At 37.3% G+C, this 64,746-nt stretch overlaps 1 protein-coding gene across 1 annotated transcript; it reads right to left on the reverse strand.

Moving 5' to 3' along the window:
• Positions 1–31,254: 31,254 nt before the first annotated feature.
• On the reverse strand, positions 31,255–53,548 carry LOC129238754 (uncharacterized). Its single transcript, XM_054873918.1, has 3 exons — positions 53,470–53,548; positions 35,142–35,951; positions 31,255–31,320 (listed from the first exon to the last, which is right to left on the reverse strand). Exons 2-3 carry the CDS (start codon positions 35,544–35,546, stop codon positions 31,255–31,257), a joined length of 471 nt encoding a protein of 156 aa, XP_054729893.1. The 5' UTR covers positions 35,547–35,951; positions 53,470–53,548.
• Between the last annotated feature and the right edge of the window lie 11,198 nt (positions 53,549–64,746).

A 64,746-nucleotide genomic window follows, 5' to 3' on the forward strand; every position in this document is an offset into this window, starting at 1 on the left:
CATGTGAAAAGAGCTTTCCAAAAAGCTCTAGCGTGAACCGATGCGACGAATACAACTAGAACTACGCGCTTACAAAGACAAGCTTGCGGAAATACCGCAAGACTTTTTTGCCAACCTTATATAAATGGCGCGTACACCCTTTTTGGGTGTTTGGCCGAGCTCCTCCTCTTATTTGTGGTGTGCGTCTTGATGTTGTTCCACAAAATGGAGGGACCTACAGTTTCAAGCCGACTCCGAACGGCAGATATTTTTATGAGGAGCTTTTTCATGGCAGAAATACACTCGGAGGTTTGCCATTGCCTGCCGAGGGGCGACCGCTATCAGAATAATGTTTTTTTTTTTATTGTATTAATTTTGGTTTCACCGAGATTCGAACCAACGTTCTCTCTGTGAATTCCGAATGTTAATCACGCACCAACCCATTCGGCTACGGCGGCCGCCTTTTTGATATTAAGAAGACAAAAAACTGTAGAATAAGTCACAAAATCCATAGTTATCCCCTTAATTCAAATCGACAAACCCGCATCGGTCTCTTACGGAGCTCTCCTTTTACTTAAAAATAATTCCCTATTTTTTCACTGCTCAGTGTTTCAATATTTTTATAAACTTTTTCAACTACCAACACAAAACTTGCTCTCACTAATTGTGGATAAAAATTTGCATTAATCGATAAATTTATAGTCGCCTCTCAATCATCTCGATCCGTTTCATCAATGATTTCTTTAAAATTCAATTATCTTCAGCTACTTGATGAAATCGTTTTCAGAAAGAAAATAACTTAGTTAGAAGGACTTTATAGAAGAGAAAAGTTATGAATGCTATTAGTTGCCTGCAATCTACTACTCATTGCCACTAATCAAAATTCGGAACTTTCTACGAAGATGCAACAGAGAAGCAAGAAGTGGAAGGTAACGAGGAAGGCAAATACATAAATTTGAAATGAAATTAAAATTTTACGAACGCACAAGCAAGCCAGAGAGCAGCCAGCAAAAGGACTGGGCTAAAAAGCAACTGCCAGGCCAAAGACGTAGCTCATCCACCCATCCAAAACGCTGCCCGAATTCAACTGCACTCGCCTCCAACTGCACTGAAGGCAACTAAACCGAACGGTAGCAAGTTTACTTACTTAGTAGCGAACGGACGTTTGTCTTATCCAATTATGGATATTTCTCCCCAGCGGGTGATTGCAATAAATAATTCGGAGTGTGCCTGCACAACTGCTACTCGCACTACGCCAGCTGCAAGGGCCAAGTTGCAGGAACTCAATTAAGGGCAGTGACAACGCAGCCAAGCCATTGCGTATGGTGATGAGGATAATGGTTTGAGATGGTTGAAGATGGGAGTCTATGCTGATGATAATTTATTTAAGATGAGCTAGTGAATGCTACCTCTGGCCAAGTAAGAGGAAATTAAAGGTAAGGAGGGCCCTGGCAGTGAGACATTTGGTTTGTTGACAAAAGCTTAAGACCGTATAGAAGCTGAGTATGTCGCATGAAAAGGTGTTGAGCTGCTTTTGCGGACAAAGGGAATAATTCAATTCTAATTTAGAGAGGTACAACACACACTAATGCCAAAGGCCAAGATGCTAGAATGTGCGTCAAGAAGACGAGGAAGGCGAAGATTGCGGTGCGAATTTAAAATTCCTACCGCAATGCAGAAGAGTAGCTGAAAGTTCAAATGAAGTCATATTTCTTGTGCAAAAATCTTTTACACGAAAAGGGAATTCCTTTGCTTTTTGCCTGTATTATACACTTGGAATTGTGCGGCAAAGATTAACTCAAGCCAAAGTGAGTCATAAAAAAATAGTTTTTTTTCGTACATTTTATGGCAATAAGTAAATAAATACAGAGTGCAGACGTAAGTTGAGCTCAAACATGGAGGACTTCCTCTTAACTCAAGGAATGAAGAGTTATCCAGCTATCGTCGCTATAAGTGCAAATCACATCGATTTAGAAATCGCTAATTTTCTTAAATGCGCCCGTTCATTCGTTCATAAGCTTCGCCGTGAATTGAAAGCATCAGCGATGCAGAATCTGTTGCGAAACGCAACAAATGCGAGGAATGTTCTGACCCTGTCCGATCTGCAGAATTTATTCAACAAGTGATCATTGACGAGAACCCTACAAAATCAATGAGAGTCCTTAAGAGGGAGCTTAAGGCCCCTGAGGTTCTCACCCGTTCAGTTTTCCATGAAGATCTCCGGTATAAATTCTTCGGCCAAAACAAAAATAACAACCGCAGAAATAACCAGAATGGCAGATGGCTATGTTCCAATCCTACAGAGGCTCCTGTTGTCATGCACACGAAGTTTCCAGCTACTGTAATGGTTTTAGGTGTTGTGAGGTATCGAGGTTCTATAGGCAGTAGTGAAACCCTGGATTGATAGTATACCCGATAATAACTCATGCATCTTTCGGCAAAACTCTGCTCCTTCACACAAAGCGATGGTGAAAATATGGGTGGCTGAAAATGTAACACCAAACATATGGCCGTCTAAGACCTTAATCCACTGGATTACTAGTTATGGGTGAGTTGGGCGTGAAACCAACACCACTTCTTCTCTGAAGCTTCAATTAATACCGTTATGGTCAATATGTAGAAGGAGCATTTGATTCGGGCATGCAGATCGAGACGGTTATCGCAGCTAAAGGAAATTGTATTGAATTATATTATATTGTAGATATTATTATATATAATAAGTTAATGTTGTGTAAAATGATGAATGATAATGAATGTAGGAATGTAGGTTGGAATTTATCGAAAGGTTCTGCTACCTTGGCTGCGCTATCAGGAAAGACGGCAGAGCAGATGAAGATGTCCACTGCAGGCTAAATAAAGCAAGGGCTAAATTCGGGCAAATGCATACAGTATGGGCGAGTTCGCAAATCTCCTGACGCTCTAAACTGCGAATATTCAGCTCATGTGTGAAGTCAGTATTGTCGGATGGAAGTGAAACATGGCTGATCTCAAACAGCATCTGTAAAATGTTCTGAGCGAACACCATCAGCAACGAAGCGCTGTGGAAGTCAACGAATGAGGAGCCCATCCTATGGCAAATCAAACGCAGCATGTTGGGGTGGATAGGTCAGACGCTCAGAAAACTTCCAGATAATAACACGGCAATGGCACTGAACTGAAACCCGCAAGAGAGCAGAGGTCGCGGTCGACCAAAGATTACTTGCAGAAGGTCGATATTGTACGAGCTAGCAGATGCCGACATAGTGACAGCTGCGCATGTCACAGAAAATGTGAAGATCCCGATACCCCAATCGTTGACGACGGAATTGTCGTTCCGTTACCCGATCATGACGAGGTGAGAATAGCAATATCACGGCTAAAGAACAACAAAACCGCGGGCGCCGACGGACTACCGGCTGAGCTATTCAAACATGGCGGCGAGGAGCTGGTAAGGTGCATGCATCAGCTTCTATGCAAAATATGGTCGGATGAAAGCATGCCTACCGATTGGAATTTAAGTGTGCTCTGCCCAATCCATGAGAATGGCGATCCTGCAATCTGTGCCAATTACCGCGGGATTAGTCTTTTAAATATCGCCTATAAGGTTCTAGCAAGCGTATTGTGTGAAAGGCTGAAGCCCACCGTCAACTGATTAGACCTTATCAGTGTGGCTTTAGACCTGGAAAGTCTACCATCGACCAAATATTCACAATACGTCAAATCTTGGAAAAGACCCATGAAAGCAGAATCGACACACACCACCTTTTCGTCGACTTCAAAGCAGCATTCGACAGTACGAAAAGGAGTTACCTGTGTGCCGCTATGTCTGAATTCGGTATCCCCGCAAAACTAATACGGCTATGTAAGATGACGTTGCTCAACACCAGCAGCGCCATCATAATTGGGAAGGACCTCTCCGAGCCGTTTGATACCAAACGAGGTTTCAGACAGGGTGTCTCGCTGTCGTGTGACTTCTTTAACCCGATGTTGGAGAAGATCGTACGAGCCGCAGAATTTAATCGCTCAGGCACAATTTTTTATAAGAGCTTACAATTGTTGGCGTATGCCGCTGATATTGACATCATCGGCCTTAACAACCGCGCTGTTAGTTCTGCCTTCACCAAACTGGATAAAGAGACAAAGCGAATGGGTCTGGTGGTGAACGAGGATAAAACGAAGTACCTCCTGTCGTCAAAGAAACAGTCGGCGCACTCGCGTATCGGCTCCACGTCACTGTTGACAGCTATGATTTCGAGGTTGTAAAAGACTTCGTATATTTAGAAACCAGCATTAACACCGATAACAATGTCAGCCTTGAAATCCAACGTAAAATCTCTCTTGCCAACAAGTGCTACTTTGGACTAAGTAGACAATTGAGTAGTAAAGTCCTCTCTCGACGAACAAAACTAACACTCTACAAGACTCTCACCATGCCCGTCCTAACGTATGGCGCAGAAGCTTGGACGATGACAACATCCGATGAAGCGACGCTTGGAGTGTTTGAGAGAAAGATTCTGCGCAAGATTTTTGGACCTTTGCACGTTGGCAACGGCGAATATCGCAGGCGATGGAACTGGCTGGTCGTCCGAATGGATACAAACGCTTCGGCTCTGAAAGTAATCGATGCGGTACCAGCTGATGGTAGTAGAGGAAGAGGAAGGCCTCCTCTGCGTTGGAAACATCAGGTGGAGAAGGACTTGGCTTCACTTGGTGTGTCACTCTGCCAAAATCGCGTAAGCGGTTATCGCCCCAATTAAAAAGAAGAAGAGAGCAGATGCCGACACATGAAACGGCGCAAAAACAACAGTCCAGAACAGTCTACGATAGTGAGTCTTATCGAGACTCTATGTTCCCGAGCGTAGTGAATAAGGATAAATTTTGTTCTGAAGTTGCACGCACCTTAAAGCAAATTACATTTTTTTTTTTTCAAAAATTGTGTTGTCAAATAGCTTTTATTGCGTAAAAAACTTTAAGGAAAACATACTTTTTTAAATGCAAAAAAACTAAGTAATGATTTCCAAGAATTCGTACTTATCTCGATGAACATTTAATGACAAAAAAAATAAATAAATACGAAATTAAAAAAATATATTTTTTATAACGTTAATATTTTACTTACACGTAACAATGATTTTTTGTTCAATAACTTCACTGGAAATACGTTTTCAAAGAATTTGAGTCCACTATTTTTATGGAAATTTAAAGCTAACATTAATGAATATTTTTCCATTAAAAAATAGGTGCTAAACAAAATAATTTCTTTAAACTCTCGCCCACTCTCTATCACCCACCGGCGAATACTGTGAACCAAAGCCTTAGATACGGAAATACATTGCAAAAGTCCTTAAAAGCTTCAGCTTATATGTATTTAAACATCTCATAGCAGTAAAGTAGCTGCTCTGCCTCGCATTTGCGTACCCTCCCCGACAGATTCTCAATTACAATGAAATCTATTTTCCACACAGTTTATATTTGCCTTTGGCAAAGTTCACCAGCAACTTTTGAGCCAGTGTTAAATACCTCTATGCAAATGAGGTGTTTCCCTAAGTGAAGAAGCTGGCATGCACACCCAAACATACCGGCAGTCACTCACATATACTCATATTGAGCTACACTCACACATACCGGCACGCATTCACACGCACACTGCCGAACACAGACAGTCGTCGATTGCGCGATGAACATGAAAATGAAATGAATGCTTGTTTGTATGCGAGAGAAAAAGTTTGCTCCACAGAAATGCTGCGCTGTAAACAAGCGAAGGCACTTATACACATCGTACAATCGCCCACACAATCACGAACACCCATATGAATACTTTTACCAACACCTCTATTGTGAGACATCTGTATTCACAGTCAAGTGAATGCGAGAAATATGAGCAAAACGTTCGCTTTAGATCGCTTCAAGTCTTACACCTTCATCGGCAGCACATTCGTACGTATGTAAAGCGGAATGTGTGTTGAAAAATAAAACTTAGAGTAGGTCGCGTTTTTTATTTCTTCTCAATTTAAAGCGATAAAGTTGTTTTTTTCGTGCATTTTAACTTGGCAAATGTGGAGTGTCAGCGCTATTTGAAGACGTGTTGAAGCGAGCGACACGAATGCCTTCATAAATTTGAGGTAGTCATTGTTTTTGTATGCAGTAAACGTGTGAATTGTCAAGAAATGGCAAAGTTGATTTTTTTAAAGCAGCAGCACAAAAACTTTCAAATAAGTTGCATGGAAAGACGCTTTGACTGATGCCTCAAATTGAGACTAGGATAGAGAAGAAGCAGGGAAGAGGAGCAAGAACAATTTACAGCAGCTAAGCCAGCATATTGTCAGTGGTATTGGCTTAATACCTCAATCAATTTGAAATATAAAATGTTCATTGTATTAAACGAAAGGACATGCAAGCCAATAAATTAGGTACTATGTCAAAAGCAGCTGGCATGACCTACTGCGTGTGCGTGACCACAGGCATTAAATCATAATTTTTTTTTTTAATTTCCTAGTTCCACACAAACTACGAGTATAGCCTAGATTTGAAAATATTTTCCTTTTTATTTTAGGCGCTGTTAGATATTTGAGCGAACTGCTCCAGCTATTGGAGTGTGCTTTCATATGTTGCCGTAAAAATAGGGGGGACTTACAGTACAGCAATTATTATTTTTTTTTTTTTTTTAATTTTTAATTTTTTTTCTTTACAGTCTGTTACATAAGAGCGTGGTAACGTAGATAAAAAATCAGAGCGTCCTGTTTCTTTTTGTAAAAAGTCAGCTGTCTGTCAAATTAAGTCTTCAATTGAGCGGCTTTTCGAAATGAGTGCTGTTTACGCCTCTTGTTTTGAGACAATTTTTCTATGTTTGCATGAAAAAGGACCCAAATTAACATACACTGCTGCTGCGAAATATATGGGAAAATCGAAGCAGTTCGTTAGCAAGTGGATAAATCGCTATAAAAAGGTCGGTAACGTTGATGATTTTCCTGATCGCGGAAGTGCAAGCACAGTCTCAAAAAAAAACGAAAAAATATTCTCTCATTGTTCTCCAAGGATCCAACTTTCACTTTACGTGCAGCTGCTGTGAAATTGAAAGCAAAAGGTGTTGACATATCTTACAGAACGATTCGCAGGCATTTGCTTGCTAATAAACTGAAATAACGTAGTACTTTGGAAAAGCCAATGTTGAGTGCAAAACACGTTGAAAAACGAGTGGAATGGGCGAAGGAAAACTTGGACCGCGATTGAAGCAACGCAATTTTTTCTGATGAATCCTCCTCCGAGCATCAAGTATGCCCGGATAACCCCCAGCAGTAGAATGCTTCAACAGACTGTTAAACACCCCGTCAAGGTCCATGTTTGGGGGGGCTTCTCAAACAAAGGTTTCGGTACTTTGTTCTTATTTACCGGGAATTTAAATGCCGAAAAAATTAATAAAATATATCAAAAGGCTTTGTTACCATCTGCTAAGCAATGATATATCAAGAAAAATGAAAGCTGGATCCTTCAAGAGGACGATACGAAACATCGGAGTCGAGCGTGTAGCGAGTGGAAGGCGCAAAATGGTGTTGTCACTTTAGATTGGACCTCTCAGTCACCGGATGCAAATCCCATAGAAAATGTGTGGGCTTTGATGAAAATGCAGCTTCGCAGATGCAAGCCATGTAATTTTGATCAACTTTCTCAACAAATTCGGAAAACTTGGAGGTCTTTTGCGATAGAATATGCAGAAAAACTAGTGGAAAGTATGCACCGACAGTGCCAGGCCATAATTGGCAATGCAGGGGATTAGAGTATAGACGACCAAATTATCAATAAATTTGCGAATTTTCGAAAAATCAATTGTTTTTATTATTTAGCAGTGACAGACTGTATTTATATTTTTTTTTTTTTTGTTTTTTTTTTTTTAGCTAAAATGAACTCGGTGGTTTTCTATTGCTCGCTGAGGTGCAAGCGCTATTAGAAACAAAATTTATTCCTATAATTTTTGGCTTCCTATCCGTAAGAACTTCGACTCCACGCCAACCGCATGGCCGTATCATACAAACCCACCTGGCTTAGGCTATCGAATTTGCGTGCATTTCCGCAAGCAAAATATGTCAGCTACAGAAAATTAATATACAAACTCTTTTTAGTCAATCACCTTAAACACTTAATCCGAAGTTATCTGTCAAATAGGGGCAAACTAAAGCCGAATTCTTAGCCATCCGCCGATTAAGTTCGGATCAAATGCTGAATCAGGTATTAAAATTAAGGTTCTTAAGGTTAGCTGCACCAGAATAAGAAGACTAGGGAATATTTTAAAGAGAAATACGCCACTATTATTTCATTATTATCATATCTTTTTACATACACATCTTCTAAGCCTAATAAATGAAAGTGCGAAATTATTAGGAGCGCAACTAAGTTCCCGCTGTTTGTCAATAGATGCCGCCGGCAGTGTGTGCTAGTCCTTTCTAACATCACTTAAACATCACAAACCAAGCTTAGAGATATGGTAAGCAAACTGATTCGACACATTACTGATTTAGTTTTGGTATCATATTCTTTTGGTTTTGTGGAAATGTATGATTTTGTGCCGAATAATCGTCATTTACGGGAAGTGATGATTTTCCTCTTTCATTCGAAAAAAAAACGGCAGCTGAAGCGCATCGAGAGCTACACAAATTTTATGGAGATGTTGCTTTAAGTGAAAGAACGTGTCGATATTGGTTCCGTCGCTTGAAAGACGGTGATTTTAATGTTGACGACCATCCGCCCGTCCGCGTGAAGGAAGGCCAAAAACCTTCGAAGACGCTAAATTGGAGGCATTGCTCAATGAGGATCCATGTCAAACGCAAGAAGAGCTTGCTTCAGTATTTGGAGTAACTCGCCAAACCATTTTCAAGCGATTGCATGCTTTGGGGATTTGGGTTCCTTATGAATTAAAACCAAGTGATGTTGAAAGTCGTTTTTTCGCCTAGTGAACAACTGCTCCAGCGGCAAAAGAGGAAGGGGTTTCTTCATCGCATCGTGACGGATGATGAGAAATGAATTCATTACAGCAATCCAAAAAAAAAAAAGTAATGCTTCTACGTCGACGTCTCGGCCGAATATTCACGCTGCGAAGGTTATGCTATGTATTTGGTGGGACCAAGTTGGCGTTTTTTATTATGAACTGTATTCGGTATCGATTTCAATTGATACGATTGAGCAGAGCACTGCATGAGAAGCGGCCGCAATACGCGGAGAGGCATGAAAAAGTGATTCTACAGCATGACAACGCTCGGTCTCACGTTGCCAAACCCGTTGAAACCTACCTGGAAACACTGAAATGGGAAATCCTACCCCACCCTTCATATTCTCCAGATATTGCGCCTTCCGATTATCACCTGTTCCGATCGATGGCGCATGGCTGACCGCTGACCGCCGCTGACCACCACTTTCATTCATATGAAGACATCAAAAATGGCTTGATCTGTGGAGAGCCTCTAAAGATGAGCAGTTTTACTGCGACGGTATACGAGACCTAATAAGAGAATAATTACTGAATAATCCATTAGGTTTGAGTTTAACTAAACTTAAACGCTTGCTCAGCTGTCTCGAGACCGATCTGTCACGGAGCAGATCGCAGGTAACGATGATCATTCAATAAGTAGTCAACTCAAGCGTGGCCAATATGGCCAGTTCGCTATCTATGCTATCATAGTGCCGCACTAACGGCAGTGAGGTCGGCCCGTTGCATAGGAAATACTTTACTTCACAGTATTATTTCGTTAGTCGGCTGGCTCTCTTGTTAAAAATGTCTGGCAATACTGAAATACTTTTCTGACAAAATAAAAAAAGTACTTCCAGTATTGTTTCAGGCCCTGCATATCGAATGAGATACACATTTTGGATAACCTCATTTCTATTTTCGAAAAACCTTCCAGATCAAATTAAGTGTATTTTCAAATATACTTTAAAAAACTACCAGTAGGTATGAAGTGGGCATCGAAAAAACATAACTCTGAGCTGAAAACGTGTAGCCCATAAATCATAAATATATTCGTAAGAACAATTTCCTCGTCGCCGAAAACGCTTTAATGCCGAAAAACAACGCTTCCTCCATCAAAGTTTTCCAAAAAGAGACTTTTGAATGAATTGCTGCTATAAAATACGTTTAAGTCGCTCCAATGTATGCACAAATTCATGCCCGTATTATGAGTGTTTCGAATATATATATTTGTATGTATGTGTGTGTGTGCTTCCTACATGGTAAGCTGCAGAAAATGCATGAAACATGTGCCGCATATCTATAAAAGTGAAAAAAGTAAATGGCAGCAGCTATAAAAATTTAATGCTGAGTGAGAGGAAATTGCAGCAATTTCCTACTCCAAACAGACACTTAGTAGCGAGTGCGCGCCCATGCACACATGCATACACATACATTCACACATACATTTATGCGCAATAGTCCAAGTCCTTCTAACATGCAGCCATACATTTGATGCCCACCAGCAGTGATTTAACGCTCACTTAAGATTAAATACAATCGGCTTAGACAATGGCCGAAAGCGTAGAAAGTATAAAATTACACTATTTCTATTACAAGTATGTATGTGTGTGTGTATGGGTATTTCCCTTCTTTTATGCTCAGCTACGCTGGCTGTGCTATGAGTGGGTTTTCTCGGCTATTTTTATTTTCATCAGCATCGTTACACTTATTGGCTGCTGCAGCTGCTGCTTCCTTTCATATGCCAGCTCGTTTCTATGAGTCTATAGTTGTCATGAGCTTTTGTTTTTTCTTTTTGCTTTTTTAACCATTTCCTTTGTTTCGCTTTCATTGCCAGCTTTGCGACACTTTCGCTCAAACTCTTTTGTTCGGGGTAAGGGCATTGTTTTTAGAATTTTTGTATGTTTATGGCTTAAATACGCTTTGGCCGCCATTTCGTTTCTGCCAGTTTGTATTGAAAGTAAATGCTTTAGTGTGACCGTTAAAGGACATTTGTTGGGAACAACAAAAGCAAACCGAAACATTTTCCAAAAGAGGTTGGGCTGCAACAGTCAAAGCGCAAAATCTGCAAACAATTTAACAAATAATCCTTTCTAAATGAAAACAGTGAAAAATTGCACACAACAACCAAACGGCGGCGAAACGAGGCAACAGAGCGTCGCTAATGAAAGAAACAAAGGCCGTTTAGGGTGATAAGTTGTGGACAAATCGGCGAAAAAGAGTGAAAAAAGGAAATGCAAACCCCAAACATAACCATCAATTTATCGCAAGCAAATCGAGCAGCGAGCAGTGAACTCTTTGCTCTGCGCCACCTTCACAGCAAAGCCGATTTGCTCTCGCCAGAAGAGGTCCTCTGGTTCGCCACCAATACTTGTACGAGTACATTCAATTAACGCAAACAAAGGCAACAACTTTTTACAAATTCCTCCTTGACTGTTGTTGTTTATTAATTGCATTTGTTTTGGTTTCACTTGTTTTCACTTTCTTCGGCTATTTTCCCCCGTTTTTCTTCTTTTTACAAGGTCTTTTCATTCGGTTTTGATTGAGCGTCAGAAACGTTTGCACCAAGAACGTTTGGCTGCTAATTTGAGCGGCAATTTAGCTATTCACATTGTGTACTAAACGCGAGGGTGGTACAATAGTATTTTTGTTCCGAAATATTTTACGAATTTATCAGGAACTACAATGAAATTGTCGCAATCAAAATATTTCCATCGGAATTTCTGGCACAAATGCAAATAAAAATATTTCTATTGAAATTTCTGGTACAGAGGAAAATAAAAATATTTCTATGGAAATTTCTGGTATTGTTTGCACGCACACTGTGGCATTTCATAAAGGATGAATAGCAAATACACTTTTCATATAAGGGTGAATACAAAATTAATAATAGCATAATAAAGGGTGGTTAAACTTCAAGGGCCGATGTTGAATGTGAACCACACCTAATCGTCAACGACACCGTTGGACTTCTTTCTTTGGGGTTATTTGAAAGAAAAGGTGTACGTCGATAAGCCAGCAGCAATTCAAGTGCTAAAGGATGAGATAATTCGGCACACTAACGGCATAGAACCTCAATTATGCCTCAGCGTCATCGAAAATTTGGACCATCGGATGGAGGTGTACCGCCGAGGCCGCGATGGCCATTTGGCCGATATCTTGTTCTATACGTAATTGAGCCATACCAATGTTATTATAATGAAGAGAAATGACAATAATTTCTTAAAAAAAATGTATTTTATTCAAAATCAACACAGACCTTTGAAACTTAATCACCCTTTAGAAAAAATGTATTTTACAATCAAATAAATATCCAATATAGTAACTAAAATTAGATTTTAAATATAAATTTTTGAGTCCTAGGTGGTAAATGAGAGGTACCCGTAGTACCTACAGTCATCAGAAAAATAGCTCACGAACTCGTTGTTATCAAACATGCCTCTGTGAAAGGTTGTAATTTCGAGTTAGTGGAGAAATTTGTTTGCTAAGGAAATGGGTCATGATTGATGGAGCCTAACACTCACTTTAACTTAGTGTTGCCAAGTATCATATTTGAATATCAAAATTTATTAAAAAAATTTCATAAAAATTAAGGCAAATTTTTAAGAAAAATATATTCCAAAACCAGTATTTTTCTGGCAGAGTTGCCACCTGAATTTTATGACATATATGAAAACATATCACAAATTTCACTGGAATATTGAATATAGATACCATATGTAGAGGTATAAACAAGAATGAATAAAAACATTTTTTTCTAGTGTTGCCACCTGAATTTTTTTTACAAAAATAGCAAATATGACGGACTTAAATATAGACTACTGAATAAATTAAATACTGAAATAAATGAAAGGTGTTCAAAAGAGCTTTAAAAAAAGAAATTCTGGTGTTGCCACCTCTTTTTTCTGGAATTAAGTAATTTATGATATTACCAACATGTATATGTTTGACCACTTATCCCTGTATGGGACATTGGGCCTCAACATCTAATAGGTGTCTAAGCAAGATTTATTTAAAAAAATATTTCTTTCTGGTGGTGCCACCTGAGCTTTATAGCAAAACTAGCAACTTGTGACTCATTTAAATAATGAATACGAAATAAATTAAATACTGAAATAATTAAATACTGTTTAAAAGAGCTTTAATAAAAAATATTTTTAGCTGGTGTTGACACCTATTTTTTCTGAAATAAAGAAATCGATTACTACAATGTTATAGGTGATTTCATATAAAAATATTTCTTTCTGGTGTTGCTACCTGAACTTTATTGCAAAAATAGCAATTGTGACGCATTTAAATACTGAATACGAAATAAATTAAATACTGAAATAATTACAATAAATACTGTTTAAAAAAGCTTCAATAAAAGATATTTTTAGCCAGTGTTGCCACCTATTTTTTCTGAAGTAAAGAAATCGACTACTATCATGTTATAGGTGTCTAAACAAGATTTTATAAAAAAATATTTGTTTCTGGTGTTGCCACCTGAATTTTATTGCAAAACTAGCACTTATGACGCATTTAAATACTGAATACGAAATAAATTAAATACTGAAATGCAATAATTAAATACTGTTTAAAAAAGCTCTAATAAAAGATATTTTAGCTAGTGTTGCCACCTATTTTTTCTGAAGGAAATCGATTACTACCATGTCATAGGTGTCTAAACAAGATTTCATAAAAAAAATTTCTTTCTGGTGTTGCCACCTGAACTTCATTGCAAAAATAACACTCTACTGAATAAATTGAATACTGTTCAAAATAGCTTTAATGAAAAATATTTTTAACTGGTGTTGCCACCCATTTTTTCTGCAATTAAAAATCTTTTACTACCATATGACTGGAGTCTAAGGTTAGGTTAGGTTAGGTTTGGCAGCCACATCGCACATAAGGACAGCAAAGCCACTTAGACCACGAAATGGGTCCGTCGTGAGCCGTAAGGGTAGGACTACATTTCCCCTTTTCCCCTTGAACCATCGTGAGCTTGGACAAAGCGTAAAAGGTTGTAGATACCTAAAGTGTATAGATTATCCATATTCATTAAGAAGTAGAATCTGAGATGTCGGTTCCTGCTTCTGGCTAGAGCCAGGCATGTGGAAAAAAGATGTTAAATTGTTTCCAACTCCCTCTCACTCCTACAGCCGCGACAGAAATCGTACATGTAACCAACTAATCTGCTTGCGTGGTTTCCCATGAGAAAATCCTGTGAGGGCCCCTACTAAGGTCCTAATTTGAGGTCTGTTCAATTTTATAATATTCTTGGACAGACGTAGATTTAGCCTTGACCATGATTGCCTAGCAAATTCACAGGTATTGGCAATAATCCATCTTTAATTTATAGAACTGTCCGTCGTTAGAAGTTGTGAAAGGTACCCCATTAAACATTAGGGTCTAAGCAAGATTTAATGAAAAAATATTTCCTAGAAATAGATCACAAGTAAATTAGTCAGACAATCACCCAAAAAAATTCATACAAAAATCGTTTCGATAGTCAAATAAGGGGTGGCAAATTCGTGATAAGTCTGGAAATGAAGACCTGACTTTTATATATATTTTTTTCAACATAGCGGATACTGAAGCAGATTCCAACCTCCAGACATTTGAATTATCACCTAAAATTCTACCCATATACTAAGCTTGTCTCTATCTCTGTCGTCGCCAGGTCAGTCTATCCTGTTGTGTAGTAAGTAAATCGCATTACTTATACGCCCCGTACGCCCGATTTGCATTACTCCTAACATTTCTTACAAATAACAATGCAAATGCGTATGTACGTGAGTAACAAAAGAATTTATTATCTTCCAAAGTAAGCTGCAGAAAAATGTTGGGCAAACAAAAATGCCACACAAAACTAAATGCCACAGTTTTCATCCAAATAAATTGAAAAAATGCCTGCAACTGGCATTTGCTGCAGCAACAATAAAAGGGCAGTGAAAGTCAGTAAACAAAAGGGAGGAACTGACAACACCAGCAACCACACAAATAAGTATTCCTTGTGCGTGTTTAAATTTTAGTTTTATGTTTTTTGTTTTCAACTTTTTGACCGTTTTTGCATTTGATGCGGTGGTGGAGAGGTTGTGCTGACACCAAAAAAGGTAGGAAATAAATGTTAATTAGAGTTTCTGTATTAAACATATTTTTTCTACACTTTTGACTTGTTTCGCTTATTTTAAGCATTTGCTTGCATTATTTTATTTTTGCTCTAAATTTTTGGCGTTTGCCAACTGGAAAGGAATACAAAACATGGCATGTAAATGAGTCCGTAAATCCCACTTTTTGACACGAGTGCTACGCTGGAATCATATTTTGCCTTATAGCAACAAGAATATTGTAAAAAAATGTCTCCTAAATTCTCAATTCCACCAACATTTTGATGCAAAGCTGCTATAAAGCATTAACTCATGCTTGTCGGCTCTTGCTGCGGTCGCTTACTGCTAGTTTACGCGTACTTTCAAACATTTTCAACTGAATTGGCGGCATTTTTAGTATGCACGTGACATATTCATGCTTCTGTGGCCTGTCGGACTATTTTATGACAATTTTTTGTTCAATTTTTTGCTTTTTATTTATGTGAACTCTGGCAGGAATAATAAGTGGCAGAAAGGTCATGGTCCGCTGATATCTGTTTAATGGCTAAATAATCGTTTTAGAATGAATTATGGAGGGGCATGGCATAATAAGGTATTATATGCATGTATGTGTGTGCGCCTTTAACATATGTTATTATGCATGGAAAATTATGCAAGCGTTTTACATACAAATTTGTCTGTTGAATTTTTATCAAAACAGCTTAAAGTCGTTTAGCATTTGTAGTACAATAATAAATTTAAATTTTAAGGACTGCAAGGAAGTTGTTTTACGGAAAGTTCACACATTTGTACAAGTTGCCTCACCACAATATTTGTTTGCCTCCAGCAAATAGCAAATCTCTTAACTCACCAATGTCCTTTGGGAACTGAACCGATTTTTTTGTATTTTGGTAAATTTCTTATACGTATGTACATTCATGTGCGTAAGCTCGAAGGGCTTGAAATGCTAGGCAACAAGAACATGGCCCGAAAATTGTATCAAAATGTCAAGCACCAGACCAAAGGTTATAAGACCAGGGCCAGCTCCTTCAAAAACGAAAACATCTATATGATGACGTATGACCAAGGCACTTTTAGGTTACGGAGGAATCACTTCTCCCAGTTGCTTAATAGTGGATGTAGCAGTGAACCTGCACCTAACCTAAAAGTATGTGGGAATAGTAATGATGAAATCTTTCTTGTGCACCTCACGAGGCCTCTGTGGCCGCTTAATGAACTAGTGTAAGTATCCTTTCTCAGCTAGTCTATTTCTATTAAAACTTCAGTATTTGAACCACTAAATCTTTATTTACCAAAATAAAGGAATAATCCAGAATGTAACCGTTTTTTACCGCATTCCGAGATTATAAACTTTTTATCGTAGATTTACCATTTAACCCCGATTGCAGAAACTGCGGGAACCTTTCACACAAGGAGACTGTTGAGCACTTTCTCTGTAAATGTCCGCGTTTGGCAACTCGACCATGAAGGTCACTGGGAGCTCCTTTCTCCGACAGCCTGGAACAGCAGTATTATAACTTGTGTCCCATCAATCTTCACCATTACATCAACAGCTCTGGCTGGCTGTAGATATCTGCCTCTCAAAATGGTATCGAAACGGCGATTTAGTGCTACTTGGGGAGTGTCAGTCTGGCACTTCAACCATTTCACCTACCTGCGGTGATGTCAACAAGCATATTTATCAATGACAAATCCGATCAGACTGATAACAGTATCGTCACTTTGGCGACAGATGTTTTCAATTTCAATCCAATTTAATAAATTTTTTTATTCTTATTTCTCCAAACATTTCCCTTTTCTTTCACTCAAACTGTTACTTTCATATTTTACCACTTATTTATACCGTCTTGCTACTCCAATTCCCTTATAGGCTACGAATCAGCATTCATCGCCTACCCTTTACTTTTCTTATTATTTACGAGTACGAGTACTTAAGTTGGCATCCAATCAGCGAAACAGTTGACGCACAACAACATTCCCGCCTTCCTCTGCTCCACTTCACCACTGCCTTCATCTTTATAGAATTGTAAATTATTCATTACAGTTATTACAGCACTTCGTTGTAATTATCATTACTTCAATCCGTCCATGTCGCCACATTGGCTAAGTAGCCAGCCAGTAACGACAACTTTGGCACTTAAGCGCCGAGCAGGGCACTTATTCAGCCGGCCGGTCAGCTAGACAGCCAGAGGGAGAGCCAGGCAATCAGTCTGGCAGGCAATCAACCGTCCCCAAGCAGCCAAGTAACTTTTTAAGTATCTCAGCTGTTGTGCAATTTTTGCCGTTGCTAATTTGAATATAAATTCATTCATAATAATTTGCTTGCCTTTTGTTGTGCCAAGAAATGCAAACGACTTTGTCTCAGCTGGTACATTTCATTTAGTTCGAGTTGTTTATATTTATTATTTATTTTGCACTTTGGTTTTAGATGCACAGTGTTTTAAAGTAGGCAAACGCAAAGTGTGAAATGAAAAAAAAGTTAAAATCTTAGAAAGTTAAGAAATTATTGAAGGTGACATTTTGTTTAAGCTAATTATTGTATACTATATTCAAAAAAAGCATATATTTATAGGATTTTCCAATGAGAGAAAAATGCTATTTTTTAATATAAATTATCGGATGTTGGTTTCAGTATAAAGAGGAAGGTATGCCATTAATAGTGGAAAATAACATCAGGCAAATGACTACCACAACTAGGCTTACAGGACAATATCCTTTTCATGCAATTTTCCATAACCGAATAGTAAAGTGGCTGCCCTATGTTCTCGATAGCCTCACGAATTCGATCTTTGAGGTCTTGAATCGACGCTGGGCTGTTGGCGTACACCTTCTCTTTCACGTGGCCCTAAAACAAAAGTCACAAGGCGATAAATCACAAGATCTCGGTGGCAAATTGAATTGAACAGCAGCCATGAATCGCTTCGCTTGGCTTTCTTCCTTTAACTTGTGCTAGAAGGCGATAAGCTGAAATCCTTCCTACCCTCTTAGTAGTTCTGAGGTACAAGTCTTGGATGACTGACAGAAAAGCTGTGGAGCATCTAAACATTTTGCGGTTCCACGCTTCGCGACACCTTTTGCCTTTTTGTGACATTGAAAGCCCTTAATGCTAAGGAGTCGGCTTCGATTATGAGACCCAGGTGGTTCAAAAGAGTTTATCAGTCATTCATATGTATCGATACCACTTTAGATGAGCCTAAGGTTTCAAAGCAGCCTGACTGTCTGACATGAAGGTGAGATATTAACACTTAACAAACCACTTTTTGAAAACCTCGAAGAGCTGAGCAGTATAGACTTAAACAATCTTATGAGGTTTCTCAAACGCACAGACTGGATATAGTCTTGAAGGAATAACCCGTATAATTTGTTGGGGAAAGGATGTGTGGAAAAGCTAATTGGATTCCTGGTAAACACCACTTCAACTTATCAACCAACCATTAGAAGTGACTAAGTTCGAAACACCGAGCACGTAACACCAAATGATGGACAAAGTTCTTTCTAAAAGCAGTCGTCCCTTGGCAGGCAATTCCAAGCCTCGAAGTGTGTTTCTGTCATGAAAAAGTTCCTCATGAAAAAATCATCTGCCATTCGGAGGTAGTATGAAACGGTAGACAGTTGCTACCAACATGAAAATATGAAGAACGGTTCATTTTGAAGGGTATGCGCAGTTAAACAAGTTCCCATTGATGCAGTGCCCGAAAGACAGGTCCACATTTATAATTTAGTAAGGCAGAAATATTGCTTATAGAAGCTTATGGTGGACATGCTCTAAGTAGGGCGCAGTGCTTCAGGTGGTTTGAAAAATTCCAGAGGGTGATTTTAGCGTGCAGAACGAGGACCGTGGACGGCCACCGAAAAAGTTTGAGGACGCCGAATTGCAAGCATTGTTGGATGAAGGTGATGGTCAAACGCAGGAAATGATGGCAGAGCAGTTGGGAGTGACCCAGAAACCATTTCCAAACGTTTCAAAGACATGGGCATGATTTTAAAGGTCGGAAGATGGGTGCCGCATGAGCTGACAATGTGACAATACTCCGCCGCATCGAACAAGAGCGACCCGGGAATTGGTGGAGACCTACGATTGGGAACCGCTGGTGCATGCGGCTAACTCACCAAACTTGGCGCCTTCCGATTATCTTTTGTTTGCATCGATGGGCCACGCACTTTCCGAGCAACGCTTCAATTCTCACGAAGAAGCCAAGAAATAGCTCGATGATTGGTTTGCGGCCAAAGTCAGCCAATTTTTTTGGCACGGCATCCACAAATTGCCTGAGAGATGGGAAAAATGTGTCGCTATCGATGGCTATTATTTTGAAGATTAAATCTGTAACCATTTTTTGTTAAGAAACGTTTAAAATTGAAAAAAAGTCTCATTTCATAGGTATATATAATATATTTTAATGATAGGACAGGGCCAGAAAAATTCAAGGAAGAGAGAGCATACTTAAGAAAAACTTTTGATGCTAAGGTCGCCAAATAAACACGGCATCTTCTAATGTAGAAGGAACGAATGCTGTTAACAGTAACTGAAGAGTATAAAAGTCTGCAAAGTCCGAGCTATTCCTTGTTATATCACCAAATATAGAGTACGCTTTAGATAGAATAAAATCTATATGATTAAGGGGTTATATACTTTGTGAGCCCGAAAAAATGGATGATCGCGCGCTTCCACGGCCTGTAACTTTCGTTCTAGTGCTCCGATCTCTATGATTTTTTCAATTTTAAGATGATGTACTTTTAGAATATGCCATAAAAAAACTTTCGATTTTTTAGTCCAACACAACATATATAACCCCTTAAGAAAAGTAAAACGTGCAGCAAAAACAACTTCTTTATGTTTGATTTCTTCAATAGTTTGAAGTACCATATATCGTGGCGTTATTCCTTTTTTCTGGATGTTTACAATTACACACACTGTATCAATGCTTACTTGTCCATATCAGCAAGGCATAATTATATCCTCCCTGTGCTTTCCAAGCAAGCCTCTTCCCCTGGATAGCTTCACTCCCTAATACTCGTGCGTGCCTCAACAATTTTCGCCTGTGGCTTTCTAAAGCACACAATTTGTTCTTCATGCAGACGCAACGCGCCTGCTAACACGTCATCAACAACTACTTTGCATCACACGGAACTTCTTCAATGTGACTTCTTTCCGAAAGTTAAATTGTCTTAGCAGCAGCTGCTAAAGGACTCACGCCAACTTGCTTTCCATTTATTTGCTTACTTAGACTGCTTCTTCAGTTGCAAGTTTATTTGCGCAGCTCTGAACTGACCTGATTCGTGCGTGCATACGAACAACAATAAAAATATAGTTGCATATGTTTGAGTGAGTCCGAGGTACGCCGATTTGGTTTGGGTTGGTATGGTTTGGACTGGTCTTGACTGATCTGAATTTGACTTGGTGTTTGCTGCTCTGGGCTGGTTGTCACTGGCCATTTAAGTACAAGCAACAGTCGCATTTTATTCAACTGCGTTGCGTGCAGCCATTGCTCGCTTATGTGTATTTGTTGGGCAGCGAATGTTGAAAGTTGCACAACAATTGCCGTATGTTGACGCATGGTTGCTGTTGTTGTGCGCCATTTATTTTCTTAATTAAGTGGGCGTCCTTTGTTTTTACCCTAACGACCCAGTTGACTTGTTAGTGTTGGTACAATGGCAGTTGGCATCACATATACATACATACATGCATGCAGTAGTTACCTGTTTGTGTGCATGTGAATTGTTGAGTTTTCCCGCAGGCAGCAGTTATGAAAATTGTGAGTAATCGCTCATTAAGAAGGCAGCAAGACTTGTTGTCCAAGGGCTGTTGGACAATTGTTTGGCAGAATCTTTATGGGATTTTAAAGTTTTGTGATTTTGATGATTAATGTACAAATTCTTTTTTATTGCAAAGTGAGAAAGGTAAATTTTTTGTTCCTACGCTTTTTTTCGTGTGACTTAATTGCGTGGATTTCAAGTTTCAGTTGTTTAAATGGCGGCAAAGTTTGCACTTTTATGATGCCATAAATTTGGTTTTTATTTTGCTGTGGCTGTTTATAAATTCAAATAAATTGTTTTTTTTTTGCATAAAGGTTTTAAATAATTTATGGTGGTGTTAGAACTTAATTTGAAAATTATTATTATTATTATTTAAATTAATATTAATTATTATAGTTAGCGCTTACGCCCTTTATTGGACGTTTGGCCGAGCTACTTCACCTATTTGTGGAGAGCCTAGACTTCAAAGCAAATTTATTTAGAAATTTTCGAACTTTAAGAACGAATTTAAGAAGTCTATAAGGACTTTTCGCCATCAATTAGTACAGTAGAAATATGGATCGCTGAATTTAAACGGGGTCATACAAGCCTTGAAGGCGATCCACGTCAAAACACAGCAACAACACCATTAATCGTAAAAAAAAATACCGGATGCAAAAGATTTAGAAGCTCTAGAAGCTCTAAGCATCGAATAAGGTAGTGTAAGTAATATTTTGACAGAAGTATTGGGTTTCAGAAAGCTGCGTGCGCAATGAGTGCCGCGTTCGCTAACAACGGAACGAAAACATATTCGAATGCGACTTTCTCAGCAAGGGGATAAAGGGGATTTTGTGCATCGATTCATCACTTTGGATGAGACTTGGGTCTCTCACCGTGATTCTAAATCAAAGCAGGTGGCTAAAAAGTGACTGCGAAATGTTCGTGTCCAAAAATCGGTTAAGAAGTTGTAAGCATCAATTTTTTGTGATGTGAAAGAAATTTTGTTTGCATATTACTTGGTAAAACGATAAATTCTGAATATTCTTGAAACCTTTTATACCAATTGAAGAAAAACGTTCGTGAGAAGAACCCAGTATGCAAAAGAAAAAATTTGTTTCATCACGACAAATCACCGAGCATTTCAGGAGAGCATTTTGACAATGGCTAACATCCATGAATTAAAGTTCAAATTGTTGGAGCATTCAACGTATTCACCAGATTTGACCCCTAGCGACTTCCACCTGCTTCCAGAACTAAACAAAATCATGCAAGGAAAGCGTTTTTCATTAAAGGATGAGATCATAACAGCTGTGGAAGCATGTTTTGCAGCCCTTCGAGATTCTCGCTGATGGATGGAATTCATGAATTAGAATCTCATTGGAACAAGAGTATTGATGTTTAGGGAGACTATATTGAATATATATATATATATATATAATTGGCACCTACACCCTTTTTGGGTGCTTGGCCGAGCTCCTCCGTGCGTCTTGATGTTGTTCCACAAATGGAAAGACCTACAGTTTCAAGATAATTCCAAACGGCAGATACTGAATAATTAAGTAATGTAAAAAACATTGTCGCATATGACCTTTCAGGCTTGTATATCTTTTACTGGATCGAATACAACACTCTTTACAATTTCAATTCGATTGTTGCACAATACTCATATTTCAACACCATATTTTCCAGGTTTCGATGAGATATATTGCTTGAATGGGGAACGTCACAAATTCTTCATCAACTGTAGTGCATTACCAAGATTGGACTTTTTTTGTATATAACCCCCTAAAGGATTCCAAAGATCTCTTAATAGAGCTAGTTTATAGCAAGCTCGCCTATTCTATTCTATTCTATTCTATTTTATTCTATTCTATTCTATTCTATTCTATTCTATTCTATTCTATTCTATTCTATTCTATTCTATTCTATTCTATTCTATTCTATTCTATTCTATTCTATTCTATTCTATTCTATTCTATTCTATTCTATTCTATTCTATTCTATTCTATTCTATTCTATTCTATTCTATTCTATTCTATTCTATTCTATTCTATTCTATTCTATTCTATTCTATTCTATTCTATTCTATTCTATTCTATTCTATTCTATTCTATTCTATTCTATTCTATTCTATTCTATTCTATTCTATTCTATTCTATTCTATTCTATTCTATTCTATTCTATTCTATTCTATTCTATTCTATTCTATTCTATTCTATTCTATTCTATTCTATTCTATTCTATTCTATTCTATTCTATTCTATTCTATTCTATTCTATTCTATTCTATTCTATTCTATTCTATTCTATTCTATTCTATTCTATTCTATTCTATTCTATTCTATTCTATTCTATTCTATTCTATTCTATTCTATTCTATTCTATTCTATTCTATTCTATTCTATTCTATTCTATTCTATTCTATTCTATTCTATTCTATTCTATTCTATTCTATTCTATTCTATTCTATTCTATTCTATTCTATTCTATTCTATTCTATTCTATTCTATTCTATTCTATTCTATTCTATTCTATTCTATTCTATTCTATTCTATTCTATTCTATTCTATTCTATTCTATTCTATTCTATTCTATTCTATTCTATTCTATTCTATTCTATTCTATTCTATTCTATTCTATTCTATTCTATTCTATTCTATTCTATTCTATTCTATTCTATTCTATTCTATTCTATTCTATTCTATTCTATTCTATTCTATTCTATTCTATTCTATTCTATTCTATTCTATTCTATTCTATTCTATTCTATTCTATTCTATTCTATTCTATTCTATTCTATTCTATTCTATTCTATTCTATTCTATTCTATTCTATTCTATTCTATTCTATTCTATTCTATTCTATTCTATTCTATTCTATTCTATTCTATTCTATTCTATTCTATTCTATTCTATTCTATTCTATTCTATTCTATTCTATTCTATTCTATTCTATTCTATTCTATTCTATTCTATTCTATTCTATTCTATTCTATTCTATTCTATTCTATTCTATTCTATTCTATTCTATTCTATTCTATTCTATTCTATTCTATTCTATTCTATTCTATTCTATTCTATTCTATTCTATTCTATTCTATTCTATTCTATTCTATTCTATTCTATTCTATTCTATTCTATTCTATTCTATTCTATTCTATTCTATTCTATTCTATTCTATTCTATTCTATTCTATTCTATTCTATTCTATTCTATTCTATTCTATTCTATTCTATTCTATTCTATTCTATTCTATTCTATTCTATTCTATTCTATTCTATTCTATTCTATTCTATTCTATTCTATTCTATTCTATTCTATTCTATTCTATTCTATTTTATTCTATTCTATTCTATTCTATTCTATTCTATTCTATTCTATTCTATTCTATTCTATTCTATTCTATTCTATTGGAGGACATTTACGATCAACACACAAAAACTCGACTGGTTCGACTGTTTCGCCGTGTGAACGAAATACTCCAGCTAAGGGCATATGCCCAAAATATGTTTCAATAGTGATGCTATCTACTTCAGCCCAAACATTGAAGGCAATATGCAAATATTATCACTTCAATAATAAAATATGTGCCTTTAGTTTACTGGACAATTTTGACCCACATATTCGGCAAAAGTTATTATTTTTGCCCAGCGCATCCAATGGAAGCCTTTCCGAGCAAACCTTTTATTATTGAATCATGAACAGTAGCCACTTACGCCTTAAGCAACCTCACCAAACATAGCCACACTTGATTTTGACTTTCACTCTGTAATCACCTCAATTGCATTAAATATTGAAAGATCAGAAATTCCTTACCTAATGCCAAGGCACAATACAGTGCAATAATTTTCATTTAATTGCTTTCAGACAATTCTGTCCACAAATCACATTAATATTTATCGGTGTATTGCACACATATTTTCACACGCATGCCAGCACATATTGCAAATACATATAAATGTGTAGGTATATTGGGTTGCCTGATTGCCTGCGCAACATAGCAGTGAAGTAAATTTGCGGCAAATACCAAAAGTGAGTAATTCTCTTGTATAACCGGATTACATACATACATACACACTCAAACTACAAATTTTACTCACTGAGGTTCACAACACAAATCAACAATAACAATTTCTTGTCAGCTAGGAATTTTCTGAGCGGTCACAATGTGCACAAAATTGTCGGCTCTCATTAGAGAAGAATAATAAATTTGGGCAGCGGTAAAAGCAAGCAAGTCGAGAGTTATATATTAGAGAGATATATGAGCACGTATTTATATATATCGGCGTTGAGAAGAGTAATCTCTTATTTGTATTAACTACAATAGGATTTATATTTACACAAACGCATATTTGTATTTATTAGAAAGGTCAATCGGATTGAACAGAATTTCCGGAGCACATTAAATATATTATAAATGCACACATACATACATACATATAAAGGCAGTAAATTACCTCCAATAATAATAACAAATAACAATACTGATACGTTTGAGTCGACCTTTTCCTATAATTTGGGATAATTTGTTGGTGCTTCCAAAAGAAAGATGATTTTTAGGAGCAGCTTTTCTGCGGTAAAAATGCAATTGGTGACTTTTCCTTTGCCTGCACACTTTTCTCTCCTGCCGACTACACTTTTATAATGAAATAGACTTTTTATCAAATTTTTATTTCTTCGAACACACGACCTTCTGATTAACAGCCGAATTGTGACGCTCCAGATTAGTACAGATGTGGTCAAAATAAAACCAGTTGATGCTTGAGTTCAAAAGAAAAATATACCTATTTAATTTTTCCACTAAATACTTCTGATTCATTAAAATCTGTTTAGCAATACTGTAATATTTACTTGCATTCAATAATTTTCAAGGACAAGAATTTAAAATCAATAACGCCTTCTGAAAAAGAATTCAATAATTTTAACTCATGAAATAATAATTAGAGATGATGCAAGATGTCTAATTCTCACCATCTGTCAGCCATCTTGAACTACTTGATAAACCCGTGACGTGCTCTTGGAAAAGAATAAAATTTAATACTTCTGCTAAAAAATTTAGCAAAAAAGGACGTTTAGTTTATTCATATCAGAAAAGACAAATTGGAAAGAAAAGATTAGGTCAAATCGTGCAGCACTTCATCGAAACCAGTTGAAAAAGTCACGACAATGGATTGAGCCCGAGACGACTCATCCTTTTGGTTGAGCATCTACGAAAACACTGCAAAGCCCTTTTTATTTAAAAACTATAGTTTTATTTAAAGAATTTTTGTATTATATCCAGTATATGGTAGGCAGGCACACTTCAAGTAGCACTTACGTGCCGCTTTGATACCATAATGTGGGCCATTACCTGTGCAAAGAAAAATTATTTGGAAGAGAAAACCTTCTACAGCCATCTAGTGCTGTTGATGTAATGGAGAATAGAAAAGGGATGTAGGCGGGAGAATTTCTTCAAGACATTCCCAAAGGGCACGCTAAGGAATTTTAAGCGCCTAGCCGCCAGGGCCGGACATTTGCAGAGAATATATTCAACAGTCTCTTTCTCTGCAGGATCCCCACAGCTTCTGCAATAGATGCTGTATGGAATTCCAAGCTTCTCCGCATGAGTACCGATCACCCAGTGACCAGTGAACACCGCAATGAGTTTGGAAATTGAATGGCGGGGGATTCCCATCACCTTAAGCGTTCTGATTCTATCGTAGTGAGTGTTTTCGAAATAGCGCACGATGAGACAGGCCTCCATCTGTCTTGCGCTTTTCTTAGAAAGAAATTGTGTAGTTTCACTTTAACAACGGACAAAGGGACACCGATGTATGCGAGGGGGACAGCTGAAACCGGTTCTGTAGACCCCTTTATGGCAAGTTCGTCGGCAATTTCATTTCCTTCTATATTCCTGTGCACAGGAACCCAGATAAGGGAAATGTTTCCTGCTCGATCGAGACGTTTCAGTTCCTCCTTACAGGAGTGCACCAGAAGAGAGCTGCAATACGGCGACGACAGTGCCTTGATCGCAGCTTGGTTATCGGAAAAAATATTAATGTCTCCCTCCCAACAGCGATGTTGAAGCATTTTGCATGCCTGCAGTATCGCGAAGACCTCTGCTTGAAAACCGCTGCTCGTTTCCGGCAGTTTAAAGGAGACCGAAATGCTGGCTGAATTAGAGAAAACCCCCGCTCCCACTCCATATTCCATTTTGGATCCGTCAGTGAAAACAGAGGTACCTATATCCGTGCCGACTCTCCCCTCCTTCCAGTCTTGCCTGCTCGGAAAGATAGCCCTAGCACAGCCCTCAAAACACAGTTTGCGGATGGAGAGATCAGTGCGAAGAACAGAGAAAGAAGAGGAGGTCTGCTTCAAGATGCGACTATGTCCTACAGGAAATTGTCTCCAGAGGCCAAGCTCCTTCAACCTGATAGCGCTCTGAGAAGCAATGGATTTATAATGCAGATCCACAGGAAGTAAGTGCAGAATAACGTTGAGCGCAGCAGTATGGCATGTTCTACAACCGCCAGTGATGCCCACACATGCAGTTCTCTGCACTCTCTCTAGTTTAGTGGTGTTGTAGCCCTTCTGGAGAGCTACCCACCAAACTAGGCAACCGTATGCCACTAAGTTGTACATGAAAAGTACGACACGTGGCTTGAGACCCCATTTTTTGCCGAACATAGATTTACAGGCGTAGAAGGTTATATTGGCCTTCTTAACTCGATTTTCTATGTGCAGCTTCCAGTGGAGCTTGGGGTCAAGTATTGCACCAAGATACCTGACTTCCGATGCGAGTGTTATACATTGGTTGTTTAGTCTTGGAAGCTTAAAAGGCGGAGGCTTGTATTTCCTGGTCAGAGTTGACTCTGAGACCGCAACTGGCGGCCCAACTACTGAGTGTAGAATTGTCCCACCCTAAAGAACGGCTTATGAAACTAGATAAATTCAAGTCTCACGTCAGTCAAATACTTTCTCTGGGGCAGACCAAACCAAAACAATTCATTGGGCTTGGGACAATGTGGCACTGGCATCATTTGAGAATGGGAAAAATGTATTTTTTCTGGGACACTTATAGTTTTTAAGATATGGATTGTCAAAACTTTTGTGAAACGTACCAAAAGCTGCAGAAATTCTTAAAATTAATGCAATTCTATGTATTGCCAATATATAAGTGACAAATCCACGGGAATGATTAAGTTAAAAATATAATTACTGAGTACCAGTTATGAAATAACAAAAATTAATTCTGTGGTTTAGATTCTGTCACAATAGTACCAGGAATTGTTCCATAAAACGCAAAATAGTTGTTTAATCATCAACATTTATTATGTCGCCTTCAAAATAGGCTCCATTCGAAGCTATACACAATACACAACGATTGGTCCCGTCATCAACCATACAAGAGATATTCTTCAGCTCCTTTAGTGAATTCTCGTTAATGGCCTCTATCTACTCAAAGCGGCGTCCACGGAGGGGCAATTTCAGTTTTTGGAAAAGGAAAAAGACACAGGGGGCTAAATCCGGTTAATCCGGTGATCGTTCGATGATATTTGTCGAGTTTTTAGTCAAAAAAGTGTTCACAATATGCTTTGACAGGCATGAAATCGTACACCGAATTTCATCGAAATCGGATCATATCTAACATTTGTTTTAATGGTAGGCGGGAAAGTGTGCCAGTCGATACCATCTTTCAAATTTATATTTTTCCTTTCCCGCCCACTATAGGGGTAGACACGGCAGTACTTCAATCTTCACCATATTTCATATTTCTTCTTTCCTAAATGAAAATAAATCAGGTACTAAATTTCATTGCAATCGGAGCATATTTCCTTTTTGGCCATAGCTTATATGGCTGCATTGTTCTTGAATGACTTTTTTACCAAATGAAAGAAAAATGATTTTGAGTGATGGAAATCTTTTTTTGACCTTTTCGCGGCCCATTTCTTCTCCGTCTAGTTCAGTTGTAAAATATGATTAATGTATGACGCCATTTGCATAAATAAATTAAATTTCCATTAAAATTTTTCCTAGGGGGAAAGCTTTTTGAACGCAATAATGTTTAATATTCATGAAATAAACGAAAATCATTGCCAAAACATTGTGTGAGTATCGGTTACTAACGGTTTGTAGACATCATAAATTGCGGTTTAATCGGCTTAAATAAATTGCAATTTTCTGACCTTCTGTAAATATTTAAGTGAATAAAAGGTACGAATCTTTTGGATGTACAAGGGGAAGTCTAAAATATACAAGTCTGGCGTCATAAAATTGTTTTTGTTTTGATGGTGCCATCTTTTTAAAGAGGTAGTACGTTGGAAGTTACATCCCTCTTTGACTTCCAGTCAAAGATTGGTAACCTTCGGTTCAGTGGACACTTTGTCATACTGACACTTTGTGTCATCGGTACAAAAATGAGTTTCGAACAAAGAGCTAATATCAAATTTTGTTTTAAAATCGATACAACTTTTACCGAAACATTTGAATTGATGAAGAAAGTTTATGGCGATGATTGTCTATCGCGCCTCAGAGTTCATAAGTGCTTGACACGTTTCAGAGACGCCGCCCAAAATCAGTAATCACCGAAAACTCCATCGAAGTTGTTCGTAAATTTATGAAAAATGAACCGAAATCATAGTTGAAATTCATGGAATCGGAGTGGAATATCTCCAAAATATCGATTTATCGCAATTTAACTGATCATTTGGGCATACGAAAGGTCTGTGCACGTTTCAATGGCATAATTAAATGAGGACCAAAAATTGCTCAGAATTCAACACTCGAAATACCCCATTAAAGAGGCGAGAAAAGATGAAAACGTCATTCACAACATTTCAACTGGTAATGAAACGTGGTGTTTCCAACATGAACCTGAAACTAAGCGTGAAAGTGCCGAGTAGAAGGCACTTGTTCGAAAAATTTCATTTGGCCAAAAAAGGAAAAAGTTCGCCCGTAGACGCCATCCAAAAGGTTTGTACCGACATCCTTAAGGAGATTCCGATCAATGCCCAGAAACACTCTTTTGAAAAGCTTTTAAATCACACGAACACTGTTTCGTGGCCACAAATGACTAGTTTGAATAAATAAACTCGAAGTTATAAGAACAAAGTTACTCTCGTTTCTATTTTAGCTCAGTCTTGTTTATTTTGGACTTCACCTTGTAGGTTGGTGAGAAATATTAAAAGATTAATAAAATTTTAAAATTGACATTTACCCTGCACTAGAAAATGAAATGCAGATTTTATTCGAGTAAGCAAATGTTTCAATGAATTATTTATCAATAAATAATATTATTAATGAAATTTAAGTGGCTTGTGTATAACTTGTGTGAAAAAATTTAGTTTCTTTCAGGTTTCCCCAATTATATTCAAAATAAGGCTCTTAGTAATTAAAAGTGGAAAATTACATCATTTAAAGCTCCACCACGAGCACGTAAAGATGCAAGTAAAATCCGCCAAATAGTCAATTCATGAAAGCCTAATGTCTGAGCCTGTTGAGAAGGTTGTTCAGCAACACTTTGTGCTACATCAGCAATATTCTCTGCAGAACGTCCAGTTCTTTTTCTATTCTCAACAGAACCATTTATTTTTCAAGAACCTCCTGTGTATTTTAAATTGTTGATTCGGTCATGCAAAAAATCGCATCGAAAAAAATGACGAATTTTGCAATATGTTGTTCTTAAAGTTCGACGATTTTTATAATAAATTTTAATATTTAATTTTAAAAAGTTGCTAAAATTGTGCATCTGTCTACTTGCCAAATGTCAAAGATGACATAAAAAAGGAATCGTCTAGGAATTATTCCCTACCGACATCTAGGCGTCACTTTTGAAAGACCCTTTGTAATGAATTGCCCAATTAGAGGGTTTCATTATGTAAATTTGGAAAGGAAATCAACTTTTTTTAAGAATGCCATATTTCAACTATTGGCCGACTATCGCCGCTCTTCAAGATTCATGAATTTATAAACCATAATTATACAGAACAGGGCGGCCGCCATAGCCGAATGGGTTGGTACGTGACTACCACTCGAAATTCACAGAGAGAACTTCGGTTCGAATCTCGGTGAAACACCAAAATTAAGAAAAAAAATTTTCTAATAGCGGTCACCCCTCGGCAGGCAATGGCAAACCTCCGAGTGCGTTTCTGCCATGAAAAAGCCCCTCATAAAAATATCTGCCGTTCGGAGTCGGCTTGAAACTGTAGGTCCCTCCATTTGTGGAACAACATCAAGACGCACACTACAAATAGGAGGAGGAGCTCGGCCAAACACCCAAAAAGGGTGTACGCACCAATTATATATATATATATATATGCATATAATTATATAGAACAACCCGTTCACAACCCTCAACACCGATATCTCGACGTTCTCAACAATTGGGCATTCACGCATCGACTATTTGGCGGATTTTACCTGGAGACGTGGTCACGGTGGACATTGAAATAATGTCATTTTTCACTTATAATTATCAAGAGTCGCATTTTGAACAAAAATAATGAAATCTGAAAAAATTTTATTTTTTTGCAAGTTTTATTTTAAGACACAGCTAAGTCCATATCAGTTTTATGAACGTTTATCAACACAACGTCACATTCAGTTCTCTAAAAAGGAAAGCACACATTATGAAACCTGTTCTAGTAAATAAATCAATAAATAACTATTACCAGCAAAGCAAATATTGATTCGTTTTGCATTAAGAGAAAGAAGAACGTGGGATATTTTACAGGATGAGGCATCAACTGGTTTCTTTGGAAATTACGTAATACTGACAACTATTTCGTGCTCAGAAAAAATGGCAGGAGCTACATAGCCGAAAGGGATTTAGACTTAGATATACATATTATAAAATATATGTATGTATATACAATATATATGAAAATATTTGAAGCCGACTTCGAACGCAGATGGTTCTTTATGAGGACTTTTTCCTTGGCAAAATACAATCACGGGTTTAGCATTGCCTGCCAGGACTGACCGCTATTAGAAAGAACATTTTTGTATCATTTTGTTGTTTCATGCACGGAAATTCGAAAGTATGCACTTCTGAATGGTAGTCATGCACCAATCATTTGGCTGCGACAGCCGCTTGAATAGTCTTTCAAAATACTATAAACTTATTACCGAAGCGACTGCTGGGTTGTCGAAATAACGTAAATTTTAAAAACAAGCTATCCATTCGTCCCTTTGATCCTTCATTCTTAACCTAGAATATTGCTGCTGTTACCAATACCTGATCAGTAGACTGAAGAGAATTGTGCATAAATATCTCTGACACTTCGCTTGTAAAATAATGACCACCGCTTCGATTTCACTGCTTAGCATGGGATTTGGAGCAGCTGGCAGAAAATTTACTGAAATTTTGCTCACAAAATCTAATTCTTGGATGAGGCAAAAAATGTCTAACTTAGAACTCTCTAAACACACTCTTAGTCTTAGTCGCTCTTCTGCGTCTGTAGTCACGCTTAGTCTTAGAGAAATAATGCAACAGCAATCACTTTTACGACTGAAGAAGGTGTTCCTCTGCAGTCGTTTCTACATTACCGGAAAGATCCGGATTTAAATCTGGCCAAGTACTGTAACTGTAGTAGCAAAGTTCCTGATTAGTAGCAACAACAACAATGGTTAAAAGTGAACGATAACCAATTTTTCAGGCAGAACATTGAAGAATAGGTCTGTTAAGGGGGGAAGCTGGTCTAGAGCGCAAAAAATGGGCATATTTTATGAATTTATTTTGACTCAACAAAGGAATCAATCGAAAACCTGTGAAATATTTTTAATAATATAGCTTTCATGGTACAAATACAAAATTTTTCGTCTGAATTAATTTCAAAATGGCCGCTGTCCAGCAGTTCTCCTAAGGTGCCTTTTTTTCTAGTGGGTCCATTGCCGAAGACGTAAACTCCTTAATTTTTGTCCTGGATCAAAAAATAAATTTTTTTTAGTTTCTATATAACAACAGAAAGAGACGTACGTAGGATTTTTTCGATATTTTGTTTTTTCGCGAAATGGTGCACGTTTGAACAAAAAGTTACAATTTTCACTATAAAGAACGACATACAATTGTTGATTAAAAAAAAACTATGTAATATAAATAAAAAATCCTACGTACGTCTCCGGAGAAAGGTATTTCGAATGTATTGTCAAAATTTCGTAAGAATCGGTAAAGATTTGTTCGAGTTATGTCTTCGGCCAGTTTAAAAAAAGTGATTTCGAGAAAAACGCGTTTAAAGTTGTAAATAGCGTTCGGGGCATGCCTGCGAGGCACTGCCGTCGAATGAAAAATTTGGGCATTTAGACATTTTTGCTGGCATCCCTCATTTGGTATATTATTTCTAAGACCCTAAAGCACCTTTTAAGACAAAAAAAAATTTTTCGGTTTTTTCAAAATTCTAGACCAGCTTCCCCCCTTAAGAAGCACATGGCGCCAAGTGTCACACAAGTCATCCAACAACGGTCTAATACATTTCTCATGAAAAAAAGTTGGCAGCATTGAAAATAATGAGCTCTACTCTTCAAGTGAGCAGAGTCCAGAGATGGCGAACCTATTATTACAAATGCTTCATATTGTATTAGCAATACTTATGTACCTAAAAGCCTGTTCAGATACACGTGCTTACAATCCTACAGAAGCAAAGGTAAACATTTGTCAGATATTTTGTGAAATTCCCATTTGAAATATTTGAAAATTTAGCGATTGAAATCTCATTTTCTGTGAATTCTCCAAATAAAGTTCTTTTGGCGCAGGTAGAATAACTCATGAGATTTAATTAAATTTAAAAACCAAATAGTTTATTTATAAATCTTAGACTATATATATACTATGTGTACAGACCGCATTAAAACGATACCACCTCAATATTTTGACCACTTTTGTCTATTTTCTTTTATACTACATATTTCTTATTTTAGACAAAAATTAGAAAAAATTACAAACTCTTTATCATTTTCGTATATGAAATGAATTGAAGCAGAGCACTTGGAACCGCCTTTGCAGTGATATACAAAATCAGAGCATACATTACCACACTGTAAAACTTATTAGTTTTATGAAGAATGATTGTCGTGTCCGCCAAAATAATGGCACGAAATGTATCCGCACACAATTTTTAGAAAAAAATATTGGTATGTAGTTTAATTACCTATTAAATTCTAGCATAAGAAAGAGCAAGTCTGAAGATGCTACACAATTCTGTTGATTTTTAATAATTTTTTTTTTTCCTGACCGTGCAGCGCATTTTTCCGTATAAAAAAGTTCGTGCATTTTCTATATGGAGACGTTAATTTAAAAAAAAATTTAAAAATCAATAAAAATTTCAAGTCCCTTCAAACTTACACTTTATTTACACTAAAATTAAATAGGAGTTACGAGAATTAAGTCTAGTTGTCAATCCGCATTAATTGCACTTAATTTCAGAGATAATTCCGAATTAAGTCGTTAACCTCTATTAATGCTGCTATCTGCATAGCCTAAAAGCCTTCATCTTCACAACTGACTTAAAACTTTAATAACACAGGCCTCCTTTTTTTACAGTTTCTAAAACCGCTATGGGTGTTTCCTGAAGCTCCAGCACGTCAGGATTTTTGGCAATTTGAGGTTAAATAGTAAAAAAATGCAGAATTTGGCCATTTAAAAAATTTTTTTTGAGCAAGGTAAAGTTTTTTTTTTAATTTTCCACAACGGCATCGCAAAGTACTACTCATTAGCTTTAAGGTCCTTTTTTAAAAATATTTTTACGATTAATATAAAAAAAGGTATTCTATTTTGAATTGGAGACTTTTAGATATGCAAATTCCACCTTTCTAACTCTCTAACGCCCCTGTAATTTGTTAAAATTTTTCAAACCCAAAAATTATTGAAAAATCTTTAACTGTGCTACAAAAACATTTGTAAGGCATCAAAAACTGGCAATGGATCACCCTTTACTATTGCTGTGTAATAAATAAGACTTTTACTCATTGCTGCTCTTAAACTCAAGACTTTATTATCAGTAGATCTGCATACACATACTTAAATAACTTTATATGCGCCCGCATGCAGGCGCGCGCCACTGCACACACACACACACATACACATAATAAAAGATTATTCAAAAGAATATCACACCCCTACCTCTCCTCACTTATGATGCTTAAAAGCCTCGTAAAATGCACTCATAAAAATACAAACACGCATAAAAACACAGCCGACATAACAATAACAATTTGAATGCATATAAATACAAATGTATATGTAAGTAGATAAGAGGCGCTAACATATGCACACACACACCCACACGCACCCACACACTCATTTATGTACTACAAGTACGAGTATATCTAACTGACATTCGGACAAACGCGACGGATGGGTGACACAAGGTCATCCCGTATAAATGTTTATTTGCATGTATTGGTGTTTGTTTTTCTTTTTCTTTCCACTTACCACACAGTACTTCTCGCTTTTCTTCGAGCATTCCTTCAGATAGAGATGCGCATATTGATCCGAGTAGTTGAGGCAAGGCGTAATGGAACCGACGCCCTCGTTATACTGGCCGCACATGTGGCACTTGAGCCCGTTGACGGTGGCAAGGCCGCAAACCAACACCGTTAGCACTACAAGCATATTCTGGTAGCTCATCAAATCGCCAACTCGCACCCTGATGCTGCGGCGGCAGCGACTCATAAGCGACATATTGTCGTGGTCGCTGTCGCTATCATTGTCGGTGGCATTGCCGCGTGCCACCAACTCGACGTTTGCAGCGGTGGCGGCCATCTCGGCAATGGCGGCGTGGATCATCATAGTGTTGGTGTTAGTTTTGATGTTCAAATCGCTTGTAAATGGTGACATTATTGTTTGTTGTTGAGGCGCTTTATTATTATTATTTTTGTTATTTTTAGGGTATTTGCTGCCCGAATATTTTTGCCAACTTTTCACTGCCTTTTCGCTGTATTTTTGCTAACTTTATGAGACACTTTAATTTCAACCAAAACACCCTTAGATTTTCGCAGTTTTTTGCTGATCCAGAGATTTTGCGATACTATCTTTTTGCTTTCACTTTTTGTTGTTTATTGGCTATTGTTGTATTTGCACTGTGTACTCACTTATAAATTGCACTATTGCCAGAGCAGAACACATCAGCTGTATGTTTAACTATTTCTTGCTATTCTCTTTCTCTTCTCAAATGAAACTCTTTAAATTTAGATTACAGAAGTCTTTATTTGTTTAACTGCTCGCACGTAACTCAATATTTCACTGTAAATAATCGGATTGCAAAGTGCAAATATTTGATTTGCTGCTCAACATCAAAAAGTAATTTTAATTCTCCATTTAAATGCAAGCGCACTCGCTTGCTCTCGAAAATGATTGAATGATTGGGTGAGTGAATGATGGGTGGGTGGGCGAGTGAATGGCTCGTTTGCGTGGCGTTTGTGCAGCCCTAATGGTAGTGGTAGGCCATAAAAGCATTCCGGGTGTAGTTTATTACTAAAATAATGAATATGCAAATCATGTCTGGCATTGGCATTGATTTACTAAATCATCAATCATCACTTGGGTACTGGAGGTAGTCGTAATGATGAGTTTAGAAGGCGAATATAGGCAGTTAATGATTTATGTATATAAATTACGAGTACTCAATACACAATATTAAAAATTTGCAAACACTGACTGCGACTTAAAATCGTACACAATTTTTCTTTTTTTTTCTTTTTGTAACATCCGATGTTTTTTTGGCTGCATGAGAACTATCGATATGAATAACTATGGTTTGATGGCTGAGAATGACAAACTGCGCTGACATTCAGCTCAGTAAAGTTTATTCTTTATTTGTCATGAATCGTTCAACGTCAGACCATCTCTTCTAAATGGTGGATATTTACTTTGAAAAAAAAACTAGTCGCGAAGTTCATAGAGCAAAGTATTGAAGAAGATTCCAAAATGTCGATTCGTCGCCATTCTCAACTGTTTGTTTTTATTCCTTTGACTACGTGGAAAATTTTTTGTAATTTTCTTGGCTTATGGACCTATAAAATTCAGCTCGTATGGAAATTTAACCCGAATAAGCATCGTTTGCATTGCATTTTTGCTAATTGAGGTCATTCAGATTTATTGGAAAAAGTTTATTGGAAATTGGACTGATCGAATGAACGATGTAACTCGTAGCTGCGAAACTCATTCAAAGAATAAATGTCGTGATATTATCTACCAGATTACATACTAAATATATTATAAATACTAGACAATTCAAACAATATTTCTGTTTTGTATTATCACTTTGAGTTCCCAAGCTCTTTGAAAATCACCCGATATATGCTATGTTTAGTTTTTTCAAAAAGCATAGTTCATTTTTAAAGAAATACAGCAAAAGTAAACATCCCATTTTTTTAAAGGCTTTTGAAAAATCAACAAATTTATATCAAACTTTAAAAAATGTTAATAAAATTTTGTAGCACTTTTATTTTAAGTATGTAGTTTTTAATTCATTCAATTTTTATCAAAAATAAGTGGAAGTTGGAAGTTATGAGAAGTTTTAGTTTTTTGTCTGCTTCCACGACAACCGGTTCTAAGTTACAGAAACAACCCGGTTTTATATCCAGCCAGAGACTGTCACTCTAGCGCATTCACCAAACAATTACGAGGAATGTTTATATTGTTACAACAACAACTAAATTCGACATACCCAAAAAAGCTTAAGAAATTGTATCATAAAAATTTTATTAAGAAGTATTCAAATTTCTCCAAATTTTTTTTTTTATTTTTGCATAGAAATTTGTTCAGTTTTAATAAGTTTTTGAAGTGAAACTTCTTAGGCGTCGATAGGCGAGCGAGAATGGAGAGTAAAATTTCAAGGCCATGCAACGTTTTGGGCATTTTCGTTCCGCGAGAGAGAAAAAAGATATAACGCAGAGGAAAAGGAGAGAGAGAGCTATACCTTATATACATATATCTTAGATACATATTAGGCTATTTTTCCTGAGTTTTTCTTTGTTGTTAATAATTTCTAGTGAGAAATAACACTGCGTACTTTCTGGCGCTTGTTTGTTGGTGCAAGCTTGTAGGAAATATATTTTTGGTGCCTACTTTTTGGTGTTATATTTCCTTGGTGCCTACTGTTTGGGGCGTTTGTTGCTACAGTTTGTGTCCGGCGTTATTCTTTCTCTTTCCCTTTCTCTTTCTCTTTCTCTCTCTCTCTCTCTCTCATTCTCTCTCGGGTCTATCCCTCTTTCTTTGTTTGCCTTGAAAGTTTCACTTCTGTTATGTGTACTACGCTACACGCAATTTTTTTGGAGAATTCAAGACTCCGTTTTATATTATTTTTGTCAGAAAGTGAACTATACTTGTATAGTCCATATCGCGTTGCTCTCCTTGCCGCGGGGATGAGGCTTAAGTGGAGGTTAAATCTCCCTCGGAAAACTATCAAGAAAGCTCCATATAGGGATTGACCGCGAAACGACGCATGTGATGACCATTCAATCATCTATATGGAAAGCACCGCACCAACAAATTACCACGTCAAGGTATGATTGGAATCGTGCTGAGAACTGAATGGCGCAGGGAATCTAAACATGTGGAGCATGATAGACCGTCAGGCAAGGCCACCGTAAAAATCAAAAGATGTCTGATAAAAAAACCAAAACTTTTATAATAAAAGTGAACATAGCGAAGCAAGGCAAAAAATTGGTTTATGCAACCACTGAAAGTGAATCATAAGATGCATATGTCTGTCAGAAGATAAATACAAGTCATAAGTAAATCATATTTGCCACCTGTGAAGTAGATAGCTGCAGTATACAAACAGACAAACGGTACGCGTAAAGGTCAAAAACAAGATTTTCATAAATCAAAATATTTTTTTTGTTTTTTTTTATTTACTAAAAAAATTATTCGAAATCAAAATTGAATGATTAATTTTGCGTCCCATTGCTCAATTAATTTCCTCCTTTCTGGATAATTTTCTCGCTCTGGCCTACGCTACTAGCAGGGGGTATTCTATGCATCGCTAGGAATGTGTGACAAACCAGTCGACCAATTAAGCACATTTCTCATTGGCATTTCTCTGCAAATGCAACACTTCGACTATTTGTCGTCATTGTATATTTTTTAATATTTATTTCGACTAGCAATTAGACTCTTCCAAGTTGTCGTCATCTGGCCTCTCAAGCTGACCAGCCCATATGCAGTTTCACCGTAGCGCGCTGGCTGGTGACGAATTTCACTAATTTTCAGATTTATACGATTAAAACCTATGTATCTTCTGGCAAGTTAACATGCAAAATCTTGCTATTAAATAACTTTTCAAAATCGTAGAAATTTATTCCCAAAATCAGTGTTCAGAAATGTTCGCACAAGAAATATTTTGTTCACAGCTCAGACATACTTCTGATGCTCTACTGGCTTTCTAAAGAAGCAAAATTGCAGGTAACTCTCAGACCCCCATTTGATCTCGAAAAATTCAATCTTTGATGTGCTTTCCACCGCATTCATTCTTACTTATCCAAATTTTATGATGAAATCAAACTCTCCACGTAAATACTAATCCTCTCATGGCTAAATTATGCCATCAAAATAGTGCAAGCCGAATGGCCGAGTCAACTACTTTTTGAAATAAACGTGATTACTAAACCAGCTGAAATAAAGTGCCCATTAGTGTTAAATCGAATTATATTTTCCTCGATAATCATTCTTTCATGTAAACATTTTTGCTTGTTTACCAGAGTATAGAAGAAAGCAAAGGAAGCTGAAGATATAAACTAAATACTAAACTAATAACAGGCCAAAACATTGTATGCTTTGCTAAGGCACAGAGGTTACGATGGCTTGGGCATCTTCTTAAAATGGGCGACAAAGAGATAAGGGAAAAGACCTTACGCTTTTATGTGATGATATCCAAGAAGACCACGATGAATAATGCTAGAAGGAGTAATGCATTGAACGGAGACAATATCTCTCAATATATTGTAAGAGAAACACTGGTATGATGATGATGAGGATAGTGAAAAATTCGATTGCAAGGAAATGAGTTGAGCTTGTGGGACTCACATTCAAAGTCGGGTAGATGCATTCGTAAACTTCTAGTCATAATATCTATGTTTTGATGAAAGAAAACACGTTCTACCTTTTTCTGTTTTTTCACAAAAATTGTTTTATTTAAAAACAATAAAAAAATATATTCCAAAGTCTCTTATAAAATATACACGAAGGCTTAACTTAAATAAGGTCACTTTTCTGTCTCACATTCAAAGTCGGTCACGACATAAAAAATCGAAAAAAATTTGTACACAACGCAAAATTAATACTTCGTTGCTCCACCTGTTTACTTTCGATGCCTAGTTTTCTCACGGTTTCTTTCAAATTTTGTTTAAAAATTGTTAAATAAACGTGTTTATTCATTATTCCATGAATGAAATGCAATTTTCCAACTCCTGATGCCGCCATGCATCCCCAAACCATTACAGATCCACCACCGTGTTTAACCGTTTTTCTTAAATTCTTGCCTTCCAGCTTTTGTTTGGTTTGCGCCACACTTTACCCCTTCCATCACATGAAAATAAATTAAATTTACTTTCGTAAATAATACCTAAAGAATGAAAATTAAAACCATGAAATTGTTATTTTTTCCCCCATTTAGAATGCTCCAAAAATCGAAATCGTTAGCCAAATATTGGCGAGCAAAAACAAGCCGGTCATTCTGGTTTTTCTTGCTTATTAGGGGCCTCTTCCGCGCAACTCGGCCGTGAAAATCATTTTTTCGAAGAAGTCTTCTTATTGTTTCGGGATTTACCTCCACCCTAGAAGCTTCTTTAATCATCGCAGTTAATTTTGGAGCAGAAATAAAGGGATTTTTTTCACTTCCCTTAGCACCATGCTCTCATCTTTGGAGGAAAGCTTCTTTGGACGGGTTCCACGATGCTTATTTGCAATGAAACCATTTTCATTGTATTTAGCAATAATATCGTGCACTGTTGACTTACTTTTTTTTATCAATTTCGATATTTCTCGCTCAGATTTTCCGTCTAAGTGCAGTTGCATTGCTATTTTGCGTTCCTCCAATGTAGACTGTTTAACATTACGCGGCATTTTGCAAAATACTTTAATAAACTCACCCAATGATTGACAAGGCAACAATGAACAATAACTTTTAATACAAATATTGAAAATTTAGAAATAACGGTATGCATATTTGCAAAACATGGTTTGCCCGACTTTAAATGTGAGACAGAGAAGTGGTATTTCTGAAAACTATCTTCTTCATCAATACCCCAATGCCCTCAATGCTAGTGATTTGTTTATCCCTTATCTATTTAATTAATTATTTATTTATTAATTATTTATTTATTTATTTACTTAACTATTTACTTATTTACTTAATATGGCAGTTTTACTGTCATGATTGATACTGTAATCTAAATCATTTACCCAGTCTAATATGGTGCCTAGTATTTCAGGAGCCATCATCTTGTTAGGCACAGTCTTTATCGCTCTACAAAGCACCACTGGCTGTGATGCATGCCTTGGCAATATTTTTGTAACTCTTTTTTTGCACTTTTCTTAAATTTCCTTACACGTAAGTAAATGAAACAATGCACCTTCAAGGCATAAAAATAACATAAGAGAGTTCTGCTGCAGCTTTTTCATTATCCCTCACACTTCATTTGCTTACTTAACCTACCTTGGCAATCTACTCTAACTTTGCACTCTGAACATTTTTTCAGAAGGCCAAAAATAAGGTTTGCGTATTTCTTTTTTCTTCGTTTCTACCCAAGTAAAATTCCAATCATTACACAAACTACCTCGAAATGTTCTTAGTAAGAAGCAAAGGCATTGCTTTCTTTTAGACCATTTCAAAGTACTTAGAAGAAATGCCACTTAAAATGTGTGAAATTTAACATAGCAACTATATTATTTTCTTGTAGTTTTCGTAGGCAACAGAAAGTTTACAGTTATAAGTGGATACGAGTATTAGGGGTGTCTTATTTTCGCATATCCACTTTAATCCGTGCACTAGTAGAACTGAGGTGCGGTTTTAAGGCAACTAATTCTAGCCAATGTTCAGTTAATATGTTGGTAATTCAAACATCATGCACATCCCGATCGCAGCTTTTATCAAAACTTCAAAGTTACATAATTTGTTCTACAATAAATCTTAAGCACTTTTTTCTGTTAGGCACACTAAAGAACCTCAATATCTGCAAGATCCCCACAGCTTCTGCAATGGAGGCTGTACGGAAGTCCGGGCTTCTTCACATGAGTTCGGATCAGCCAGTGACCATCGCTATGAATTTGGAAATTGAATGGTGGAAGATCCATAGATCTTTAACCATCCTGCTTCTGTCGTACTGAGGCCAAAGGGTTTTTGAGATAGCATAGATGTTTTGAGATAAGATAGAGAAAACAGATGGATTTTCGCTTTTTTTATGAAAGAAATTGTGCAGTTTCCCTTTAACAACGGTCAAGAAGACACCGATATCTGAGATGGGGACTGAGACCGGTTGTGCCGACCATTTCCTGGCAAGCTCATCGGCAATTTCAATTCCATCTATGTTTCTGTGCCCTGAAACCCAGATAAGAGAAATGTTTCCTGCACATTCGGGTGGAACCAGAATAGAGCTGCAATATGGCGACGATAGGGCCTTGGTCGGAGCTTAACTATCGGAAAAAATATTGATGTCTCCCTTCCAATAGCGATCCCTAAGCATTTTGAACGAGCGCGAAAATATCTGCTCATAAAAAAAAACTCCTCTAGTTTTTATTAGTTCAAAGGAGACTAAAATATTGGGTGATCGAGAGGCAGCACAGGCTCTCGACAATATTTTAGATGTGCACCTGGCACCGCAAACTAGCCTCAATACAATTTAAAAACCATTAAAACTGGGTGCTCGAAAATAATGGTATGGCAATGTTTCTCATATTATGGCGCAGGCCTCATACACAAAATTGATGGGTTGATGGACAACACCATTTATGTGTAAATAATGCAAAAGGTTATGTTGCTGTATTGCAGAGAGGAAATTCCTATAAAATGGGTCTACCAAGAGGACAATGGTCCTAAACACACCAAGAAGGTCAAGGCTTGGTATCGCGCAAATGAATTGAGGTTATGGGAATGGGGTGCTGAGCTACCCCGACCGCAATTCTATAGAAAATCTAAGGTGGGACTTGAAAAGAGCTGTGCACAACGCCAAACCGAGAAACAATCAATAACTTTGTGAAATTGTTAAAGATGCGTAGCTGAAGATTTCGAAACGATTTACTTTGTCCCTTGTTAAAAAAAGTTTGGTTTTTCATTATAGAATTGATTTAGATATGTGTTCAGTTTAAGAACAGAATAATAGATATTTCAAAGAGACTAAAAACCTTCTAATCACATCATAGATTTGATGACAAATCTAACATTTTTTTTGGTATTGCTAGTTTAGTGTTCGCGACGTAGTTACTGCACCAATCGGAAGAAGAAGAAAAGCTTCAGTTGAAGAGTTATACCATAAATGCTGCTAAAACCAAATGCCGTTTGATTACGGAATAAAACTGTAGGTCCCTCCACTTATAGAAGAACACGAATTGAAAGAGAAACTCGACCAAATGCTTAATACAGGACGTAGGTGTATTCGAGTGCATCACTCACCATACCAAAAAAATGTTTCCAACGGAATCATAAAATCTATTATATCTAAAGGCTTCCGCGAAAATATTTCCGAAAAACACTAGGATTTACATCAGCTGGACCGAATTGAAAGTACCACCAAAATTTTTAAAAATTTTATTAAAAAAAATGATTTTTAATTTTTTAGCACACCTTTAAGACTGAATTAATTATCATCTGAGGGCATTTTTTGTAAAAAATATTTTCCAAAACTAATTTAAATAAAAAAATATTAATTTTGAAGTTATTTTCAATATTTGCACATTTTAATATTTTTTCGCGTTATTTTTATATATAATAAATTTTATAATTCTAGTAGAATAACCCCAATTTTTCTAGGGAGGTTTGGCGGAATATAAAACTTATATATAATTTATAAATACAGGGTGCGCCATCTGTTATGTCGGTATGTAAACGATGAATAACTTTGTCATTTACCAACCGATCGACTTCAACATAAATGTTTTCAGTGCAATTTCAACCATGGATCGCTTTACACTGAAGCAACGCGCTGAAATAGTGACGTTATACATCGAAAATAATCGTTCTATTGTTCTAACTCCACGCGCATATCTTAAAAAGTATCGTGACAAATAGGCACCGTCTGACAATGAAATTGAAATTTGAAAAGGTCGAGCCAAGGAGCACCAGGAGATTTGGTGGCTCCTAAAACACTCAGGCTAAAGAGCCCATTGTATTTAAAGCTCTGGAAAGGGGGTAGATAGTCAAGGAGGGAAGGAGAAAAGTATCAGAGAAAGAGATAGGAAAGAATAGAGACAGAGATAGAGATAGTTAGTCATAAGAGAATTTTAAAGATTCTTTGGCAAATCTGTAAATATCATCCAGTTTTAGAGAACGAATATTACTCATTCTCAGGACATCAGAACCCAAACTCGTAGCCGTGCTCTAGCGAAGGCTGGACACTCACAGAGAAAGTCCTCAGTGCTATCCGCCTCCTCCAAGCAAGACACGCACATCGGGTCTTCAATGATTCCAATGGTGGTCATATGCTGACCCCATGGGTTGTATCCTGTAATAATAGCGACCATCAACCGAATGTGTTTTCTTCTAAGTTTTAGTAGAAAGTTTGACAGTTTTCTATTCGGACTTCTCAAAAAACACTTTGCAGTTCCGCAGCGTTCTAGACCGGACCATCGTTCTTTATGCAGATTGCCTACATAATCGCTGATCCAATTCATGATTTCTGCGGAACTAATTCCGATTATTGGCTCTGGCCCCTGTGGGGGCACCGCTGATCCACGGTTGACCAATTCGTCGGCGATTTCGTTTCCTTGAACACCGGAGTGTCCCGGAACCCATATAAGTACAAGCCTGTTTTGTCTTGCGACATAATTGAGCTTCTTCTTACATTCTTGAACAATCTTTGCAGCCTGACTGTCACTGAAAACTCCAATCTGTTTCCCGCTCCATCTCCTCTCGATTATCCATTCGGCTACTTTCAGGATGGCAAAAACTTCTGTTTGGAAAACAGTTGCCATTTCCCCCATAGCATAGTGATACTTATTACTATCGTTTAAGTACCGTCCGGTTCTAGACTTTATATCCGTCAAACCTCCCTGCATGCATTCTGAGTTGCTCCGTTGCTCATGCAATGGAAATCTGACATCAAATTTCCTTCCAAATGAAACTATGGGTATCAGGTCGTGTTTAGGTGCCAAAAACAGTGGATACTGCTCAGATAGCAATTTAAAGATTTCTCTGTATCCCGAAGTTCCGTCTTCGTGCCAGAAGCCATATTTATGGAGTCTACACATTTCTTTTATTGCTTCCTATTGTATCTTAAGATCCAGGGGGAGCAAATCAAGCAAAGAATTTAGGGCATCACCAGAGGATTTACTCATGGCCCCCGTGATGCATAAACATACACTTCTTTGCAGCCTGTATAGTTCCCGGATTGTGGACTTAACCATGCTCCGTCGCCACCAGACCACAGAAGCGTAAGTGATGATTGGTCTGATAAGTGCTGTGTATATCCATAAGACCACAGCAGGTGTTAGACCCCAGGTTTTACCAAAGGCTCTGCGGCATTGCTGAAAAATCATGAATGCCCGATTCACCTTCAGTGAAACATGGGTCTCCCACGTCAGCTTCTTATCCAAGATCTTCTGACAATACTATTCGTCGTTTTTTTGGGTACGGGACAATAGGAGATCGTCAACATGCCATTCATCAACGACCAAGACGTCCCAATGAACTTGTTGAAGCAGTGAGGGAGAGCGCTGCCCAGGAGCCAACAGTGTCGTATCGTCGTCGCGCTCAGCATTTTGGCGTCAGTGAAACCACAATGCGGCGCATTTTAAAGGATGATTTAAATTTGTTTCCGTATAAAGTGCAATTGGCACAAAGAATATTGCCGACAGACCATTCACCTCACTTGGAATACGGCCAAACAGTCGCTCGCATGGTTGACACTGAACCCAGTTTTTGGAAGCAAATTTTAATGAGTGACGAGGCACATTTTAACCCCTCTAACAGCGTGAATAAACAAAATTGCCACATTTGAAGAACTGAGAATCCACAAGAGATCCATGAAACGGCATTGCATGACCGGAAAGTAACTGTTTGGGTCGGCATTTGCGCCAAAACCATCAATGGTCCATATTTTTACCAAGAAAACGAAACGGTCAATAGAAACCAATATCGATGGATGTTGGCTCATTATGTCTGCCCGCAAATGCATGAGAAAGGTTTAGACGGTTACTGGTTTCAATAAGACGGCGCCACATTCGCAATGTAACAATTGAATTTCTGCAACGAAAAATTCCCGGGACGTCTAGTGGCAAAAAGAGCGACATCGACTGGCTGCCCAGATCATTTGACTTAACCCCCCGGACTTCGTTTTGTGCGGTTATCTGAAAAGTAAGGTTCACGCCAACAAGCCGCCGACTATTGACCAGCTTAAGGCAAACATTTGTGTCGAAATTGAGGCTATAAAACCCGAAATGCTTGACAAGGTGATGTCAAACGCAGAAAAAATATCACAGCTTGTGATTGCTAATAAAGGGGCCACTTGATTGATATTGTATGCAAAAAATACTTTTATTAAATTGTAAATAAGCAGACCAAATAAAAATATCTCACTTATACAAATCAGTTGTTTTTTTTCAGAGTTATTCAATGTTTTCATACCAACATAAAAGAATGCGCACCCTGTATTTGTGGAAAACACAAGACGCACGGCACGCCACAAATATGTTAGGAGGAGGAGCTCGGCCAAACACCAAATAAAAGATGTAAGCGCCAATTTGAATTTCATTTGAATTTGGGCCTCTGAAGATATTTATCGGATTAAAAAGAAAAACGTTTCAAATCTCTCCCCTTTCACAAACACACATAAATTTAAATGTTCGTATGTAAGCGATGCACGCTCTGTAGCTCAACAGTTTTTATGAACTGTAATATTCTAACACACCTAACAAGCACTGACATAAACCGTTTTCTTTTTTCATGGTTTCAGACTTAAAATCTGCAATTTACTGTTACTGCAACTGCTTGGGGCAAAATAATATTTACAAGTACTTTATGTTTTTGTTTCTTCTTGTTTGCATGAATGTTTTGCCAACTACGTGCATACATGCAAAGACATATATATGTGTGTGTGTGTTGGGATTTGTTTATAGCAAAAAGTTGCTCTGCTTAATTCTAAATAACTTTTATGGTGTGGGGCATCATCGCGTTGAGTAAAAAGTTTACTCGGAATTAAAATTTGGAACAATTTTAGCAATGAAAATGTGCGAAAAGAAGCTTGCGCAAATATTTTTTTAAATGATGCAAAAGTTTATCTAAACCAGATGGGCATTAATGATAAACCTGAGAAATTATATGCAATAGTAACTTTTGTGTGAACATTTTGAAACTAAAGCCCGGTTAGAAATTTTAGTACATGCACCAGGTGGCGCAAAATTAATCACCTTTGTGAAACAGACAACTGCAGCATACAAACAGGCAAGCAATGGGGGCGCGAGAAGGTCAAACTAAAGATTTCCGTCACTCAAAATATTTTTTTGTTTTGTATTAAATATTTAGTAAAAAAAATTGTTCAAAAACAAAACTGGATGGTTAATTTTGCGCCACCTATTATGAAATGAGTGAAATTTATAGAATTTTTAAAGTAAATTTAAAATAAAAAGTTCCGTCACTCAAAATATTTTTTTATTTTGTATTTAGTAAAAAAAATTCACAAACAAAATTGGATGATTAATTTTGCGCCACCTATTTTGAAATGAGTGAAATTTATGGGATTTTTAAAGTAAATTTAAAATAAAGATTTCCGTCACTCAAAATATTTTTTTATTTTGTATTTATTAAAAAAATTTATTCAAACACAAAATTGGATGATTTATTTTGCGCCACCTATTTTGAAATGAGTGAAATTTATAGAATTTTTAAAGTAAATTTAAAATAAAGATTTCCGTCACTCAAAATATTTTTTTTGTTTTGTATTTAGTAAATAAAAGTATTCAAAAACAAAATTGGATGATTAATTTTGCGCGACCTATTATGAAATAAGTGCAATTTATAGAATGTTTAATAATAGAAAAATAATATAAAATAATTTTTAATAATCAATTTTTTATCTTTTTTTACTTAATCTTTATATTAGGTTAGGTTAGGTAGTAATGGTGGGCCCACTTGGACGAAAGAAGTTTGGTTCCTCCTTTGTGATACCATTGCAAGAGGGGAAAAAGAGGTGAAGGAAGAAAAGGACGAAAGGGAAACGGGTGCGGAGGGTTGGGTGTTTGTGAACTATGAACAGTGACTAGTCTGCGGTTGCGTTAGCCTCTTTATGCTGCTGATGAAGTTCATCAGATTTTTGTTATGAAGACCTGCTATATTAGCAGGCGCAGAAAAGAAGTGAGAACCAAGATGCTTGAATCTTAGTCCCGCAAGAGCTGGGCAGCTAAGGAGCAGGTGCTGAGATGATTTCACCTCATCCTCCATACAGCTGACGAAGTAATTCCGAGTCTCACGGCATGTATACCCCGCGGGTGGTGACCCGTGAGGATGCCCACGAAATTTGAGAGATGAGATTTTGTCATCTTCAGAATATCCCTCGAACGCCTCCTATCCAAATGTGGCCAGAATGACTTCCTTATATTTAGTTTGCGCATTTTTTTATCGAAATTTTTGAATCATTGCTTTTATCTTTCAGGTAATCCTTTATCTCTATATTCACAATTATCGTGATTTATATAATAGATATTCGATGTTCGTATTCGCAAGCTGCCGGGCGATTGAACACTGCCGTATTTTTTTAAATTTTAATCAGTTCATATATTTTTGGTCGATCTCAAACAGTCAGCATAGTTAGACATTGCTTCTTCTCCATATATAGGGGGTCCGTCAAGGATCGTTACGTGGTCCCCTACTGTTTATAACGATCTGCCTAAGAAGGTGAAGCACACTAAAATTCAGATATATTGCAATTGAGCTTCCCTAATCACTCATTAAACCTTTGTATGCATAACCTCAACAAGGAGTCAGACGTAGTCAACGAGTGGGCAAGTAACAATGGCCTGTTCCTGAATCTAAATATGTCAATTTTTTTTTAAAAACATTCTGACATCAATGTTTACGACAAAATTTTATTAAACAGATCGGCGATACCTTATGTTGATGTAGCTAAAAACCTTTGTGTACGAGTCAGTAGAACACTAACATGAGGTAAAGTATATGGGATGCTAAGGTCCTTATAAATAGTTAACACAGCACGTAACAGCAATGCCCGCAAGGCTGCTCATCGCGACATCTTATTTGCTACCAACGTAGTTGTAGGGCTGTGAACTCTATGCTAATACTGATAGTCAATGCAATAAAAAAACTGAATGAGATTTATAATAAGATGGGGAGAAAACGGTATGATCACATCTCTCTATGGGCTCGCAAGATAACCTCGATATCACTCGACGATATGTTTAAGTTCAAGGGCCTTATAATGTTTCACAAAATCATTGTCTCTGAAGATCATCCGCAAAGATCAAAAATCGACTTCAAATTACTCAATCGCCACGATTACAACAGCTTTTGCACTTGAAATTTCCTTCTGTAATATCTGAATGTCAGTTTTTCGTCTATACTATTCGCCTAGGGAACTACCTCTTAAGCTCAGGGCAACTAAAGATACATTGCACTTTAAGGGGACAGATCCCTGTAAAATTTCGAAAAAAACAAAAATATTTTTTCATAAAATGTTAATATAATCCTTTAAGAATGTGTCAAAAAACTTTTAGAACGTAAATTTAAGTATTTGTTATTTTATAGATCGTCAACCGTGACGTCTCTATCATCAATTTCAAATCGAAATCGGTTCCTTCTGGCTGTCCAAATCATTACTATACGAGATGGCACAAAATTAAGCATCCAATTATATTTTTAAAAACTTTTTTGCTAATTAAACAAAATTATTTTGAGTGATGGAATTCTTTATTTAGCCTTTAGGCACTCCATTGCCTTTCTCTTTGTATACTACAACTGCCTTGCCTGCAAGTGTCGAAAATTATAAGTCTTCTGTTATTTATTTTTTTTGCGCCACCCTGTCAATTTACATACCTAGTTGACACCCACAGATCAATCAGAATTTTTTTATTATTGTGTTTTGACAATTATGTTTACAGTTAACTATAAAACACAATAAGCTTGTAGCTAAGGCTGATGTGGCAATCAAAATTGAAAGAGACCTTACACCTTGACTTAGAACAATTTTATACCAAACAAGACTTTCGACAGAGTGATCATCTATCGGTAGTTTTAGTTTTAAAGAATTAGAGGACTTTCTTTACTCAAGAGGCACGGATAATATCGTCGGCTTGGGAATTTAATGGAGCATTTCCCGAATTTCTATTCCTTACCTTGGGAAGTAAAGCCCGTTTTAAATATACAAAAACCACGTCCTATAAATCTACCAAATGCTCTTCCTTTTATAAGGCGCAGAATCGTACGTGCAGACAGCATCCGTTGAAGTTTAGTGTTCGGAGGAAAGATTCTACAAAAGGCGCTTAAAGCTTAGCCATTGGCGTCAATGAATGCCACAGGCAATGAAAAAATGATTTGTATGAACTTTAGGAAAATTTAATGCAAGGTTTAAAATGTAATAGTTCCGCTGACTCGGAACTCGGGCAAAAACACCAAAATGGTTTGCTTAATAGAGGTCGCCATCGGTAGGCAATGAAAACCTCCGAGTGTAATTCTGCTATGAAAATGTTCCTCATAAAATCCATCTGCCATTCAGAGGTGGTATAAAATTGTGGTCACCCCATTTGTGTAAAAACATCAATGCACATACCACAAATAGGATAAGAAGCTTGGCCAAGCATGCGTCAAATATCTAATTAAACAAGGTGGCAAAAAATGAATCATAAATTTTTTTTAATAATTATTTTTTTATTAAATGAAAGAAATTTTTTTTAGTGATGGAAATCTTTACTTTGACCTTTTCGCGCTCCATTGGTCCATCTGTTTATATACTCCAGCTATCCAGTTCACAGATGTCAAATATGATTGACGTACGACGCCATTTGCATTATTCATAAATCTTCCGATAGAGTGATTAATTTTGCGCCACTTTGTAAATATCATATATTTTAACGCTCCTATTGCTATTTTACCTGCTGGTGCTTGCGAAGGTAAAGTAAAACCTTTTATACATTGGAAAGATTAAGTAGTAAATGACTTGGCCCAATTTAATCTTTCGAATTGGCATCCATTACTGGAAAATAGAAATTACCAGCGCGCTTTTTTGCATTTGTTCTAAGCCCTCCGTTAGGCACACGGCTTTGCACGTGAATTTCACATATTTCTATTAGAGTTAACGACTTGAGCTTCCATGTAGCTTAATAAAATTTAATATTCTATTGGTTTATGGATATAACCTTTCACAGAGGATACTCGAACAGGACGAAAAAAAGCCCAACCGAAGGTTTTAAAAAAGGTGTTCAACGGAGGGTTAATCACTAAGGCGGCTATAATGGCAAATAAGCAGAAAAAGAAGAACTTGTTTTAAACGGCAAAAAAATTAATTTTTATTCGACTTAAATTTTAATCGAAACTTGAAAATGCAGTTTGTACAATAAATAAGTGTTAAGGGGGGACCCTGCGTTAGAGACTTCAAAAAATCGGTTTTTTTTTGCATAAATGTCTTCCCAAACTATCCAAGAATGTGTTCTCAAAATTTCAGAAGCAAGATTAAAATATTTTTGGAGTTACAGAAGAAATTGTGAGCAAGCGTCGAGCAGGTTTTTTATTTTTACGATTTTTCCTAATTGGCGGGAAAGATAGGGAAGAAGTTAAACGTTCTATCGAAACGAGATCATATTGATTGTATTCGGATTTAAATTCCCTTCTAGTTGAACCTAAAAAACCTTAAGAAAGTTATGATTAACCCACTTTTTAAACAATCTAAAGGGAATTTGTTTTTCCAAAAAAATGATTTTTTTTTTTATTTAGCGAAAAATTGTTGAATTTCTCACTTTTTGTTTAATTTTCTTGGTTTAACTAGAAGCTATACTATACTAAAATAAAAGGTTTTTGGATGCAGATGAAAATTGCGATCTGTATCTTTCCCGCCGCACGACACATGCACACTCGAGGCGCCTCGGCAAAATGCTTGTACCAGGCATAACATGACATTTTAATGAAAAAATTTGAGAAGACTGTTGAAATATATAATAATAAAACCTGAAAGTTTCGTTTCAATTGAATATTTCTTTCCTTCCCAAAAAAAACACGAAAAAATCGATTTTTTGAAGCCTCTAAAGCAGGCTCCCCCCTTAATGTTTAGCTACCACACGCAAATACGTCAAAGTTCATCATACGCCCAGGCGAACGCCATGCAGCAAATAGCCAAACCATTAACCAAGGTACACTTTTAATTGTTTCAAAGCCTAGCGCCAAGGGCTGAAACTGTTTCTCGCTTCACGTATCCTTAATTTCTTAATAAATTGGATACTTTCGGCCTGACAAAAAAAAAATTCAGCCAAAACAAGCGCCATTCGGCGACGATAGAACGCAAAGACTAGTCAACGACAGTCAAATAGTTGAGCAAACAAAAATTTGAAAAGTCAACCAAGTGGCGCTAACATGAATTCTTGCACACTACATACGCACGTACACACACACACATACACATACATGGACGTAATTCCTATAAAGTGGAAAAGAGGAAATAAGTAGCAAAAGCGAAACGATGCACACAAATCTCTATACAAATACCATTCATTCACATCATTCTGTGCTGTTGGGGTTGTTGTTGCTTCCAGTGCAATCACCCTGACTATTGCCGCTGATGCATCATCTGTGTTACTATGATGCCGCCGCCTTTACAGCAGTACAAATAATTAAATAGCGACGGCACCAGCTTTTGCTATGGAGCACAACGACGGCGGCAGGCAACGGACAGCGGCGGGTGATGGCTGCAGTTGCAAGGCTATGCAATGAAATAATTTGTCAACGTAATTATTTATGCAACACACCAAGCACATGTTTTTCAAAAAACACACGCACACATACACACGCGCACATAGACACAACATTTGGTTTAACAGCAGCAAAAGCAGCAGCATCGAGAATAACAATAACAACATGAAGCATGCTCAAGCGCCATGTGGCAATCATTTTGAAATATTTTTCTGTTTTTTTGTTTTTGTTTTCGGTTTGCCATTCATTCGAACGGCGCTCAAAGTCAGTTACTAATTAAGTGGAATTATGTCACTGCAATACTGATGTCAAGGCACTTAAATTTTTCCCCTTTTTTTTGTGTTTTAGGGTTTTATTTTTCTATTTGTTTAATTTTTGTTTTTCTCTCATTGTTGTTTTTGTTTTTTTTTGTTTGTTTTTGTTTTTTCTCATTACATAAACAATTTCACTGCATGGTGAACAACCAATGACATTTAATGTGCAAGAATTCCTTTCACTTTCCATCATCAAGCTAATATTCACAATTCCACCAAGAAAAATTCATCACTGCCACTACCACCAAAAAATTTATTGCACTTTTCAAAACTCTAACGAACTTTTCATAGTATGTGCTCCGCCCTTCTTCCTCTTTCAGCGGGCAATTCTTCTTCTACGCTTTCACTTCCACATCCACTTCCTTTACCTCACTTGATTTCATACACTTTTTGTTGTATTCTTCTATTACTTATACGCCGTGTCGTCGTTAGTCCGCTACGCACAACCGCTCGCGTTGAGATCGTGAACGTTAGTGATTTGTTTTGTGGAGCTGCATGGACCACGAGGTATCCAATCAAAACACAAAACGAAGAATGCACGTGCAATGACGGAGATGGTGTAGCGACCACATGATGGCGTCGTCAGTGTGAACAGTTTTAATGCCACTGTAGCGCAGTATAACAGTTAAGTTTGGGTAAAACAGTGAGTGTTTGTGGTGGTGATTTATCGGTGTGCGTTGGGTTTTACGTGTGGTTGTGTGTGTGTTGGCCCATAATTCTGGTCTTTTTAGACGAATTGCTTCACGTAAACGACGCATAATGCTGAAATAATATTCTTTATTAACAGTTTGGCCAGGTGGAAGGAATTCATAGTGCACCACACCACGAAAATCGAAAAAGAACTGTCATCATGACCTTTATTTTTGAACGACTTTGACGTGCTCCTTTCGGTCTGGCCTCGCCTTTAGCACGATATTCGCTTGATTGGTCGGTTGTTTCAGGGTCGTAAGCATAAATCCAAGTCTCATCTCCCGTAATGATGCATTTGAGCTTATCCTGATAGTCTGAAAGCATTGTTTCACACACATCAACGCGACGACTTTTTTCCAAGAAATTGAGAGTTTTCGGTACCAAACGAGATTTGACTTTTCGTAGGCCCAAATGGTCTTTCAAAATGGTTTTCACAGATCCTTCTGATATTCCGATCATATCAGTAAGGTCTTTAACAGTCAACTGACGATTTTTGAAGTCTTTGTACCACTTATAAACATTTTTCTGCGACATGGTCGAAACACCAAATTCCTTCTGCATGCTAAACATTTCCGCAGCCGAAATTTCATTCCGCAAACAAAATTTGATGGCACTTCTCTGCTCAATCAAATCCGACATTGTAAAAATCGAAAAATGCACTATTGGCCGTTTGGTAAACACAAGCGTAAATATATTACTGATAATGACATTCACATGAAAGTTGGCCCAGATGTTGTTAACAGTGCTGCCAACTCATGAAAAAAATAACTAGAGCGAAATTTTAATCCCGCGAAGTTTAACAAATAAATTCACCTTACTTTTTGCCCACAGTCGATATATGGTCTGAGGTCGATATATTTCAAAAAATCGCATCTCTAGACCGATTTAATAAATGCAGGAGTTCATATCGACCACTTAAATATATAAGTTGTCCTATTGGGTATGAGGCCATTCTAGATATGTAGATATAAAACCCGAATGCATCTTAATTGTGTTTAGAAAAAATTGACTGGCTAAGTCGACGTTTTTTCCAATCTTCGAAACACTTCAAAAAATCAGTTTTTTTATCTTGTTCAGCTCCTCCTTCGATGCCGTCTTTATCTCGTCAATCGTAGCGTAGCGTCGTCCTTTCATGGGCCTCTTCAGTTTCGGGAACAATAAAAAGTCACAGGGGACCAGATCTGGGGAATACGATGGCTGTGGCATCATTAGTGTGTTGTTTTTGACCAAAAAGTCGCGCACAAGCAACGATGTATGATCAGGGGCATTATCGTGACGCAAAAGCCAATTTTTGTTCTTCCACAAATCCGAGCGTTTCTGGCGGATTGCTTCGCGTAAATTGCGTATAACTTGCAGGTAATATTCCTTATTGACCGTTTTACCCTGTGGCAAGAACTCATGATGCACAAACCCCCTGCAATCGAAGAAAACGGTAAGCAAAACTTTTACATTCGACCGAACTTGGCGCGCTTTTTTCGGTCTTGGTTCGTGCGGCAGCTTTCATTGAGGTGATTGAGCTTTGATTTCCAGGTCATAACCATAAACCCACGATTCGTCATCAGTTATGACCCTCTGGAGCGAATTTAGGTCGTCGCGGACAGAGTCCAAAATCTCGCGATGTTCATGCGATGCTGCTTTTGGTCGAAATTGAGCAGTTTTGGTAGGAATTTTACGGCGACCCGTCTCATGCCCAAATCATTGAAAAAAATCATGTGGCACGAGCCAATCGATATGTCTAGGTCCTCAGCAAGTTTTCTAACGGTGATTCGACGATTGACCAATGCCATTTTCTTCACTTCACCAATTTTTTCGCCTATTCTTGAAGTGCTCTGGCGTCCGGCATGCTTTTCGTCGTTCACATCTTCTCGGCCTTCTGAGAACATTTCGTACCACCGATAAACGTTGCTTTGCTCCAAAGTAGTTTCTCCGTATGACACAGCCAACATTCGGAATGCATCCGCGCACTTAATTTCGTTTTTCACACAAAATTTGATTCAGGTTCTTTGATCCATATTTTTGAATAGGTAAAAATCGAAGACGAACCGAAAGACGTGCAAGCAAAGCAGCTGTCAACAATTAACTGAACATTCAAAATGGCCGACAAGGCATGAGTGAGAGACATGAGTACCAACATATCGCCACAATGAATCGAAATTCGCAATACTTTTTGAACACACCTCGTATGCGCATATGTCGAATAAATTTTGGCTCTATTTAGATTAGATGACTCGTTTTGTGGTTTTTCACATCGCTCCATCGATCTTTAATTATATTGCTTCACGAGCTTTTGAGGGGGAAAAGCTGTGAATGGCAATAATTGAATTTATTATTGAATATTAACAACACGGTGCAACACTGAAAATACACCTGACAAATTACACACTGTAGGTTGTTTATATGGTCGAATAATGCATAAAAATATTTTTGTTATTTTTGTTGTACCCTCCAATTTTTATTTATTTATAAAAAACCGTTTTTTCAGACTTTGCGGGGTAGTCTACGGATATCTCAGTCATTTTTTCACCGATTTTCAATATTTTATATGTTTTGAAAATGATATTGTTAGACCTTTCAAATGATGTACAACAAGTAATTATTCAAACTAGTTAGTTCTGATTTTTATTTGATTAAACCTGGAGAAAGTGTTTTTTTATCATTTTTTTAACTTTAACAATTTTTTATTGCATAATTTTACTACAAAATTAAAGATGTTTGTTAATATTCTTTGAGTGCATTTATTAACGAAGAAATTAATGTATTACTTTCAATAATCGGACAAAAATTGCGTAAACTACGCTAGTTTTCCGTAAATAGAAAATATGGGCCATCATGTGTATTGCAGTGTGTACAATGTATTGGAGTAAAAAGAACAATCATACTGTTTTTTATATACATTTTTTGTTGATTTTACATACCTAACTTTTTGAAAAATGTTTACCCGACCTTCGTCGTTTTAAAGAAGAATCGCTCGTCTCGCGTTTGAGTGACCAACAGTAATCCGCCAGCATATGTATTTTGTTTTTTCCGAGGAAACGTTTTTCAATTGACGCAATTTCTTGCTGAAACCTTTCCCCTTGTTCATCGCTGAATTTTCCAAGGTTCTCCGGAAAGAAGTCGAAATGTGAATGCAGAAAGTGAATTTTGATGGACATTCTACATCCCATGTCTCCGTAGGCCCGTAAAAATTCATCCACGACTGCAACCTAGTTGTCACTTCTTTTTCCCCAAAAAGTTTTCACAAAGAGAAATGAAACTCATCCATGCTCTTCTTTCCACCGGATTCAGTTTCTCAGTGAAATTTCCATCCTTTATGATTTTGCGAATTTGCGGTCCAACGAATATCCCTGCACAATAAAGGAAAATTTTTTATACAATAATACAATAGGTTATATTTCCATGGAATATGCACATGAATTTTCTAATAATTAAAAAAATGTTTTTATTTCAGACGATTATTTGCTACTTTCATTTTATTTGAAATGTAATACCTTCTTTAATTGTGGCATCACTCAGCTTAGGGAAAGTCGTTTTTAAGTGTGAAAAAGCTTCACTGTCTTTATCTAGACGTTTCACAAACTGCTTCATGTAGCCGAGTTTCAAGTGCAATGGCGGTAATATGATTTTATCAGCTTTTACTAATTGAATGTTAACAACATTGTTTTTTCCGATTTTGAAAAACTTTCGCAATGGCCACTCTTTTCGATCATAGTGATTGCTTGCACGACTATCCCATTCACAAAAGTAACAGGGATATTTGGTGTAACCTCCTTGCATTCCGAAAAGAATCGTTAAAACTTTGAGGTCAGAGACGATTTCCCATTCATGTTTTGGGTAATTTATCACCCTAAGGATCTTGGCCAAAGTTTCGTATGTCTCTTTCATATCAGTAGCATATGCCAAAGGCACGGATGGCAACTCGTTGTCGTTGTGTAATAACAGTATGATTGTTCTTTTTACTCCAATACATTGTACACACTGCAATACACATGATGGCCCATATTTTCTATTTACGGAAAACTAGCGTAGTTTACGCAATTTTTGTCCGATTATTGAAAGTAATACATTAATTTCTTCGTTAATAAATGCACTCAAAGAATATTAACAAACATCTTTAATTTTGTAGTAAAATTATGCAATAAAAAATTGTTAAAGTTAAAAAAATGATAAAAAAAACACTTTCTCCAGGTTTAATCAAATAAAAATCAGAACTAACTAATTTGAATAATTACTTGTTGTACATCATTTGAAAGGTCTAACAATATCATTTTCAAAACATATAAAATATTGAAAATCGATGAAAAAATGACTGAGATATCCGTAGATTACCGCGAAAAGTCTAAAAAAACGGTTTTTTATAAATAAATAAAAATTGGAGGGTACAACAAAAATAACAAAAATATTTTTATGCATTATTCGACCATATAAACAACCTACAGTGTGTAATTTGTCAGGTGTATTTCGTTTTTTTTTTTTTGTGGCACAGTGCAATTTAATCCTGCGCTTGGACCACCCTCTATAAGTGGAACCACAGGAAAGAAGAAGATTGATAAAATCTAAACTCTTTGGATGGAAAGTAGAAGAGATATTTACATACATATAAATATTATACACTTAGTCTCATGTATTTACATACATACAGTTCAAAATGCTGTGACTCACAAAATTTCAATTCTGCCACTTACTAGTTATTGTTTATTAAATAATAAATTCTATATATTTTGTTGACAATTCTGACAATATGGCACCCAAACATAAATATCTAATCAGAGTGCGATATTAAAAATATAGCAAAAGGCCAAATTCCAGTTAAGAAATACTGAATCGTTTTCGTGGGAGTTATCTTTAATTTGTTTTAATAATAATAAATTATCCTCTTTGGTGCCTTCATGATAAAAAATAACTCGCTTCTTATAGAAATTGGACATATCCCCTATAGGCTGTCAGTTTAACGAGTGATTTCTGCAGAAAAACATAATAGACGTATAATTTAGTGGAAAAAATGTGGACTCGGTGCACGTTAGTTTTTGTAATTTTTTTGGGCACAGTTTCCTGTTTTCCCGAGGGGCGTGTCGTAAATGCTACATCAAACACAGTTGGGAAATGCCCGTTTATGGTGCGTTCAGTGCTTATATATTTATATAATATAATATTTTTTAACTCCGGATGGAGCGTAGTGCTCAGCGCAGTGTATAAATTGGTATTAAATAATAACATAGAAGAGGTTTTAATAGGGACATAACAAATGATGTTTTCACATGCAAGAAGTATTTTTTAATTTACAAGTCAAGTTGATGCTACAGGGGTAAACGGTAAATGTTTTGAATTTTCTAGTAGTCTGATTCAAATTTACAGACCTCTACTTAGTAATTGCAAGTGCAGTGCTGCTATGACGTACCGAGCTGGATACTATAAATTAGTTTTTTTGCAATGGTAATAATAATTTTTTTATTATTAAAACAATCATTTCTGATTGAAAATTGGACGAGGAATACGATGAGTGTGTGCTGAAACCTGCCACGAGGAAGCAACATTTTGTAAAAGTCACTTCAAACATTTTCTCAGAACCATAACAATTTGTTAAACATTTTTATTAAAACTTTTTTTTATTAAAAACTTTTTATTTTAGCTTAAAAATTAAGTTTCTAGCTCGAATAGGACTGGAATTAAGAGTATTTGAAAAATTGTTCCACACCAAATTATTAAAATTTGGCCTTTCTTTTAAGAAAAAATCTCTTTTCTTCCAATACACAAATTTAATTCCCCCTTTCCTTTAATTCTTCCAAATCAAAAATGGGTCAGTAAAGCTTTTGTTGGTTTCTCAAAGGAAGGTTCATACATATATTCATTCAGCTATGGCGACGCTCAGTTATAGGCTGGCCAAGGGAAATTCATAATCATCGCGCTTTCCATCAAAGACCAGCCAAATCTTCATGCAGATTCTTCCAGGCGGAAGTACTGGCAACTGAGGAAGCTTGTAGGCTACTAATCACGGATTTCCCTTTTAAGGACATTATCGCTATTCTTTCGGATAGCCGAGCTGCAATCCAGGCACTGGACTCGGCTACAACAATCTCTAAAGTGATGGAGCAAAGTAGGTATAGTCTTAACGCCTTGAGTGAAAACCATAAAGTAACCTTAATTTGGATCCCGGGACACCGGCACTTAGAAGGTAACGAAAAAGCAAATGAACTGGCAAGAGGGGGATCTGCCATGAATAATGCTCTTGCAGAATCGGTATTCACACCATTAGGTGCAGTCAAGAATGCAATTTCCCTAAAATACCTTCGAATCGCGGATTGTAGATGGAGAGACCAGATAAAATTCAAAATCAGCAGGACGTTATGGCCCACCTAGAACCTCAAGCAATCGTCGACATTGATAAACATGAAACGACGGGACGCCTGTAGACTAACGGCAGTCATAACTGGCTTCTGGTCTATCGGAGAACAAGCCACCAAAATGGGCATCCCTCACAACACATACTGTCATAGGAGGCAATCTTCCATTTCCTCTGTGAATGCCCTGCCCTATGGAAGGATAGAATGTTAACCCTGGGCAAACCGCTGTTCGAGAGTCTTGCTCAACTGTTTGGCTCAGACACCAACAGCCTAATAAGGTTCCTAAACCGCACAGGTTGGATATAGTCTTGCTGGAAATAACTGTTAAACAAGTTGGCATCGAGGATGTGGCAACAAAATGGTGCGGAAGCTCTAGTTGGATTCTGTATGAATCACCACTCTAACCAACCAAATATCCACCATCAAACATTTCTGAACCATTTGAAAAAAGCTGAATTTCTAAAACAGGCTCGATGTCTGGCTGCCATCTGAGCTGATAGTGGAAAAAGTCAGTGCAGCGAATTTCAGTCTGCTCTACAAAATGCTGCTGGAATGGAATGGATACGAAAACTGGATTACTCGCAAGACAGTGGCCAGTGATGATACTGACCTGTGTACTAATGGAAGACGGATCTAGATTGATAAGAGTCCTGGTTCTGTTTTCTTTCATTTTAGGCCAGATCTGTCTAATTGGCTGACAGGTAGACTTCGTGCCCCGTCTTTTGCTGGCCTATATATCTCTATGTACAGGGAGTCACACAACATTTGTGGTGCACCGCTTATTCAGCTTAGTTGGAAAAGTTGTACATGCAAGTGCTACATTGAAGAAAGTATTCTTGCACTGCAGAGAGTTGATAGTGTAGACTGACTGTCGGAGTAGAGAATATTCCACAACGTAGCTGATTTTAGTTCAGTTTGAAAGACTCTGGCTGCGATCACTTCAAAGCGAATGCCTCAGGTGACCCTATTACATAGTCTTGAGCCATCCATGAAGATAGCCACTGACCCCGGGTCCTATTCACATTTTTCACATCTTACATGGACTCACATATGAATACAATTTTAATTAGACAACAATTTTTGTGTGCTATGTAAATAAGGAACACTTTGTGAGAGGGGCATTTAATGTGGAGAGTTTTTTAAAAGCTGGATAACTTAAAGTGAGAATACAAAACAGAAATATTGTTGAAATTAATTTTTTTATTATAACCTGGTAGATAATTTCATGGCATTTGTTTTTTTTTTTTTTTTTTTGATATGATATCCGGAATATGTCCACCACGGCTACGAGTTGCATGAATAATAAATCTAAATGAGACCAATCACCAAAAACTTGCTTCATTTGCGTATTCTACAGGGTTTGATTGAAAAGTAATGAGCCTTATTTTTTTTAAGCAGTTTTATTAAACCTTTTGGCTTATACAACTACAATAATATTCTTCAAAATAGGACCCTTGAGCGTCAATATACCGCTGGTAGTGGTCCTTCCGCTGCAGGAAACATTTTTTAAACTCATTCGCCGGAATCGCGTTCAATTCGGCTGTCACAGTTTTTTGGATGGCCTCGATGGAGTCGAAACGCCTCCCCTTCAGGTTTCTTTTCAGGTGCGGGAACAAGAAGAAGTCCGGAGGGGACAAGTCTAGGCTGCAGGGAGGGTGGGGAAGCACCGGAACCCTCATCTTGGCCAATGCAAAAGTGCAGAGGAAGGCGGTGTGCGCCGGCGCATTGTCGTGATGAAGGGTCCAATTGATGACGAGGTCGGGCCGAACCCGGGCGACGCGGTTTTTCAGCCGAAATAGAACTTTTTTGTAAAATTCCGCGTTTACAGTGCTTCCTGGAGGTACAAACTCCTTGTGGACGATGCCTCGAGAGTCGAAAAAAATGATCAGCATGGTTTTGACCTTGGATTTCGACATGCGCGCCTTCTTGGGTCGTGGCGACTGGCTCGTGTGCCGTTTTATCTGGGCACTGGACAGAGATTGGTCCCCGTAAGCCTCCTTGAGTAGCCCAATGGTTTCGGTACTCGTCTTGTTTAGCTTTACGCAAAATTTGATCGAGTAACGTTGCTCTAACAATCGCTGCATTTTCGCCACAGCTAAATCCTAACACACTTTTCAAACAGTTTTCACGAGCGGAGCGATGTTGACTGCACCGCTGTTGCCAGGGAATTGAGACCAGTTTCTAGTGGAAGGGGAAGGTCCAACGATCATTTTCCCCCACCAGGCGATTCGGTTGATCGCTTGGCAGACGCTCCGCGCGGGAAGGCTCATAACTTTTCAATCAAACCCTGTAAGAGCCTTTTGTAAAATTTTCCTCGTAGCCGAAGAACAAAGGCCAACAAATTGAGAAGGACTACGTATCGACATTTCGGCGTCTTCTTCAACACTTTGCCCTATGAACTACGCCAACAGATTTGATTATTTTTTTTGAAAAGTAAATTTCCATAATTTGGAAGCGTTGTTCTGGCGTTAAACGATTCTCGATGACTTGCCAAACCTTATTGAAATGAAATTTTAACACCGTTGGCCGTTTTCGGCTATCTAATCATAATTGTTGATATCGATGATCTCATGCAGCTAAAAAAATCACCAGCTATAATATAAATGAATAATTGACTATTACTCCGGATACTTTTTGTACAGAAGTCATATTTTACTTTACATGGGCGTATAAAATGGTATCAAAGCAGGTCTGTACAAATATTGATTTATTACCCAATATGATTTATCAGCTACGACTATTCGAAGCATTTTAATGACATTAAAATTATTAGTGTGTAGAGCTACAGGTTGATTGAAAAGTTTTAGAAGCGGCACTTAATAACCAGTAGAAGAATTAAAATTTATGCGCCACATTAATAAAACTTCGTACAAAAGACGCACCAAGATTTTGTTTTGAAACAACATAAGTATAAATTTAGGATCTCTTAGGTTTCACAAAAATGGCTCTTAAGAATTATATGTCAAAAATTACATCACTTAAATGGCCACCATGAGCACGTCTACGGGTAAAATCCGCCAAACAGTCGGTTCATGAATGCCTAATTGTTGAGAACGACGAGATGTCGATGTTGAAGATTGTTCAGTCACACTTTGCGCTACAGCCACAAAATAATCTCAACAGAACGCCCAGTTTATTTTCTATCCTCTGCAGAACCAGTTCCTTCATATTTTTTCACCAACCTTTGAATTGTCGACTCATTTGGACGATTATTTCCACCAAAAAAATGGTGCCATGGCGCATTGGCACACATGCGGAGCACCTTTGACTGAAATCTTTGCATAGGCCCCTATTATGAGTTGGATTCGATCTTCGATATTCACTACTAATTTTGTTAATTTTATGCAGGTCGAAAGTTGTGAGTACCAATCAGCAATCAGAAAGGCTGGTTGCATTAATGGACTCCAATTGCTCTCTCATTGATACTTATCGCGTTAGCATGTTGTTTGTTGTATGTCCTTTGCGGAGACCTTTCCTTAGAGTTTCTGAACGGCGTCATTAAATATGGTTTTAGAGCGTGTCCAGCATAATCTGTAGAATCCCTTCCTGTGGTAATACAAACGCTGAAGTTCTTTCTTGGGAGCGACAATTTTAATATTCGTGCCATCATTTCAGATACCCAATGACTGCGATTATCAGGTCTGCCGTGAACAAGGTGTACAAGATGCCAAAGATGACATAAGAAGGGTTTCGTGATGTAGTGGAGGAGAGAAAAGGGATCTAGGCTGGAGAATTTCTTCAAGTCATTCCCAAAGGGCACGGTAAGGAATCTCAAGCGCCTAGCCGGACATTTGCAGAAAAAGTGTTCCACAGTCTTTTTCTCTGCAGGATCCCCACAGCTTCTGCAATAGGGGCTGTACGGAATTCCAAGCTTCTCCGCATGAGTACCGATCACCGATCACTGACCAGTGAACACCCCAATGAGTTTGGAAATTGAATGGCCATAGTGTTTTCGAAAGAGCACACGATGAGACAGACCTCCATCTATCTTGCGCGTTTTTTAGAAAGGAATTGTGTAGTTTCCCTTTAACAACGGTCAAGGGGACACCGATGTCTGAGAAGGGGACCGGTTGTGTCGACCGCTTCTTGGCAAGCTCATCGGCAATTTCATTTCCCTCTATATTCCTGCGACCAGGAACCCCCCAGATAAGGGAAATGTTTCCTGCACGTTCGAGACGTTTAAGTTCCTCCTTACAGGAGTTCACCACAAGAGAGCTGCAATACGGCGATGACAGGGCCTTGATCGCAGCTTGACTATCGGAAAAAATATTAATGTCTCCCTCCTAATAGCGATACCTAAGCATTTTGCATGCTTGATCGCGAAGACCTCTGCTTGAAAAACGCTGCTTGTTTCCAGCAGTTTAAAGGAGACCGAAATGCTGGCTGATTTAGAGTAAACCCCCGCTCCCACTCCAGACTCCATCTTGAATCAGAAGTGAAAACAGAGGTATCTATATCCGTGCCGACTCTCCTCTCTTTCCAATCTTGCCTGCTCGGAATGATAGCCCTCGCACAATTCTCAAAACCCAGCTTGCGGTTGGAGAGATCGGTGCGAAAAAGCTGGAGTTGGTGTAGATTTTTTAAAATAAACAACTACTTTCATTTAAATTAGGTTAGGTTAGGTTAGCCAGGTT

This window comes from Anastrepha obliqua, chromosome 1 (assembly GCF_027943255.1).
Source record: "Anastrepha obliqua isolate idAnaObli1 chromosome 1, idAnaObli1_1.0, whole genome shotgun sequence".
Taxonomy (NCBI): Eukaryota; Metazoa; Arthropoda; class Insecta; order Diptera; family Tephritidae; genus Anastrepha; species Anastrepha obliqua.

Excerpts from the sequence above, each read along its gene's own strand:
- LOC129238754 (XM_054873918.1), bottom strand. The coding sequence starts at position 35,546 with ATGTCACCATTTACAAGCGATTTGAACATCAAAACTAACACCAACACT. Across the intron at positions 31,321-35,141 it reads AAAGCGAGAAGTACTGTGTG|AGAACTGAATGTGACGTTGT; the intron begins GTAAGTGGAAAG and ends TTTCCTTTTTAG.